This window comes from Cibotium barometz, chromosome 25, assembly GCF_041138505.1.
Source record: "Cibotium barometz isolate CiBa-2024 chromosome 25, ASM4113850v1, whole genome shotgun sequence".
NCBI lineage: Eukaryota > Viridiplantae > Streptophyta > Polypodiopsida > Cyatheales > Cibotiaceae > Cibotium > Cibotium barometz.
Genome location: NC_141070.1, coordinates 51,573,239 through 51,645,327, shown reverse-complemented (window position 1 = coordinate 51,645,327; position 72,089 = coordinate 51,573,239). Strand labels below are relative to the sequence as shown.

Sequence of the window (72,089 nt, the reverse complement as noted above, 5' to 3'; positions counted from 1 at the left end):
TATGTATTGCAGTCTTCAAGTTTGCAATCTCCTCAGCAACAAGTGGAGCCTTTTCTAGCAATTGAATCATTTTGTCAAGTGACTCCCACAGCCTTGCCCGCTTGAGACCAAGCTCTGCATTATTCCCACAATAAGTGTTGCATTCACAAATGGCCTTCCATAATTCATATTTTGTGTGACTATTGTACCCCTCGTAATTTGAGAGAAGGTGTCTTGCTTTGGACCCACCCATGCATATTTTGTTTGGATTATCCTGACCCGGTCCTGACTTTTTAGTATCCTTAGTCAACTTTACAGCACCACCATGAAGCCCCACACTTGAAAGGACATCTTCCAGCTTACTGATGCATTCGTTGCGAAGATGTTCAGGCTCCATATTCCATGCATAATTGATATGTAACTTCAGTAATTTGTCCATTATGCGTAACCTAGCATGAAGCGTGCAAATATGAACACGGGAAAGTGGAATCTCTAATATAGGGCTCCATGAGATATCTTCTTGATCACGATTAGGCGGACAATTGGTATTACAATTCATGATGCCATTAACCCACTGCATAGGTTTCTTTGGATCTTTGTTTTGCGTTGCACTCATTGAAGTTGGTTGTACATTTTTCTTGCCCTTTGCATGAGATTTGGTCGTCTTGGTGGCTGCAACCTTGCCTGAAGCTTTGCCGCGATCAATATACCCTGATTTTGAATGGCAGCAATAAATACATGGAAAAAAAGTATTTGCTCCTAGCTTGCATCCCAGCATACACTTCAATGTCTTTAAATCACCTGCCATGTGCCACTCAATTGTAAATGTTCCTACATCTTCCACATGCAAAGTTTCTCCTTTTGATTGCAATGATATGACATTTGGGATGCCTGTTCGGGTAAGGTACCATAGCAATGTATCATTCGTCTCCTGTGGAAGCTCAAATGCTGCCAACCACCATATATTCTTTTCTGATTGCACTCCATAGTAATCTTTTCCCTGAGATTGACTTCCCTTGTTGGAATTTGAGGCTTGTGCACTACAGTCAAGAAGATTATCATCCTGTTCCAGATTTCCTTTGATAGCCCTGTTCATAAGTGTTAGGCTGACTCTTTCTAATTTTCGTCCTTTTACAATTTGACACTCATCAAGCTTTAACACAAACACAGCCTGACCTTGGCACTCCTCAATGCTTAGACCATAATAAGAAATCATAGCTCTTTGAAGGGTCCTTAAATCAATAAAGACATTGTTGTACTTGTTGTATTCAAATACCTTTGTAGTACATACAGGCAGAGCATCCTCCACATGACGGTAGCCACCTAACATGGTCGCAATTTCTGAGTTTGCACTTTTTCTTGCCATGGTTACACTGTATGGAGTTGGTAGCATGGGTCGAAGAAAACCTTTAGCACGATGACCTAGTGTAAACACCCTGTAGATGGCTTCATATCCCTTCCTACTGACACCAGCACTATCACATGCATCCATAATCTGTATGGGGCTTACCATATTTTGCAGCTCTCCAGAAATTCTGTTTCGGATTTGCTTAGATATTTTGCATGTGGGATCTTCTAGCAGCTTATATATGTCTGATAACTTAACAACATGTTTCAATATGCCTGCTCTACATTCCTCAGCACCACCTTCATATCCCATCATATCCCCAGCAATATCTCTACATGGCACATAAATACAAAATAACATCAATATGTTTCACAAAACAGAAAGGCCTGCAAAACAATGGCAAGAATAGAAGTTACCTTGTTGCTCGTACACGTCGTTTTCTTGCTCCACTTAGGATTGCCAAGGTTTCTAGGGACTGACGCTTTCTTTTCCGTTGTCGAAAGCCTACTGGAAGCTTCTTCAGGCTTGCAAGGTGTCGTTGCTTGTTTCGTGCATCCTGTTTGGCTGCATTCACCTTGTCCCGTTCAATATCAAAGGCCTGCTTAAGCAAAAAGTTGTTCTTCTGGAGCTCCTGATTCTGAGTTTTCAAGTTGTTCACCACTTCTTCAAGCCTATCAATTTCCTTCTTGTGTTGCTTCTGCAACTCAAGCCATAAGCCTCGGAAATGCAGTCTTGAATGCATTTCCTGAGCTGCAACAAAAGAAAGCCTCCTACAATAGCCAAATAGACCATTAGCTCCATCACCTACATAACTAAGAAATGTAGTGATATTAACAAAATGAGGTGGAGCATTGGTGAGCGGGTCAATAGGGTATATGAATCCATTCGTCCAGAGGTCAATACATTTTCGCCCTTGTGATCGAAGAGTACCCAATGGCACATCGGTCACACCACTTGATTTTGTGTTGCGGATTGTAGCATACTCAGCAGCCAAATCTACATGTAACCTGAACTTTGGTGCTCTGTTAGATATATCTTCAAGTGGCATTTTCTTTAGGGTTAGGCAATGCTGAAAAGAGCTTCTTGTAGAACACAATGCAAGAGTGAGGATAGGGTATTCTGAGGAGAGTGCAATGAAGTTTTGCTGTAAAAAATATTAGAAGGTCATAGATCTTCTGATTAGGTAATAGGAGAAAGGACAAGAAAGATGGCAAGAGGCATAGAAAATGGTAGATTGAGGTTTTGCAGCATAATGCAGTAGAGAGAGAGAGAGAGAGAGATGTAGATTGCAGACAGAAGTAGGGGATATGTATGGTAAACAATGCAAGAATGGAAAATGGTAAGCTTTGAAGCTATGGAGGTTGACAGAGGGATTTTCTGCACTTCAATGGGGGAAAGACATGAGAGAGAGAGAGAGAGAGAGAGAGAGAGAGAGAGAGAGCAGAAAATGATAAAAAGATGAGGCATGGAGGATGAGAGAGTGTGAGATATCTGCATTTGGAAGTGCACAGGTTATGGAAGCTTACTAATCAGAGATGCAGAGCCATGGCACACCCAAATGTGAGAAAGGGGAAGAGAAAGAGAGTGGTAGAGAAACGAGGGCGTCTTAGAGAGAGAATGTAGAGAGAGAAAGTGGGGGGGGACCTAAACGTGGAGGGAAGGCTTTTCAGCCATTTTGAATTTGGGGAAACCAAAAAGTTACCCCCATTTTAGCTCAAGCAAATATATATTTGAAAAAATAGAAATTCAAATAATGATTGCATAAAGATCCCCTTGTCAGGCCTAGTCAAAGTATGCTTAGAGTCCTTAAGCAAAAGTACTTAAAAACATAATATGGTAGCTTAAAGGGCCCCCATAGACCTCAACCTTCCCCTAATGTGTCCCACGACCTCATTCACAAGACGGTCAAAATGCTTCCCCAGCATTTTTGACATAAAATAGTCATTTAAAAATAGGTCATAAATATAGTTTCTATAACAAACTCTCGTCTTTCCACATTGTTCCACATCAATCCTCATTTATTTTATATGTATTCCCATTCTCATCACATTATTTTCCATCTCATCACATCTTTTCTCATTTATCCTCATTAGATCTCATCTACTCGCATCTACCCATATCCACATCTCATCACATCACATATCACATCTATCCCAATTTACATCACATCTCATTCACTCACATCCCGATTCACATCACATCACATCTCATTCATTCACATCCCGATTCACATCACATCGCATCTATTCACGTCCATCACATTCATTTACATCACATCCATGTACATCCATCCCATCACATTCATTCATATCCATCACATTCATTCATTCATATCCACCACATTCATTCTCATAATCATCCCATCACATGCATTCTATCCACATTATATCACATCACTTCTATCCACATCATATCTCATTCATACACATCTCATCTCATTCATCCACATCCATCCAATCGTTCACATGTACGACTACTCACATCTATCCATACATTCATATCTATCACTTCACATCCACATATATTCATGTCACATCACATTTTTTCACATACTCATCCACATCTATTCTTCACATCACATCTCATCTCTATGCAAGTTTTCAGTTTAATTTTCTTTTAAATACAAGGAGTATTTCTTGAATCAGTATCCCCAAAACTTCTTGATCGGAATTCTGAATTTCATACCAGAATTCCTCGAATTTTACAACCTTGATCCACATATCAATTCGAAGGGTCTCAAACTTAGTTTCAGATTTGGCAGGAGTTTTGAGTGTATTTTTCTAAACTAGTCACACCTTCTTTTCTCAAAACTGACGAAAGAGTTTGGTCTTGGTCATAGTCTGATTCAAGGTTGGAATCAGATAAGATTTTTCCTGATCTATCCTTCTCGAAAAGGTTTGATAATTCAGTTACTATTTTACTTAATTTCTTTCTTTGAATATTCACTTAATTGATTTCTAAATTAGTTACGAATTCCAATGAGAAATAGATTAATCATTTATCTAAATATTTCAATCTCGATAGATTTCCTGAATTCTCTTTTTACAATCTGTGTAAATATAAAACGATAGAAATTTCTCTTTTAGAGTATTTAATTATTCATTTATCAAATACTCATAAAATTTAAACATAGAATTTAAGAGAATTCTAATTTTGATATAAAATCTCTTTATGCATCTATTTATGCATAAAAATTAACTTCAGTGGGAATAACACTTTTATTTAAAAAATCCTTTCATGCATCTATTTAGACATAAAAATCAACTTCAATGGGAATAACACTTTTAAAATAAAAAGAATTTCTTTATGCCTCTATTTATGCATAAAATTTAAATTTTTATAAGAATAACACTTTTATAAGAAAAAATTTTCTTTATGCATCTTTCTATGCATAAAAATCAAATTTATGCATCTTTCTATGCATAGAAATCAATTTTAATGAGAATAACACTTTTGTAATAAAATAAAAATTCCTTTATGCATCTTTCTATGCATAAAAATTAATTTAATGAGAATAACAGTTTTGTAATTTAAAAAAATTCCTTTATGCATCTTTCTATGCATAAAAATTAATTTAATGAGAATAACACTTTTGTAATTAAAAAAATACTTTATGCATCTTTCTATGCATAAAAATTAAATTTAATGAGAATAACACTTTTGTAATAAAAAAATTCCTTTATGCATCTTTTTATGCATAAAAATCAAATTTAATGAGAATAACACTTTTGTAATAAAACAAATTCCTTTATGCATCTTTCTATGCATAAAATTCAAATTTAATAATTAATATCAGTGATATCCATGCATATTCATAGGTGAATATGTACATGGAGTAATTAGAATATTTCTTTTAGATGCAAAAATGGTGGGAATTACTCTTTTGGAATAACATAAAAATAAACTTTCTTTCCCACAAAATTCTAAAAATTTTTTCCATAACCTCCTTTGTATGGCTGACCATTTCTCATTTTTATCATTCTTTATTTAACTTAAATTAACCCAAATTAGATTTATAGAACTCTAATCTACACAATTTTCTAAATTCAAGAGAGTAAACAATAAGAAGAGTTTAATTAATCCTTTAGTCGAATGCAAAAGATGTGTGTTCACTATCGAAGAATTATTGCATGTGGCATACTGTGTTTCAAGGTCAATTTAGGATTGAGAAAGGTTGGAATGTAAAGAGAAGAAGAGGGTGGCCTTTTTATCAAAGGCATAGCATTTGAATCTAATTCAACATCTGCAAAACATAAAAATTAAGAAAACCATAGATTCTTCATTAAACAAGTAAGAAAATTAGCTTATATGGAGCTTGTAATCTATCCTTTGGCTTGAGGGATTGAGGTTTCTACTCTTGTTTGAAGCAAGAGTGGCCACCAATTCACTTTGGAGAGGATTAGGCCAAATACAATTGAATTATAAAAAAATTTAATGTAAATGGCTCAGGACAGGAGCAGAGTAACAGTGCATAAACACAATTAAGATTTTACAAAGGGGGAGGCTTCTATTTATAGGAAAAAGTGAGCCTCTAACCAAGGTAACTGATTCTAGAATTTTACAGATCAGTTTGGTAAATTTTTTACCATTTTTGGGCCAGTTCAGCTTACTTTTTGGATCTAGTTTTGAAATAGGAGAGAGGAGAGATGAAAATATCTCATTTTATTGATTAAAAATTGGGGATAATGATGAGAAAAAGGTGCCTACTTCATGAGGGGAGATCCCCACACTGAGGTGTCAAAATTTAATTTTTTAATTGTTTTCTTTGGTCCTTAGTCCACTCTTCATCTTATGTGAGCATTTACTCATTCTTGGGGGGAGGGGGGGTTCTTTTATTCTTCAATTTATCTCCTCCCTACATTTGAATTAACCTTGTTGGTCCATAGAAACCTTAATTGGACCATAATCCAAAAAAATTTAAAAATCTAGACCCTTAGGCTAAGGTCCTTTATACCTATTTTCAATTAATTCCCATTGCACATTGGAAAGTTCTTTTTGAATTTCTGTTTCAAGGAAAACCATTTTTAGACACTAGGAGGATTTTTATATCCAAAAATATCTCAATTTTGAATTACCTCCCTCTAGACATTTTCTCTCGTCGGGCCAAAACAGGGTAAAACAAGATCTTTCTTTTATTTCAGAGAGGGGAATAATTATAAGATCAGAAGGGGAGATTCTTACACCTGCACACCTCAAAAGTTGGAGGGAGGAATCTTACATCCTGTCCCACTTAAAAAATACGAGATGTCCTCATCTCGCAAACTAGAGGACAACTCTTTTCCTTAAGATCCAACTGATTCTGGTGTTCCTTATAGTCTGGTGAACCTACAAGAATCCTGGGATAAAGATCCCTTATATAGAACTCATCATCAAATAACAATTCATTCAGATCATATCATTCATATCCTTAACACAATAATGGTCCATTAGACCGAAATTTCCATCTGAACAGTCCATGGGAACTTCAATTATACAGATTTTTAATTTATCATCCCTTAGCTTGATCCACTGGGTCAAGTGTTAACAGTAGCAATCTGTCAGCACAATCCACTAATCTCATAGTGATTTGCTGAAGTCATTATCGTCATTCCAATTACGAACATCATTACAAAAACTCGTCCCATTCATCCTCATTAGGGTTTTGCTTTGCTTATCGCTTTTCAACCAAAATTCAGGAATCATCATTTTTCAATCAGAATCCAAATCAACTCATCAGTTCTCAATCAGAATTTTAAAATCATATCAACCACATTCGAATTCGTCATTTAGATAGAATTTTTGCTTATAATTTCAAGGTCTTAGATTTACTCGTATATACTGCCAGTAAAGAGCTGCAGTTATACCCTCGGTATATACGGGTAGTCACGATAAGGTAAATACCATCATGTCTAGGCCTCAAGCAAGTCAAGGATTCCATGCAATTGCGATACTTCCATCTAAAGACCCAATTACTAATTTATGAATTTCAGTCTGAAGATCAATTTGTATGAATTTCATCACACATTTCTAACTTTTTACTGTTACTTCATAAATTTTTGACATTTTTGGCTTCTCGGTTGATCCACTTTAGCCAATTCGCTTTGATACCAGCTGAAAGATCCCTGTCCTCACTGCGCAACGAATTCTGGGGTGCTAGCAACGAAAGTAGCACTTCTTGCACGGGGTAGGGTCCCTCACTCGTCGGGGCCTCACCCACGTATATCCGGACAAGAGACTAATCCCTCGGTTCTTCCAAAACCGAACCCGAAAAAACTTCCCTCGCCCGAAAAGCACAGGCGATTCCTCCAGGATATTTTTACTCTAACGTAGTCAAGAGTCTTAACTAATTGAACTGATCTGAGCGAACTTGTAAGTCCCATAATCAGATCAAGGAAAAGACTTGCACTTGGATCATAGAGACCAACGCTTTTTTCCTCATTGAGAGGCACAACCGTGGATTCTTTTCCATAAAACAATTTTTATCCAGGATTTGCTCCATAACAGAATTGAGTCTCAATTTAGGGATCCATTAGTCCAGCCTACCATCCAGTCCCTGGGTTAGCCAACCGCCCACCAACGACTATAGTGATGGGACCCATTTAAGAATTTGGTTAGGTTTTATCTCGAGTACCAGGGAAAAGAGTTCCCAGGGCCCCTAGCTGGATATTCATGCAAACTTAAAACTAGTCACACCACTTACAAAACCAATATGAAATTGCCTTTTTCACAGATTCTTTAAAATAATCTTTTAATGAAACACCTATGGCATCATTGGCAAAACCAGAACGCTCACCACCTATCCACTCAGGGGCCTTTTCGATAGTTCCTAGCTCATAGTACCCAGCAATATATTCACTTATAAAAATAAAAATAGAATCTCCGTTGAAGATTAGCAAGATCAACCAACAGATCCATATAAAAGAGCCATGGACTCATCCGTTCGAGGACCAGCAAGGTCAATCAACCAGATCCATGCCCGAATTCAGAAAACAACTCTTCTCCTTGTTCCCATATCTTCCACGATGTACGTGTGGGTATCTTCGGCAACGCAGAGCCCGAGCATCATATGTCAGCACCCTCTAGGATCCTTCACAGGTCACCTAGCACTTCACTCATAGGCCGCTTCCTTAGTCCCTCATCCACCGTACCGGTAGCCCACCATTTAAATCGAACTGAGGCTGGTCAAGACCTCGGCTGACGACCTTGCTACGCGAGACGTCCTCTCTCTATCAACTGATTCAACTTTATCAGATAGGTCTCCAAATGACCTCATTCACAAGATGGTCAAAATGCTTCCCCGGCATTTTTGACATAAAACAGTCATTTAAAAGTAGGTCATAAATACAGTTTCTATAACAAACTCTCGTCTTTCCACATTGTTCCACATCAATCCTCATTTATTTCATATGTATTCCCATTCTCATCACATAATTTTCTATCTCATCACATCATTTTCCATCTCATCACATCTTTTCTCATCATCTATCCGCGTTAGATCTCATCTACTCGTATCTACCCATATCCACATCTCATCACATCATATTCATTCACATCACATATCACATCTATCCCAATTTACATCACATCTCATTCACTCACATCACATATCACATCACATATCACATCTATCCCAATTTACATCACATCTCATTCACTCACATCCTGATTCACATGACATCACATCTCATTCATTCACATCACATCACATCTATTCACGTCCATCACATTAATTTACATCACATCTATTTACATCCATCACATCACATTCACTCATATCCATCGCATTCACATTCACTCATATCCATCGCATTCATTCATATCCACCACATTCATTCTCATAACCATCCCATCACATGCATTCTATTCACATTATATCACATCACTCCTATCCACATCATATCTCAATCATACACACCTCATCCACATCCATCCAATCGTTCACATGTACGACTACTCACATCTATCCAATCGTTCACATGTACGACTACTCACATCTATCCATACATTCATATCTATCACTTCACATCCACATATATTCATGTCACATCACATTTTTTCACATACTCATTCACATCCATTCTTCACATACACATCCACATCCATTCTTCACATCACATCTTATCTCTATGCAAGTTTTCAGTTTAATTTTCTTTTAAATACAAGGAGTATTTCTTGAATCAGTATCCCCAAAACTTCTTGATTGGAATTCTGAATTTCATACCAGAATTCCTCGAATTTTATAACCTTGATCCACATATCAATTCAAAGGGTCTCAAACTTAGTTTCAGATTTGGCGAGAGTTTTGAGTGTATTTTTCTAAACTAGTCACACCTTCTTTCCTCAACACTGATGAAAGAGTTTGTTGGTCTTGGTCATAGTCTGATTCAAGGTTGGAGTCGGATAAGATTTTTCCTGATCTATCTTTCTCGAAAGGGTTTGATAATTCAGTTACTATTTTACTTAATTTCTTTCTTAACTGATTTCTAAATTAGTTTACGAATTCCAATGAGGAATAGATTAATCATTTATCTCAATATTTCAATCTCGATAGATTTCTTGAATTCTCTTTTTACAATCCGTGTGAATATAAAACGATAGAAATTTCTCTCTTAGAGCATTTAATTATTCATTTATCAAATACTCATAGAATTTAAGAGAATTCTAATTTTGATATAAAAATTCTTTATGTATCTATTTATGCATAAAAATCAACTTCATCAGTGGGAATAATACTTTTATTAAAAAAACCTTTTATGCATCTATTTATACATAAAAATCAACTTCAATGGGAATAACACTTTTAAAATAAAAAGAATTTCTTTATGCATTAATTTATGCATAAAAATCAAATTTTTATAAGAATAACGCTTTTATAATAAAATAAATTTCTTTATACATCTTTCTATGCATTAAAATTTTTTTTAATAAGAATAATACTTTTGTAATAAAAAATTTCCTTTATGCATCTTTCTATGCATAGCAATCAATTTTAATGAGAATAACACTGTTGTAATTAAAAAAATTCCTTTATGCATTTTTCTATGCATAAAAATCAATTTAACGAGAATAACACTTTTCTATGCATAAAAATCAATTTAACGAGAATAACACTTTTGTAATTTAAAAAAAATCCTTTATGCATCTTTCTATGCATAAAAATCAATTTTAATGAATAACACTTTTGTAATAAAAAAAATTCCTTTATGCATCTTTCTATGCATAAAAATCAAATTTAATGAGAATAACACTTTTGTAGTAAAAAAATTCCTTTATGCATCTTTCTATGTATAAAAATCAAATTTAATGAGAATAACACTTTTGTAATAAAAAAAATTTCCTTTATGCATCTTTCTATACATAAAAATCAAATTTAATGAGAATAACACTTTTGTAATTAAAAAAATTCCTTAATGCATCTTTTTATGCATAAAAATCAAATTTAATGAGAATAACACTTTTGTAATAAAACAAATTCCTTTATGCATCTTTCTATGCATAAAATTCAAATTTAATAATTAATATCAGTGATATCCATGCATATTCATAGGTGAATATGTACATGGAGTAATTAGAATATTTCTTTTAGATGCAAAAATGGTGGAAACTACTCTTTTGGAATAACATAAAAACAAACTTTCTTTTCCACAAAATTCTGGAAAATTTTGCCATAACCTCCTTTGTATGGCTGACCATTTCTCATTTTTATCATTCTTTATTTAACTTAAATTAACCCAAATTAGATTTATAAAATTCTAATCTACATAATTTTCTAAATTCAAGAGAGTAAACAATAAGAAGAGTTTAATTAATCCTTTAGTTAATCTTTTTAGGATTGAGAAAGGTTGGAATGTAAAGAGAAGAAGGGGGTGGCCATAAAAATTAGGAAAACCATAGATTCGTCATTAAACAAGTAAGAAAATTAGCTTACATAGAGCTAATAAGCTCTCCTTTGGCCTGAGGGATTGTACTCTTATTTGAAGCAAGTAAGAAAATTAGCTTACATGGAGCTTGTAAGCTCTCCTTTGGCTTGAGGGATTGAGTGTTCTACTCTTATTTGAAGCAAGAGTGGCCACCAATTCACTTTGGAGAGGATTAGGCCAAAAACAATTGAATTATTAAAAAAATTTATGTAGATGGCTCAGGATAGGAGAGCAGAGTAACAGTGCATAAACACCATTAAGCTTTTACAAAGGGGGAGGCTTCTATTTATAGAAAAAAGTGAGCCTCTAACCAAGGAAACTGATTCTAGAATTTTCCAGATCAGTTTAGTAAATTTTTGACCATTTTTGGGTCAGTTCAGCTTACTTTTTGGATATAGTTTTGAAATAGAAGAGCGGAGAGATGAAAATATCTCATTTTATTGATTAAAAATTGGGAGTAATGATGATAAAAAGGCGCCTACTTCATGAGGGGAGATCCCCACACACACTGAGGTGTCAAAATTCAGTTTTTAATTGTTTTCTTTGGTCCTTAGTCCACTCTTCATCTTATGTGAGCATTTACTCATTTTTGGGGGGGGGGGGTTTCTTTTATTCTTCAATTTATCTCCTCCCTACATTTGGATTAATCATATTGGTCCATAGGAACCTTAATTGGACCATAATCCAAAAATTTCTAAAAATCTGGACCCTTAGGCTAAGGTCCTTTATACCTATTTTCAATTAATTCCAATTGCACATTGAAAAGTTCTTTTTGAATTTCTGTTTCAGGGGAAACCATTTTAGACACTATGAGAATTTTTATATCCAAAAATATCTCAATTTTGAATTACCTCCCTCTAGATATTTTCTCTGCAAACTATGTGCTATCAAAGCACTAAATACGGTGAAAAGGTACTCAAATTGAGCAATGCAAACATGTGAGACGAATTTTGATTTAAGAGAGAGCTTCCCACAATAGATTAATACTCCAACTATCTAATTTCAACATTAATTTGGCCTAATTTATGCTAATCAAGTCTTAATGATAATGATTAATAGCTTAATCTTATAATTAACAAGGGAAAAATTAGAGGCTTTAATTGAGAAAATCACAAAGGTGTTTTTGATGAGGCTTTTTGCATACCCTTCTTGCCGTAGATGAGGAGAAGTGGCATGAGCTAAAGATCTAGCTTAAAACACCATGATAATAATGCCCAAACATTGATAGATTCAAGTGATTGGTTTTTTGCTTCTCCCGCCTCGTCTACTACACTAAATAAGATATGCTTTGGTTTGTGGGCTTCTTGAATGATGAATAAACACCACCTAAAAAAGGGCTTGGCTTACTTGTACTCATAGAGAGGCTTGAGAGAGGCTTGTACTCATAGAGAGGCTTGAGAGCTTACTTGACTTCATTGCTTGAAAGTGTTGCTTTGAGCTTATGGGAATTCTTTGGCTAGGTGACTTGGCACTCTAACATCACTTATTTCAACATTAATTAGACCATTGGTGATTCAAATCACACATTGGGAGGAGTTGCTTTAGCCTTGTATTACATCAAAAACTCAAAATCCCGCTTAATTTGAGTACTTGATTTGATCTTCCAAATTAGTGTGTTTTTTTGCATAAAACTCAAGTTGGATTAGTGAAGGATTAAGTGAGATTAGAGCATTTTTTGGTATACACAATACCTTATCCTTCCAAATCAAATTCTCATAAAAAGGTCAAGACTAAAGCCAAGAAGTTTATCACTAAAACAAAAAAAAAACCTCATTATTATGCATATGCCAAAGCAATGGGTTTATATGAGTTTATGAGCACACACATGCTTAAGCAAGTTGTAAAAGGGTTAGACACTAACCTTGGGCATACATCCAAGTTTTAAGATCCCCTTATTGCACAATGGCATCTCATTTTATTCATTTAGATAAATTTGATGAGAATGGGTTCCACACTTGGCAAATTAAGGTCAAGTATCATCTCATTTGGGAGAGCATTTGGAGCATAGTTAGTGGGAAGGAGAAGAAGCCTAGCACTAGGGATGCGGAGCTAGCATGGATCACTAGTGATGATAAAGCATTAGCTATCATTGCATTAACACTTAGTGACAATTATATTCACACCACATCTCTGACTTAGAGACTTCTCTAGAAGCATGGGAAGCACTTGACAAACTGTTTGGGGAAAAAGAGAAAAACTCAAAGATTAGTTTGAAGATTGAATTCTTTGAGTTGAAATTAGATTCCCATGAATCTTTTACTGCTCATATCAATCACATGAAGAGTCCTATAACTCAACTCTTGATCACATTAGAGCACCAATGGAAGAAGATGATGAAGATGTAGCTATATAGTGCTCTTGAAGAGCATGCCTAAGGAGTATGGCAACCTTGTCACTACTCTTAAGAATCTACCATCTCCAACCTTCCGAGAAGAAGAAAATAAGCTCAAATGAAGAGGTGAAGATCAAGCATTCTACTCCAACAAAAGCTTCAACAAAGGGACTTCTAAAGGAAAAGGCAAATGCAATTATTGTGGAAAAATAAATCATTATTAAAAGGATTATTACTTCAAAAAGAAAGTTAATCATTGTGGAAGCCTAATCATGAAGGGAAGGATTACTTTATCAAAAAGAGGTCATCAACAATAAACCTTACAAGCAATGAAGATGAAGAAGTTTCCAAAGACAAGGCCAACCTTATTGTAGCCAATGAATGGGCCTTCTAAAAGGCTTCCTCGAACCAAAGCCACTCACATTATATCTCTACTCTTTGTAATACTTTACTAGATTAAGTTAATAAAACCAAAGCCAGAAAGAGCTTGGTAAATCCAAACATGTCTACACTAAGAGGGTGAAACTAGAGCCTAGGAAGAGCTTCGTAAATCCACACATGTCTATAAGTGATGGATAATTTAGTTGAGAGGGAATATTCATTAGAAGATGTAATTAAATCATCCATAAATTAAAGAGAGTGAATCATGGTTCAAAGGTTCAAAGGTTCAAAGCTTGAATCATGGGCATCCACCTTAACCAACTTTATAAGAGAGGTTTAAGGAATGAATTAAGGAGGGATTGAGGGATGCTATAGTCGTGACCTCTTTTCTCTTTTAGCATGTATTTGGAGCCTATAAATTAGGCAAACATTAAAGGAAAATATATGTTGGTGTAACCAATTCCAAGCAACCATGTAAAAACTTATGAGGCGCATGTTCACCCCACTAGGACCTCAACAAACAACACACAAAAATTACATAAATGTAATATAGAGCTTGCTCATAAATAAGGCCTCCTAACTCTCATCATCACCATCAAACAATTTAAATTCACACAATAACACAAAAAAGAAGATTTCTCCATATAGTAGAGATTTTCACACAATAACACAAAAAAGAAGATTTCTCCATATAGTAGAGAATCACCATGAATTTTTTATTAGGAGAGAAGTACAATTTGATGTAAACTGCACTCCATGGTAGAGCTCGAACCTCCTTACCACCCCCGAGCTTTCTCACCCGCACTCGCACTCTTAGTTGCACCCGTATAAATCGCCCCTCTACAGAGGTTTGATCAAATTATATGAAATCATAGAAATTTTTGAAAACTCTACTAATCACAGTCTAATCGACGATTAAGAAATCCCCAAAGAGAACTCTAATCTCAATAATCTACATGAGTGAACTTAACCTAATATAAAACAAGCTTCAAAACATCAAAATCAAATGTATAAATGGATGGAAGCTAAGCCCTAGGCTAGTCCTTGAGTGCAACACAAATTATAGAGCTTACCTTGCCTTTATCAAAACATTTGTGGTTGGGTATTTTGGTATAAAGCCGCAAAATGCAACTTTCTATGTGGGTGCACTAATCCATTATTCGCATCCTCATTTCGTTGTCGCACATTGGAATACTTTCACGGCTATGGGTGTGAAGATAGAGCTTCAACCACCTTGATGGAGGTGATGAGAAGGTTGCCTTCACTATAGTTCTCACTCACAAGAGGTCAGTAGAAGACAACCTCATATGAGAGGGAGAAAGCAACCATCAAGCTATGTAAGAATCTAATGATACTCAAGCTCACAAGTATTCTATTACAGGGGAATGAATGTGTATTTTTAAATGTCAAAATACAAACAACTAGCGTTTAGACTTGGCCAGCCAAAACTTAAACAAGGTCCTCAATATGCCTAGCCTTAATGAGCAAGTCTATACATGAAGTTTGTGAAACTCCCCATTTTGTATTAAGAATAAGGTAAGGCCAACTTTATAGATTTTGATGCCGTATTATAAAGAATGGGCTTCCATTACATGCGAGTAAGATGGCAAATTTCCTTATTTTAGGCAGGGCAAGAAAAACCATGTTAACAGGTGGAGTGCTTAATAAGGAAACTTACTAAATTGCCAACCTCGAGCTCAAGAGCTTCACTCTCATGTGTGCAGAGCTACTTGGTTTCACGCTTCTCTCGCACTCATCACATCGATGATGTGGATCTTCATCCTATGGGTGGTGCAACTGCTCCTTATGATGGTTAGACTGGTAATCCTCGTGTGAAGCCAATCTCACTATGCAATGCCTAAAAACTCAAGAAAGAGGGAAGGGAAGAGAAGAAGGTGAATCTAGAGGAGATAAGCCGATTAGCACAAAGCTAAAAACCTAATTCGAATCACATCCCACGTGCTAGATTAGAGTTGTAAGAGAGAGTAGAGAGAACACATAAGACTTGTTTGATTGCACATAAGACTCAAACAACTAGCCAATGGCCAATGGCAACACAATGGGTCTTGTGATCATATACGCAAAATGTTGTATTTACCTATGGGGCTTCAAAACATTTTTACTATGATATAATATTCTAAGACCAAGTCTATTGATTGTAGCTTTATTTAAATTTAACAAATTATAACATTTCATGTTTGGCAATTGCAAAATTATCCCAAGATATAAAAAAATCACTTACACATGCAATACTATGCTAACATACAAAATATTACTCTTTATGTGCATATGACATCATGTTGAATCAGGCATGACATCACCCACTTGGCTCTTGGTTACCTACTTTATTAAACCTTTTCACATGCGGATGATGAAGGCCATGCTATCTTCCCCGGCTACCTAAGGCTTTAAGACCATAAAAAAACTTAGAAAGTAGCACTGTTAACTAGATAGCCTTTGACTCTAAAAAAGGAGGAGTGAGGGCAACTAGAGAATGACATTAAATATTTTAACACATTGACCTAAACTTTACGTGTACTCATAGGTTTTGAAAAAAATGAGCAACTAGAATGGCATGAAATATTTCAACACATTGACCTAAACTTTACGTGCACTCAGGGCAACTAGATTAACTTCCGTGGGCTACTCATAGCATGCACACAAAAAGATAAAGCTCTTGCAAGATAAATAACTAAGCATTATGTAAATACAAGCATTAGTCATCATGAGCTGTTTTAGCCCTTGAAGCCCTACTTGACTTGCTAGATCCCAATAGGACAAAAAATTACTATATGATTTTGGTGCTTTTAGAATACTCAATTGACACATGTGCGTAGCATTACTTGTATGTACCCATACATATAGGTAGAAAAAACTAGCCTTTGATGCATTTTTCACGGCTAAGAATGAAGAAAATAAGTTTGAGTTTTGGCTTGCCTTGAAATCAATGGTTGAGATTTTGACATTTTGATGTGTAGATTTTTGAATTTAGAAGGTGGCAAGGCCAATACTTCTCCTTAATTTGACTTATTGGCAAAGACTTTTTTTAATCTAACGTTGCTTTGCTCATGAAACCCCATCAACTTCTAAGTTCCAACTATGGTCATGTTCACATGCTCCATGTGGTTTTGGACCTATTTACATGTGAAAAAGGAATGTTTGGTAGCTACCGTTAGTTAATGAAAATCGTAACAGGTACAAATTTGCCAATTGCGTGTTAGTGCAGCGGGCGGTAAGGTTGGAGTTTGAGATTCCCAAGGTCACGTCACGTGTTCAAATCTTCCCTTGTGCGAGTGATGGCATTAGGGTATGTGTAGTATAGTTGTACTTTCAAATTCAAGTCAAGTAAAAAAAGGAAACAAAAAGAAAATCGTAGCGTAATTAGAGGCGACGCAGAAGAAAAAAGCCACACAAGTTGAAATTTAGAAGTCCACTACTAGTTTTGCAACCGGGCAACAAGAGAATCGACTGCCCATAACATCATTCGTGTGGAGAGGCCCTATACATTTGAATGCATGAACAACGAATGTTGTTTAACAACACCAGACTTGAGGGCAACAGGAGAGCCCTCAGCCAGTTGTCAAGCCAATTGTCCCCATACCAATATTATTCGTGTGAACACTGGACATACTCCTATACTCTTGAGTGCATGAGCATGCTATTTAACAAAGGCAAACCAAAGGGCCAATGCAAAAAAAAAAAAACCGTCTTGTAGTGTAATTTTCAAAGCTGAATTGAGAAAAACTGGTTGTAATTTTGCCTAGGCTTGAATTCAAAGCTTTAAGATTGTAGTTATAAAAGAGGTTAACCTAAACATTTTCCAATAAAGAAGATAGGGCGAGCTTGAACATCATCCTTTGGTCAAAAAAGAGGGTTTATTTCCTGACCAAAGGAAGGTTTATTTCTGACACTACCTGAACCTCGGACCTCTTATTCAATGATCAGCATTCTATAATAAATAATCCGCGCAAGGACCAAGGTAAGGAGCAGAGACTTTGGAGGGTTGACTGTTCTCTCGCCCACACACTCTCTCTCTCTCACATACACACCGCAAACCTTAGAGTTGTGTATCCTTTACGTCCCACGCATGCACAGTTTCCATAGCTCATACCCTTAAAGGCTTTTCAACGAGTCTCTGCCCCAGTTCTCAGCGCGTCCCGCCCCCTCACACACCTTGGAGGATTTCTTGGGGACTTGGCCAACAATGACGTGTTTTCCCTTCTCCAAATCAGAAAGACGTAGCGGTGATTGCAGGCACAGGTTTTCCTGGGGTTTCTTCAGCCAGAATTCAGCCTCGGAGGGCAAGAAATCAGAAAAATCGGCTCCATCTTCTTCTTCTTCACAATCACAGACAAAGTCACAGGGGCGGCAAGAACAGACAGGCGAGGCTCCAGTGTTAGCAGAGCCTGGCCGCATTGAAGATAATGATGATGCTGCTGCTGAGAGCCCTTCCTTGATGCAGAGCACCTCCCAGAGGCCACCGGAGCCTCGGGTTTTCACGTATGCAGAGCTGCGAGCGGCAACACAGAACTTCTCACGTGCAAATATGCTCGGAGAGGGTGGCTTTGGGTGTGTGTTCAAAGGGCTCCTCAAGCGCCTGAATCCAAATGATCAAGATTCTTCAAAGGAGGTTGCTGTCAAGCAATTGAACAGGAAAGGTCAACAGGTATTCTTCCTCTTCTCTCATATTATGTCTCAGAGCTGGGGGCATCCATCCTCGGTTTTTGCAAAATTAGGGTAAGGCATGGTTTGCTTCATGAGTTTGAAATTTGGTGCTAATGATTATGTGTGTATCATGGTTCTGGGGCCACATTGTCGGCTTGTCCCCATGATGCTCACACAATGTGAATCATGGATTGAAGGTGACTAGAATGGCTTGATCATGTGGTACTATCGTGATGTGAAATGCTAAGATATTTTTTTATGTGTTGGCTATGCTTCGAGGCCAATACAGTCATTCTTGGGAACGTGAACTTTTTCTGTTCTCTCTCTAAAGCTGCCATTTCTCAATTTATAATAAAATGTATATGCTTAAGAGCATGATTGCGTTGTTTTTTATGTTGATGACATGAATTCTATCAGCAGCTGTTCTGGATTTCAAGTTTTGATGACAATTTGCTAGCTGCTTCTATTACTCTACCTTACCATTCCAATTTCCCTACACATATCCGTGGTTTCACGCATGAACTCAAATGAGCTTCCCTCATGACTTGTAAGGAATGATACTGTTCTTTAAATTGTGACCTGAAAGTTTTTTTTTTTTTGCTTGCCTGGCCTTATGCACCATATTATTTTTATCCCTCTGTGGTACATGTGCTTTGTTGTGTTTGCATCCCATGTGCACAGTGCCTCTCCTTGAATGTGAGATGCAGTGTTTGTTTGGTCTTGTACGCTCACAAAGAACGTAAAAAAACCTGGATTTGGTGATTCAATTAGTTGTTTCCCAAATTTTCTTTTGGACAGGGACACAAAGAGTGGTTGGCAGAAGTTCACTTCCTTGGGCTGGTAGAACATCCAAACTTGGTGAAGCTGGTGGGATATTGTGCAGAAGACGACGAGAGGGGTATTCAACGTCTGCTTGTGTATGAGTACATGGCCAATGGAAGCCTTGAGGGACATCTTTTTCGCAAGGGACTATCTGTGCTCTCTTGGCAAGATCGGCTGTGTATCATGCTAGGTGCTGCTCATGGTTTGGCCTACTTGCATGAAGAGATAAATGGTATTCAGGTAAGCAAATATAGTGGCACAACACTGCACTTGCATATGCTTTAAGTTTTGTTTTTGCAATGAAAGGAATGGTCTCTTAAGCAATAAGGAAGCACACCCAGAGATGAGAAAGAAACTGCACATGCTGAGCCCTTGGATAACCAAGAATGGTAGAATGTGCACATTTGTCACTTGTGATGCTGCTCTGACCTCCATTACAGACTTTTTTGGGCCCCACCAGGTGACCATGGCGGCCACCACCCAGGCTTGCCCAGACTAGAGTGAGCACACACAAAACAGCTGAGCCTGCATTAATGCCAGGGAGTCAGTAGAGCATTAATGCCGTCCTTGCATGCGTTTGTTTGTGTGCAGATGCCTAAGAGTCTCTCAGAGGCGGTACATGTGCAACGACCCTCGAGACAAGAAGGTTCCAACTTCCAAGCTAGGGACACAATAGTAATTAAAAAGGGAAAGGATATTCCGGATGCCCAAGAGTCTCGAGGCAGTACGTGTGGCAAAGACCCTCAAGTTTGGGAAAGGTCCCAAGTGAGGGACATAATAGTGCTAATAAAAGGGCTAGGGTATTTCCAAGGGAGAAGCTGTTAAGGCCACATAGGGTGAGGACAATTCTAGTGGAGGAGTGTCAAAGTCTTCACTTCCTCAAAGAAAGTTCCAAGCCAAGTAGATGGGAGGGCAATGAAGGCTTTCTTCATTTCTCGGGTTAGTCGCACACTAGGGTTACCCGATTGTGACAGTTTTTTGTGGGATCCTAAGAGTTAAGTAATTAAGAGAACCATGCATCAGGTTTTGTTGAGTCTATGCAAAAGCTGTAGAATAGTGGGCGTTTTTTGTAGGGGCTATCCGGAGGCCATGGTTGTAGAAGGATGAAGTGTCTAGCAATGTATGAGTGGACAAATCTACAAAGCTATTAGAGGTGTTTAGCGGAGATTCTTCAACATCATTAGTTCTTTCAGTAGTTATGGTACCACATGAGGACATGAAAGTTGATGTTCCTTCACCAAAGGTGGAAGCAGGTTTCTTGGATGTGATAGTATGAGTTTTTCCTTCTGTATATTGCAATGTGTATTTCCTTGAGTATGTTCCTAGATAAGAGAAAGATACCACATGAGGACATGAAAGTTGATGTGTCTTCACCAAAGGTGGAAGAAGGTTTCTTGGACGTGATAGTATGAGTTTTTCCTTCTGGATATTGCAATGATAGGATGCAAGGCTTTATTAGTAGAAAAGTCAGCTTTGCATTTTGATTTTTCTTGGTTAAAAAGTAAAAATCAAGATATAGATAAGAGAAAGAAAAGACTCACCAAAATTGTAGACAAAGATGACATTTGTACTTGATTTTCTCCTAGATAACCTTTATATATCCTTAGGCGACTCTTTATTTAAGCAAGCAATTGGTATTCCCATGGGTACCAATCGTGCCGTCTTTCTTGCTAATTTTTACCTACACTTCATGTTTGGACAGACATTGGAGTTAATGGTTGCACTTTTGAGTCAAAGTCTTTTTTAAAGTTTAGTGTAATGGTTGGTTTTGGCTCTTAAGTGCTTTAGGTCTAGAGTTTACAATTCTCTATTCTGCTATTTTGTGTTGTTGTTTAGTATCTCAGCTCAAAAGGTTTAAGTTCTTATCAAGAAGAAGTGTGTGTATGCTTTTGTGTGTGTGTTTTTTTATTCTTTATTTTTTAAAGTTTCTTTCATTCATGTAATTGTTTTGTCTTGTTTTCTTGTTTCTTGTTTTTAGTTTTTTTGTTTGTTTTGTTTTTGTTTGTTTTGTTTTGTTTTGTTTGTTTGTTTGTTTTTGTTTTTTGTTTTTTTTTGTTAATGTCTTAATTAAAAGTCTTCGTTTGATATTATCTTTTGATTTCCTCTCCTTAGTAGCTAGGTTTGTTAGTTTATTTATTTTTGATCTTTCAAATGCTTTGTTTTTGTCTGTCCCTCTTCACTATTTTTTTTTTTCAAATCTCTCAATTCGTAAGTTCAGATTTTTTCTGACCTTATGAAGGTATATATATATGTTCCACATGAGGGTGTTCATAGGGAGGATTGACAATTGAAGCTCAACATGGAGTTGGTTTATGAGCATACATGGTCAAGTAAGTGTAGATGGATATACGTTTGAGTCAGTGATCTTGAAGAGTGTTGGCCGTCTTTTTGACTCTTCATTCGTAGGAGTGACAAAGAGGGGCTCGATGATCCATCTGAGCAGATGACCTAGTGAATGGAGATGTTTTCTGTAGTCTCGGAAGAAGAGTCTACCAAGAGTGTAGGATTATCATTTGTGGCTAGAAGAAGAGTCTACCAAATCATCTGTGGCTAGTCCTTCAACAGGACCTGGTAGATCAGTCGCAGGTGCTTCATTACGAGATGCTTGATCAGAGGTTTCGCCAAGAGATACATTTGTAGGTTCTTGTGTTGACAAGATGAGGGTAGAATGTTAGCTTTGGAAAGTGGTTCCCCAAGTCTTAGAACATCCATTACCTTGGGTTAGATTCAATTGTTCTTATGCATGCCACCCATATGGATATATCATATTGTACAGTTGAGGATACATGTAGTTTTAGTGGGGATGAATGTGACGCACTTGCAAATCAGGAGAGCCCTAGGTGAGACAACCCTGGTCACAGAGTGGCTGTCCTCGGCATGCTACAGGCAGGCGGTAATGGGCTGCCATCATGATGACAATGTTGGAAGAGGATAAATGAATGCAAGCAAGGGCTTTGAATGTAAGGGTCATCGGCCTCTCCAAAAGGACATCATCCAAAGAGGACGGAGAGACACTATGTAAGAATCTAGACAAATGGGCATTACAGGCTGTCATGTGTACATCAGAATGGACATATCCTGTATTTAGGGAGGATGTGTGTGGAATAATGGATGTGTGTGGGATAATGTGCCATGATTTGGGCAGCTTGATGCCCATAGCCAGGGCACGTGGACGCATTGTTAGCTGTTAATGGGGCTGTGTGCAGCTAGGAAACTGGCTAACCACGAGCAGCGAGCCGAACAGCCTTGTCCAAACAGCTGGGAAAGGGGATCAGCAGAAGGTAGCTCTATTAAGTGTTTTCTTAGAGAAGAACAGCACACCTTTTGTATGCATGTAGCTAGGTGCATAGCATGCACAATTCATATTTGTGTTTGTTAGATCTTCATTTATCATTGCATATATCCATTCATTGCAATATTTAGTAAGTTTAGGTCTCCCAAGTCTTCTCTACTGTGCATTTATAGTTTTGAGTAGTGTTAATCATTGATTAAGTTTTGTGTTTCGTCGTTAGCACTCAAGTTACATTGGTATCAGAGCATCCGGGTTCTTCCGAGGCCACATGCATTTTGCACTAGAGTTTGCAGGAAGTGAATGCAATAAATGAGGGTTTGTGTTTTTGCACAGGCAGTCAAATTAGGGTTTGTATTCTAACATCTACAACCAGTTTCATGCATGTGTGTTAGGCTTTTCTGCAAAGGTCTTGCATATGGCAATAGTTTGCATGTAGATAAAGTCTAAGTAGGCAATTAACCTTCCTAGGTTGCATGCATTTTGCACTAGGGTTTGCAGGAAGTGCATGCAATAAATTTGGGTTTGCGTTTTTGCATAGGTAGTCAAATTAGGGTTTGTATTTTTGCATTTGCAATGAGATTCATGCATGTGTGTTAGGCTTTTCTGCATAGGTCTTGCATATGGCAATAGTTTGCATGTAGATAATGACCGCTTGACCCCAGAACCTCCAAGCCTCACCTTCAAAAGGTAAGTCAACTCCTCATCTCCTAAGTCCACTGACTTAGTCGGCAATCAACCTTTCAGGTTTACACTTTTTCCAAGAAAGAAAATCTGCATTTTGTGCAAGATCCAAGCATGGAAAGAGCTTTTTTCAGGCTTGGCATACGAATCTGTTGGTATTTTAGGACTATTGGGCACAAGAAGCTACCAAGCAGGGGCTCAATTGGGGTGTGAGTCGTGACATCTAGGCAAGAAAGCTTGGCAGAGTGGTAGAGAGAGCTTCAAGGACGAGGTCCAACTTTGAAGACAAAGGCATAGAAATGGAGAGGGTGAAACTCTACAAGGGGAAGTTTCCAAGGTTGCCCAAAAGCTTCCACGCTAGGAAGTGGCGGAGGAGGCCGTTTCCACAAGATGAAATGTAGATTGGTAGAAGATCCCAAGAAGTATTGATGTTGGTGGTAGTCGAATTAGAGCCAACATTGCAAGCATTGTTAGAAGACTAGTCGCTTGTAGATTGATTTTTCACCAACTTTCCTTTTTATTTTTGTTGAATTGTGATCTGTCCCAAGTTTCTTTTCTATTTCCTTCAACTTCTTTCATCATTTCGTTTTACATCTATTATATAATGTGAAAGATGTGTTGTTTCCTAGCCATTTGTGCCTCCTTGTTTCAAGACTTTTCTACATCTGCCATTGATTTTTCACCAACTTGTGATCTAGTTTCTCTTCTATTTCCTTCAACTTCTTTCATCATTTTGTTTTACATCTATTACATAATATTAAAGACGTATTGTTTCCCAGTTGTTTCTGTCTCTTTGTTTCAAGACTTTTCTGCATTTGCCGTTGCCGTTTTTGCTGCATGCAACTATGGTTGCTTGAAGTGCACATGTTAAAGGATATCTTTGATTCCTCTATGGAGAAGGATGATGTTAGTATGTCAACAGTTTGTGAACCAGTTTTCGAGGATCCTCTCATGGGCCTCTCGTAATTTAATGCAAAAGGGCACCGAACCACGAGTGATGTGGATTTCAAAAGTTGAGCTGTACATCTTGAGGAAAAAAGTAATTAGCTTTAATTTAAGCGTGGTCTTTGCGAAAGACTTACGAGGTCAAGTCCTGCCTGGGAGACAAAGACAGCCTACATCGACATACCAAAACAACCCACCCCTCGCGAAAAGTAGGGGTTGTAATTCCACCAGTCAGTGTGGAATGCTTGGTTGAACGCAATGCTAATTAATACACTTAAATACACCAAGATTTAATGGACAACAAGCACAATACAAGATGTAATTCGCTGAATTAACAAGAGACACCCAATGAGCCGGAACGGCCGGCCCCTCCCTCAAATAATGTTTATTAATAGTTATCAGTGAGTTTTGGTCGCCCAAAACTTAATGAAGTGTGTACACACTCACTTATAAATCTATGCTAGGTCCTAAGGCTTGGTTTTGACCAATACTTACTACTTGCCACATGCCACATAACCATGTCAGCAGACAGTTTCACATGCACGGTTCACGGGCGGGTGTTCCCTTATCCTGAACTACACATTAGTTAAGCATGCATGAAAACAACATGCAATTTCAATTTGCAGGCAAGCACATAAAGATGCTATGCAATGCAGCATTACAATCCCTGTTCATGAGACGATACCGAAATAGATATGTTCATGCAAGTACACGAGGTACCAAACCTAATGGAACACCAATCCTCTAGGCATTTCTGGGTATGTACTCACATGCACAAGTCCCAACGAAAAGCCAAGTCCATAGTATCACATGAGTGGCATCAATCCCTGGCATATGCAATTGCCAAGGGCGCTAGTCCAATGTACATACATGATGAGAACGCACGGGTGGACGAGTTGGGTGGCCAAATGGTGACATCTCCTTGGCTTCTAAATGGTTGTATGTAGCTTAAAAGCATCCAAATACGGATCTTGAAATAGGAATCCATAAACTTTATATTGTGAGCTGTGCTCCCCCTTCCAGCTCTGCGTCATGCCCCCCCCCCCCGGCAGCCCTTGCTTTGTCCGTGCGCTGCCCCTTGCTCACGCCTGCGTCCCTTTCCCCCTGCACACTCTTGCCCGCCTTCATTCTTTGATCCCGCCGTCACCCCCTGCTGCCCCCCCCCCCCCCCCCCCCCCCCCCCCCCCCCGATTTTCACCGGTGCCCCTCCTCCCTTTTTCTTTCGCTTGTGCCTCTTCGCTGGCCTTCTCTCTTTTCTTTTGCCACCCCCCCCTCCCGGTCTTCGCCCTTTGCGCTTGCCCCTTGCTCCCGCTATCCGTCTCCTTGCTCCCCTTGGTTTTTTTCTTTTTTCTTTCTCCCCCTTCCCCCGTTCGTGCCTCCTGTCTAGTCCCCCCCCCCCCCCCCCCCCCCTCTTTTCTCCCGTCATCGTTGTCGGCACCCTCAACTAGTGGGCTGTTCCTTATTTTCGGCAAGTTTTGGCCTCTTCTGGTCTTCGCCCCCAAGAGTACTCCATGGCAGCTGCTCCGTCTCCCCCGACCGAGGCGGCCGTTACCTGCCTTGCATTTTCCGAAGCGGACTTACAGCTTCTCGCTACGACTGTTGCATCCCTATAGGCCTCCACTTTGGTTTGCAAGATTGTCGGTAGCTGCCCCGCTCGTGGCCAACTCAGAGATCTCCTTCAGGCTAGCCTTCTAGGTGCTCTTGCAAAGATCACAGATGTACATCCATTGGGGCGTGGCTACTACCAGGTTGAGTTCGACTCACCAGCGACCTCTGATCTCGTCATGCAGTTGAGCCCTGTTGCATTGCGTGCGGCCCATGCCTTGTTTGCACGGTGGCAGCACGGCTTCGACCCGACATTTGACCCTCTAGCTGGAGTTTCAGGCTTTCCCATGACAGTCAGCTTTCCAGGCCTCAAGGAAGAAATACCTTTCTCTTCTCTCTTTGATTGGGGGTGCCATTGGGAGAGTGATAGAATCCCCTCCCACCGCTGCCTCGGCCCTCACACGAGCAGGCAAGATTCCATCTCTCCGCATCTGTGTTGCCGTGCCGGATTCTGTGCCTCACATGATATCTATTCCCAGCCTTTGGGGCGACCCCATTATGCAGAGTGGAGTACTCTGGCCTTCTAGGCCAATGTTTCATTTCTAGGCAGATGGGTCATTTGGCCAGAGCTGGCCCTCGGCGTCAATCTAGGGGACCGTCCCCGGTGGTTCCCCCTCACACTTCCCGCTTAGATTCGCACTAGGGGGCAGAGGGAGGCGCAGGTTCCTAGGCCGAGGAGCACCAGGTACCGACCATGGATGACCCATCAACCGGAGAGTGGTGGATGGTTGGCCCCCGCCTAGGTCGCCGGCCGAGCACCAAAGTTGAGCGTCGCCGCCGTGCGCGCCAGGCTTGCAGCATGCAGGAGGATTCGGTTCTGTCAGAGAACCGTTTTGAGCACTTATCATAGCAACTGCCCATAGATGGCGGGCCTCCTCCAGTCACGGAGAACCCCCCCCCCCCCCCGGGCGATGTGGCGGTCGATTCCTCTTCTGGCTCTCAGTGCCCAGTGGGGACGGTTGACCCCACCCTCTCTACGTCGATCGGCCACAATTCATGCCGTCGGCTAGTAGCTTTTGTCCATCTAATTAGAAATTCATGGCAATAAATGCGAGAATTTCACATAAAATTCTAATTAATGTTGCCGACTGTTGTCCAGCCCCTTGAGCCCTCTTCTGTGCATTCTAAAGCCTACTAATGCCCTAAAATAACCTGATAAAGATTGCCAAATTAGAGGTCAGCCATGTCCATGTGGCATGCACACGACAAGATGGTTGCTAGTTTACAGCATAGGTTTCTTGGTTTTCTTGTTTAGATAGATTTTGCCTCCAAGAGTGGAAATGTCTGAGGAGGGGAAGTATCTTATGTACCTAGAGCTAATCTTTGGATTAGTAGGCCTAATCTAGTAGGGCTAGCGGACCCTAGGATTAGGAGATACCAACAGATGTAGAGGGCGAAGGTTCATAATGAATAAAACTAGGCTATTGGCTATCTATAGCAAATTAGCTATTTAGAGAGGTTATCTATATAAGTGGTGCCTTGGGTTATTATTGAGTTGTCAGGTGTGCGGTACACTTGTGATGGGTCAATGCCTTGACCAGAGTTTCTATTCCTGTCGTGGACATGGCAGATCACATCACAGATAGTCTTGCCGAGGGCCCGTGTGGTGGTATGGGATGCCAGTGCTAACTGGCATTTGTGGAGTGGAGCCTTAGCCCCTGGCTCGGGGGTGGATCGAAGTACGGATCCTACGGTTGGGTTGTCATCTGCACAGTGTGTATCTACTGTGTGCTACACGCACACAAGACTAGCTTTGAGGTTTGGGGAAGCTTGGAGCTAGGCAAGCTGATTGGCGAGCTGAGTTAGGGATAGACCACAGTTGCATAGAAACGCGTTTCTTATAGGTTTGAAACATACGAAATGTTTCGTCGTGTACGAAACGCGTTTTTTTTTCATCGTGCATATTCTAAAAACCTACGCATCGAATCGTTTCGTATGGTGTACCTTTTTCGTTCGCGTTTACCAGTGACGGCCGCTTGTACATTTTCGCCATTTTGTGTGCTAGCTTGCCATCACTCGTGTCAGTGACTCAGCCCGCCTGCTCCTTGGTGTCCTTGGGCCTTGTGGAGGTCTTCCAAAGGGGTAATGTCATGTTTTGCTTTATTTTGGTTTTCTCTGCACAACTCACAAAGCAGCACGCTTTTTTCTCTTCCATCAATATTTATGGCATATCTTCCATGGTCCACCCTTGCTCTATTGAGGCCTAACTTCTAAGGCTATCTACCTTCTCTTCCCCTTGCTCTATTGTTGGCCAAGATGATAGTTAAAATCATGAATCATATAATGAGATTACTTTATGTTCTGTGTCGCACTTGCAGGGCTAACAATCTGCATTTATCCCCGCCTTGTATAGGATGCCTCGAACAGGTGATTCTCTTTGGAACAATGTCACCTTCGAGTCTAGATAAGGTGGCTCGGGCTCCGGAAAGTGGAAATGCAACTTTTGTGCTGATAAGCACCATGGTAGTGTCACCGGGCTGAAGGCACATTTGTCACAAACAAAGGGTTTTGGCATCGGGCCATGTAAGCATGTGCCACAAGAAATCTATGATAGCCTAAAGGCTTGGAAGGCCATGCAGCTAGGTATCCCCCTTGAGGATATCCCCAATCTGGGAGAGCCTGAAGCACGTCAAAGTGTCTCCAAGAGGACTCGCAATATCAGAGAGGAAGATACCAGTGGTGAGGTTGTAGGTGGTGTTGCAGGTGGTTCTAGCTCGGCACCTCGAGCCAAAAGAACTAGTCTTCCAGTGTTCAAGAAAGGACATGTGCAGGCAGGGATGCAAAAGGCTGCCATGAAAGAGGCAACGAGGGAGTTGATGAAGTTGTTTATTCAATGTGGATTATCCTTCCACATTGTCAGGACTCCTCGATGGAAGAAGGCAATGAGAGCTATCTCCCGCATTGGGTGTGAGTGGGATGGCCCCTCCTACGAAACATTGCGCACTACTGAGCTTCGCAAGGAGCAACTGGCTGTGGAGATGGAGATGGAGCCTCTCAAGGCCACTTGGGTAAAGTATGGTTGTACTTTGCTTTGTGATGGATGGACACATGTGCGGAAGAGAAATGTGTACAACATTCTTGTGTCCTCCTGCAAAGGCACAATGTTCATTCGTGCCATAGATGCATCGGTACCAGGGATAGTGGTTACAGGGGAGTTCATTATGTCCCACATGCGCTAGGCAATCAATGAAATTGTTAGATTTGATAACTAAGCTATGAAGATTGATCAAAACATCCTCAAGGTGGATCAAAGATTGTACAAGACATCATGAATATGAGGGACAAAAATTGGTATATGTAGAAAATTGATATGAGATTAACACAAGAAGACACTAATTGTGATTAGACATGAACCAAACTTACATAATCACTTGATCACGACTTGTACCTTATTTAGAGACTCCTCTACCCTATTTTTAGTTGCATGAGTTGCATGAACAACATGCACCAACCATTTGTAGGCTTTACACACCAACCACTGACCACTAGCCTATCAACCACATATTAATTTGGACTAAGGAGTTGGGATTACATTTATCCAACAATCCCCCCTTAAGACCAACTTCTTACAAAACATGAATCAAGTCTAACAAACCTCCTTGACACAATGAGTAAGAGTCCCCCCTTAACAACAACATAGGGTAGTGTACTCTCCTCTACAACTCGTCAAGTTGGAACAACATAAGTCTTGACTCTAATCCATCGGTTTTTCCAAAACTGAACCCGAAAAAACTTCCTTTGCTCGGAAAGTAGGATAACTTTTCCCTAGCCTATAAAAGGGTGGCCAAGGTTAGTCATTAGTTCATATAGAGTCTCGCGTGTCTTTGTGAGAGCTCTATGGTCAGGAGCCTAGATCTAGTGCAGACGTGCACCTGCTTCATGCAGCCGAGGCCGGCAGCAGTTTCGAGGCCCGCGAGGGTAGCTTCGTGGTGGTATGTGTAACACGCGGAAGCTCTGGGAGTCTTCTTTCAGCCCTAAACACCATCTAGAACATGCTGATGCAAAAACGCAGACAGATGGAGAGTAGAGAGAGAGAGATGCTGGAAATTCAGTATATTCATATGGTACTAAAAGGTACCTACAATCTACAACCAAAAGCTGCCTTCTTGAAAAGGTGTAAATCACCAAAACAGTCCTAAACTTGGACCCAACTCATAAGGAGTTGAATGACTACAACAATGAGCATCTGTGCCTATTTATAGGCTTCTTGAACCTTAGGAATGCTGGCCGACTGCTGGTCAGCCAGCCGACTGGCATACTTCTCCATTAAATGCTGAGCGCCTACAGCCGCCTTCATTAGGTACAGCTGACTCCACTTTGTTCAGCCGACAGCCCCTTGTCTTACAGCCGACAGCCTCTTCCAAGTCTTCCATGCCTTGCTCCAAGTCCACACTAGCCTCTTCTGCACCTTATGCTCCTAAATTCTGGTTCTAATTGATCTTTTTCTGGCTGCCCCTTTTGGATTAGCTTCTAAGAATGTCCATGGCAATTCTTGCACATGACATCCCCCTCTGCTGAACTTGATGACGGGATTCCAACTTTTTCCTTGGATGACTGTCATCATCCCATTCTGTTCCGGGAGTCCCTCTGTCATCCATCCATCCCTGGCAACCCTTTTCTTTGAAAACCCGGCCTGGTCTCCAAAACCATTTTGACGCTGAATAAAATCTATGCATCTGTTCCATCCAGTCCCCAATCCATTCCTGCCTTGACTCTGAACACTGTCTTGGTCTTCATTCCTGAGAAATGAGTCTGGCACTCTCACATCACCCCTTGGAGGAAAATCCTCCCTTGGGACCGTTGCCCGAGAACCTATCTGGCTCACAGGACTGCCATCCCCTCTGGCTTTGTGGAACACCACCAACAAACCTCTTGGGAGCTCTTCCCGATCTTGTGTTCCTTGCCTTGGGCTTCGTACCCGTGCACTTTCCTGTACCTTGGACCTGTACACCATCATATGGGACTGAATCAGTGTTTAGTTTTGCTGAGCCTGATGCTCCGACACCAATGTAACACGCGGAAGCTCTGGGAGTCTTCTTTCAGCCCTAAACACCATCTAGAACATGCTGATGCAAAAACGCAGACAGAAGGGAGAGTAGAGAGAGAGAGATGCTGGAAATTCAGTATATTCATATGGTACTAAAAGGTACCTACAATCTACAACCAAAAGCTGCCTTCTTGAAAAGGTGTAAATCACCAAAACCTCTTGGGAGCTCTTCCCAATCTTGTGTTCCTTGCCTTGGGCTTCGTACCCGTGCACTTTCCTGCCATCCCCTCTGGCTTTGTGGAACACCACCAACAAACCTCTTGGGAGCTCTTCCCGATCTTGTGTTCCTTGCCTTGGGCTTCGTACCCGTGCACTTTCCTGTACCTTGGACCTGTACACCATCATATGGGACTAAATCAGTGTTTAGTTTTGCTGAGCCTGATGCTCTGACACCAATGTAACACGCGGAAGCTCTGGGAGTCTTCTTTCAGCCCTAAACACCATCTAGAACATGCTGATGCAAAAACGCAGACAGAAGGGAGAGTAGAGAGAGAGAGAGATGCTGGAAATTCAGTATATTCATATGGTACTAAAAGGTACCTACAATCTACAACCAAAAGCTGCCTTCTTGAAAAGGTGTAAATCACCAAAACAGTCCTAAACTTGGACCCAACTCATAAGGAGTTGAATGACTACAACAATGAGCATCTGTGCCTATTTATAGGCTTCTTGAACCTTAGGAATGCTGGCCGACTGCTGGTCAGCCAGCCGATTGGCATACTTCTCCATTAAATGCTGAGCGCCTACAGCCGCCTTCATTAGGTACAGCTGACTCCACTTTGTTCAGCCGACAGCCCCTTGTCTTGCAGCCGACAGCCTCTTCCAAGTCTTCCATGCCTTGCTCCAAGTCCACACTAGCCTCTTCTGCACCTTATGCTCCTAAATTCTGGTTCTAATTGATCTTTTTCTGGCTGCCCCTTTTGGATTAGCTTCTAAGAATGTCCATGGCAATTCTTGCACATGACAGTATGGGACGTCACGAGGTAGAGATTGGTCTGTACGTCCATCTAGTTAGCTCAGCTCGTGGCTCGGTGGGGACAGCCAAGACTTGTGGGCTTGCCTACGGCTGTCAAGGTTAGGAGGTGAGTCAGGCCTGCACCCCCTTCACGTTTGCTTGGTTTTGTTTGCAGGTTTCGAGTCTTGTACCAGGAGCGTTCTACGAGGTGATCTTGCGGGGATTTGTATATGCCAAGAAGCTTGTATGTGCAGCCAGGGCAGGTGAATAACTGCAGTCGCGCTGGCAGCTGGTACACACAGGCAAGCAGGCGGGTGGGCTAGTATTCGTAGGCAGGCAGACTGTATGCAAGTAGTCGGGCTGCTTTGCGCAGCCCGGCCCAGTCTCGTGCGCAGGCATACGAGCGTTGCCATGCAGGCGTACGGGTGGCAGACAAGCAAGCGTAGCAGAAAACACGAAAAGCAGGCGTAGGTTTTTTCTAGATTTCGTTTTTTTTTTTAAAGAAAGAAAAAGAAACCTACGCTACCTTGCTTTTGTTTTTTTTGCTGAACCTTAGTGGAAGGGTTTAAAAAAACCCATGCTTTGCTTTATAGTGTTTTTTTATTATAAAGAAAAGCAGAATATATATATATATATTTTAAAAAAAAACACAAAAGCAAAAGCTAAGTAAGCTTTTGGGGAAGTCTATAAATTCCCCTTAAGTGGGCTTCTTGCCACACATCTCTCAAGCTCTTAAGCTCTCAAGCTCTCAAGCTCTCTAGCACTCTCCTTGTGCAAGATAAAACTTTTCTCTCATCTTGCCCTCTTCAAGATGTTGACCCAAGAATCCGAGTTGGAGCCCATTCCCGAATGTGAAGACTTTCCGGCTACGGAAGCCACCGATGGCGATCTTTTCGACGATTTTGTTTCAAAATTAGATTTCCAAGAGTTTAAAGTTGCTCTCGAAGCTTCTTCCTCAAAACGTCAAGCACAAATCGCCGCGCAGATGCAGGCTTTACAGCACTTCATCTCTTTGTTGACCACTACCCTATCTACTCTTTCGGGTATGGATACTTTGGCATCTGCTTTAGGTCCCAATATTACTCCGGAACAGTTTGGGGGCGAGCAAAAGCAGCGTACCAAAGAGATAGTTGACACTTGGCTGCATAAGTGGCAAGTCCATTTTCCATTTCATCCATATGACGATGGCAAAAAGATCCAATTAGCAGCAGGTTTCCTCTCAGGCAAAGCTTTGCTTTGGTGGAAAGAACTCAACTCTAAACCATCGACTTGGGCACAATTTGAAGAAGTCTTCAAGAAAGAGTTCCTCAAGGAAAGAGAAATTTCGAAACTTGTAGATGAAAGCTACGAAGATGCATTCCACCACTCTTTTGGGGTTCTTCGTAGCCGGTTTACTTGACTCATACCCGGTTTACTCGACTCGTACTGTTTACAGGTTAAAAATAACAAATGCAAAACTTTGGACGAGGCCATTCACTCCGCTCGTATCTATGATGATACAATGGTCTCTTCCAAGTCTAAACCCGTTACCGAGCAAGGGAACAAGCACAAAACGAAGTTCTCTGCACCGATGGCTAGCACGACAAAAGGAAAGTCTTCGGACCAACCTTCGAAGAATTCAACTTCGATCCCAGCAAAGAAGAAACGTCTCCTTAAGGCTTTTGAAGCTCAAGAAAGAGGGACATTGCTTTATCTGCGAAGAAAAGGGACATATGCGTAACGAGTGCTCGAAGCAAAAGGGTGCAAAGACCAACGCAAGACCCAAGCCAAAGGCAGCTAATCAGTTGTCTTTGACAGGTACGTCAGTTACTGTACTTTCTCGCCCTAGTTCACGTTCTGATTGTCTGTTCAACTCTAAAGTTTTTGGCGTGCATGATCTTCTCCGAGTTTATGGAGAAGTGAATGGCCATAGAATCCACATTCTTCTAGACCCTGGCAGCTCACACAATTTTATTAATTACAAACTTGTGTAGAAATTGGGTCTTGACACAACACCTAGCGATCATACCTATGAGGTACGTCTACCTGTGGGTCGGCAACTGTGGGATCGAAAGGTGGAGACGCTACCGATTTGGATTCACTACGGAGATACTCTGGAGTGCTATATTATGCATCTAGAGCATGTAGACTTGTTATGAGAGATTGAGTGGTTTAAGACTTTTCAAGTCCAGATAGATTGGTCTAGTCATTTTTTCTTTTGAATATAGGAACACCCAGTATAGTATCTTAGGTGATTGTATACATTTCTCTCAGGGACCTCTTGTACATACAAACTCTTGTACATACAGTTGATTTTGGTAATATAATGGATTCTTCTTTGTATACTGCTTTTCGTTGTGTCTTGATTCCACTTTCTTCATTTCTCATACCTACTATGGATGTTAATGAATTAAGTGTGTTTGAAAGCAAAGAATTAAAGAAGATACTTGATTTGTTTCAAGATGTATTTCCTAAGGAACTGCCATTGGGCTTACCACCTAAAAGGGCAGTAGATCATTGAATTGACCTGGTCCCTGGTGGTCACCCTGCTAGTATTCCACCTTACAGGATGAGCCAAGCTGAGGAAGATGAGTTGGCCAAACAACTCGAACATTATTTGAGGATGGGCCAGATCCGTCCAAGTAAATCACCTTGGGGTGCACCTGTGTTGCTTTAGGAGAAAGAAGGACAACACTTGGAGAATGTGTATAGATTACAAGAGATTGAACAAGCTGATAATTAAGAACCGTTATCCTCTCCCTAGATCAGATGACGTGATTGACCGGTTAGCCGGAGCGAAATATTTCACGAAGATAGATTTACGTACTGGTTATCACCAGATACGTATTCATGAAATGCATGTCGAAAGAACCGCCTTTCGGACTAGGTATGGCCATTACGAGTTTCTTGTATTACCTTTTGGGTTAACCAATGCTCCAGCCACTCTCCAACAAATGATGAACGATCTTTTTCGTGAACATTTGGGAAAATTTGTGGTTGTGTTTTTGGATGATATTTTGATGTACGACTCTTGAGGATCACGTTAGACACCTCACGATTGTCTTAATTATTTTAAGACAGAATCGACCATATGCTAAATTAAGTAAATGTGAGTTTTTCATGGACAGACATCATTTACTTGGGACACAAGATCACCAGAGATGGATTGAGCATTGGCTATGACCGAGTTCAGAAGGTTCTGGCCTGGCCTATACTGCAGATAGTGAAACAACTTCGTTTTTTTCTTGGTTTTGTTGTTTTTCTTCATAAATCTGTGCGGGAGTACTCTCAGCTCACACTGTCGATGACCGACTTGTTGAAAGGCTGTCTATCACTTGGAATAACGATCTGGATATGGCCTTCAGACTTTTGAAAGATAAAGTCAAGGAAGCACCTATCTTAGCATTACCCGATCCTAGTCGGCCTTATGTTCTTGAAACTAATTCCAGTGACTATGCAATCGGGGCTGCTCTATTTCAAGATGGTAGACCTGTTGCTTTCGAAAGTAAAAAGCTAGACGACACTCAATTTCGTTGGCCAACGCTTGAGAAGGAGCTTTATGCTGTCATTCATGCTCTCAAGGTTTGGAGACATTATTTATATGGCTCCAAGTTTGTGGTCTTGACTGATCATCAGTCAATCAAGTATGTGTGTGATGCTGATGATTTGAGAGGAAGGAACGCTCGATGGGCTGAATTATTGCAAGATTTTGATTTTGAGATTCGTTATCGAAAAGGGTCCATGAATAGTGTCGCAGATACGCTTAGTCGAATTAGAGAGGTGAATACTTTGTCGTTCACCGAGATTTCTACTGACTTATTTCAGTCATTGAGAGGGATTTGCAAGACTGATAGTTATTTTGGTCCATATTGGTAGAAGATCCAGGATGGGAGCTCATTGATTGACCAAGACTCAGTGACTGAGCAGCCAACCATTTAGGCTATAGGAGGTCAGTGGGTGGATGATTCGGAATGGTTTACTATTCCGTCATGACAAAATTTGTGTACCATAGATCTCGGACATTAGGTCCAAGATTCTTAAAGAGTGTCACGACGCCCCTTCTGCTGGACACCCTGGGGTACACAGGACATTATCGTTAGTGAAACACACTTTTTATTGGCCAAAGATGAAAGAGTATGTAGAAGATTATGTTCCCAAGTGTCAAGTTTGTCAAGCAAATAAAGTTGAACGCTTTAGATAGGCTGGGTTGTTGCATCCTTTGCAAATCCCAGGTAATAAATGGGAAAGTATTTCCATGGATTTTATTACCGGATTGCCAAGAACAAGTCAAGGCCACGATTCTATTTGGGTTGTGGTGGATCGCTTGACAAGAATGGCTAGATTTTTACCGACCCGGAAGACCATTACAGCTACGCAATTAGCAAGGCAATTTATCGAGCAATCGTTTAGACTGTATGAGTTACCGCAGGACATAGTCAGTGATAGGGACTCTAAGTTTACAGGTAACTTTTGGAGACTTGTTTTTGAGAAGTTGGAAACAACTTTGAATTTGAGTTGCTTAGATCATCCTCAATCTGATGGCCAGATTGAAAGAGTGAATCAGATTTTGGAGGATATGCTTCGAGCATATGTATCCCAAAAGACAGAGTTCATGGGATAGGGATTCTAAGTTTACACGTGACTTTTGGAGACTTGTTTTTGAGAAGTTGGAAACAACTTTGAATTTGAGTTCCTTGGATCATCCTCAATCTGATAGCCAGAGTGAAAGAGTGAATCAGATTTTGGAGAATATGCTTCGAGCATATGTATCCAAAAGACAGAGTTCATGGGAGGATTATCTTCCTATGTTAGAATTTGCATATAATAGTACTAAGCATACGAGTACAGGTTTTAGTCCTTTCATGCTTATGTATGGTTTTCAACCTAGATCACCTGTTACAGTGGGATTCTTAGGACTTCAGCATGATGTAGCACGTAATTTTTTGCAAGATATGCAAGAAATGTTACAAGTTGCGAAAGAATCTATTAGAAGTGCTCAAGACAGAGACATCTTTTATTCTAATAGACATCGTTCACCCAGAGAGTTCTCTGAAGGAACAATGGTGTATTTGCGAGTTCCGAAAGATTTCGAGACTTTACGGACAGGTCGATCTCCGAAATTATCCCCTAGATACTGTGGACCATTTCGTATTACACGACGGATTGGTTCAGTCGCATATGAATTGGATTTGCCTTCTTATGTGAAAGTTCATCCTGTATTTCATGTCAGTAAACTTAAGGAAGTACTGGGTGGAATAGACCAGTTAGTTACTCCTCAAGAAATCATAGATGTCGAGGACATGACATTTGTTTCACATGAACCTGAAAAGATTCTTGGATTTCGTGAAAGAAGATTGCGTAATACGCTTGTCACGGAATACAAGATCAAGTGGAAGGATCCTGTTGAGGAGGACGCTACATGGGAGACATTGACTACCCTTCAAAGAGATTACTCTGGCTTTTTAGTGAGCTCAGGAGTGAGCTCTTAGAGGAAGGAGAGTATGTCATGTGCACAGTGTGCATTGTTGAAATATACAAGTGAATAGGGTGTGTGCGAGAACAAGCTCTTGGATAGAGGCTGTAAAAGAGGAGATGTAATTGTGAAAGAACCTGTGAAAAGGTGAGAAGAATCTACTGGGAGAGAATAAAGGGTAGCATGAGAGAATTTAGGAGTGTGGAGTTATTCTGGGAGATATTCAGGGAAAAGAGAAGAGGTGGAGAGAATCAGGCAAGAGGTGGAGATATTCTGGGAGTGAATCATGGAGAAATCAATGGGATTTGATGCTTGATGTAAACTCTATAAATTGAGGCATAGCCCTAATGAGAATTAGCTGGTTTTTGAGTATCCATGCCTACATTAATCTATTTGCTAATTATTCACTAATTACGTCTTAATCATTTGCTAATCACTTTGTTAATGATGTTGATTCTAGTGTTTGATCCACCATAGCTCATCATTTTGCTCAAATTTCAACATGGTATCAGAGCCATGGCTAGAATCCATCAGATTTATGAGCCCGTTATTTAATTAATCAAGATTAGTAGAAAATTATAATTTTTTCTCTTTTTTCAATTAGCCTCTGTACCCCCAGCCAGTGGAGGAGCTCCCTCTCCTTGCACACTCAACCATTGCCCAAACCCTTCTAGCCCAAGATAGCTAACCCATAGGAGCTCCAGCCCATCAAATCAGAAGTGCAAACCGCCCACGTAAGCTCCCGATTTTCGCTGATTAAAAAGCTACGTTTTTCTGTAGTAAATCAATGATTTCTACTTCATCAAATCAAATGGGTCTAATTCCTCTTCGCCCCAGGGGTTTTCAAGCATGCTCTACAAGCTGGTGAAGACAGAATTCAATTTCATCAAGTCTACAGTGAGATCCAAGCTCTTCATCAAATCTGCAGGTGACTTTGGTAAAACAGAGATTAAGCTTTCAATATTTGGTCAAATCTTGTGTTTCTTGGCTTAATCCTCTACTAGACTCATTGCTATTGATGCCTTTGAAAGCATTTGAGCTCATTTGAAGTGGAAGGCACCAGATTTGGACTCTCCGCATACTCTGTTTTTTGCACACAAAACAGAGCATTAATTTGCTAATCAGTGATTAATCAGTGCTAATCATTGTACTTTGGTGCAATTGAGGGTTTAAATTAACCATTGGGTATCTGATACAGATCCCTATAGCTTCAGATTGCAAATCAGAGTTGGTTTGATACTCCAACCATCCTGTACAAATTGGTTACCCTTAATTTAATGTAATTTCTGGTGATTTTATGCTGATAAAATTGTTGTAATCATCTATTAAACACCAGATTGAGTTGTAAAAAGAACAAACACTGTCCTTGTCCAGAATAAGGTAAGAGGTAAGACCTCCCGCATAAATTTGGGTTTGCATTGCATAATGACACAAGATGAACATCAAAAGCCCAAAGGAACTGTTAGCAAAACATTGAAACATGTTGCTCACATGGAGCAAAATGACCTGACGGACGAGCTCATGGCCCCAGCCATGAAAGAAGAAGAATATCTCTTTCCAAGAAGAGGATCCACACCAAGAAGATCTAAAGGAAGACATGGACACGAGAAGAGAAGCTGCCATGAGAAGAGAAGCTGCCCCAAGAAGACTGAAAGAAGAGACGGACGCGTGGAGAGAAGCTGCCCCAAGAAGACTGAAAGAAGAGACGGACGCGTGGAGAGAAGGTGCTACGACAAGAAGACTGAAGAATAGAGAAGATGTGAGGCTCCAAGGAGTGAGGAGCCATGTGAAAATCTCTGAGAGAGAGAGAGAGAGGGAGACCCCACAACCCAATGTAACCTGCCCCAATAAAGTAAAACCACCTCTGAGCCACCGATGATGTAGGCCACGTGGTAGATGTATGTGTGAGAACTTTAGTCAAGGTCGCGGGCACTTATAGTAGCCTTGGACACATAGAGAGAGAGAGTGTCAAGGACTATGGAGTTTAGGGACTTAGGCACTGGTCGCGGACTGTCAAGTAAGAGAGAAACTTGATACAGGGTCCAGGTGTGCTGAGATAACTTGAGGGGAGGAGTAGACATTGGTCGCGGACTATCAAGTAAGGGGAGGCAAACTTGGTATAGGGTCTAGGTGTACTAGGAGTATTCACTTGAGGGGAGGTGTTGAAATATACAAGTGAATAGGGTGTGTGCGGGAACAAGCTCTTGGATAGAGGCTGTAAAAGAGGAGATGTAATTGTGAAAGAACCTGTGAAAAGGTGAGAAGAATCTACTGGGAGAGAATAAAGGGTAGCATGAGAGAATTTAGGAGTGTGGAGTTATTCTGGGAGATATTCAGGGAAAAGAGAAGAGGTGGAGAGAATCAGGCAAGAGGTGGAGATATTCTGAGAGTGAATCATGGAGAAATCAATGGGATTTGATGCTTGATGTAAACTCTATAAATTGAGGCATAGCCCTAATGAGAATTAGCTGGTTTTTGAGTATCCATGCCTACATTAATCTATTTGCTAATTATTCACTAATTACGTCTTAATCATTTGCTAATCACTTTGTTAATGATGTTGATTCTAGTGTTTGATCTACCATAGCTCATCATTTTGCTCAAATTTCAACATGCATCTACCGTGTGCTACATGCACACAAGACTAGCTTCGAGGTTTGGGGAACCTTGGAGCTAGGCAGGCTGATTGGCGAGCTGAGTTAGGGTTAGACTAACAGACGGGCACCCAAGTATGGATGGACGGGCGCCCAAGTGTGGACGTCCGATGACCGGCCAAGAGCCTATAAAAGGGTGGCCAAGGTTAGTCATTAGTTCATATAGAGTCTCGCGTGTCTTTGTGCGAGCTCTATGGTCAGGAGCCTGGATTTAGGGCAGACGTGCACCTGCTTCATGCAGGCGAGGCCCGCGAGGGTAGCTTCGTGGCGGTATGGGATGTCACGAGGTAGAGATTGGTCGGTACGTCCATCTAGTTAGCTCAGCTCGTGGCTCAGTGGGGACAACCAAGACTTGTGGGCTTGCCCACGGCTGTCAAGGTTGGGAGGTGAGTCAAGCTTGCACCCCCTTCACGTTTGCTTGGTTTTGTTTGCAGGTTTCGAGTCTTGTACCAGGAGCGTTCTACGAGGTGATCCTGCGGGGATTTGACATGGGTGGTGAGCCTGCTTGCTCCCCTTTTATTTGGTTTTCTCTAATCTTGTTTTAGATTGTGTTTAGGAAATCTTGGTTAGATAGGCCTAAGAGGCCTCTTACAAGGCTTGATGCTAATGTCCGTTGAGATGTTCATATGTTTGAGCCCACTACATTTGACCACAGGATCTCACTTGCATAGAATGCAAAAAATGAAGTACAATAACGGGAAGTCCAAGACCACCCAATCTCACCCTTCCAAGGTCCAAAAGAACGGGACTAAGAGGCAGACCTTGGGGGCAATCCCAGGGCAGGCAGCCGAAGCTTCTACTTCCACAACTGCCACGCCTGCACCCAAGCTTACTTCAGAAGGCCAAAGAGGACATCACTAGTGGCCACTTGAATCAGTGCGAAAACTGTTGTTTCAAGTGTGTTAGAGTGGGCCATCCCATCAGGCAATGCCCCAAGCTACCAACTCCTCCAACCCTGGTCTCAACCCAAACACTTGTTGTCGAGACCGACCCAGAAGTGTCCCCCCCGCTCGATCCAGCAGCTATTAGCACTAGTGCGCGTTGATCCACTGTGGACAGCTCAGCAAGAGGGGACTAACAAACTATCATTTGGAGGTTAGTGCATGCTGACCCACCGAGGACAGCTCAGCAAGAGGGGATTAACGGAAGAACAACCTAAGTGCTGTGACACTTTAGCAGGACACCTCACCATAGTCTTATTTGATTGTGGCAGCATCGAGGACGTTATTTATGAGCAACTTGCCCAACAAGTTCACTTAGATTTGATACCAGTAGACAGAAGAGTCACACATACTTTGTAAAGCATCCTTTTTTGTAGTGACACTATACAAGGCCTTTGAGGATGCCTCAATACACATCATCATAGGCCATGCAAACCAGTATACGTGAAATGGGGCATGGACTCTTCTTTTGTACAATTCCCTCACAGTGTTTCAATCAGAAGTTATTTCAAATATGTTATATGGTGCAACCACGACATTTTTTGAGTAGTGTTTCTCATTAGAAAAAAACACTGAAGAAATGCATAGAAGAGTCTTGAAGCAAGCAACAAATTTGAGATAGAGAATGGAGGTGATATTTTTTTCCCAATTTTAAATTTACATTTGCATACCATTTTTGTGTGGATTGCAGGTCATATTTCGTGATTTCAAAACCTCAAACGTCTTGCTGGATCAGGACTTAACCCCAAAGTTATCAGACTTTGGGATGGCCAGGCAGGGTCCAGAGATAGGGGCAAGCCATGTTTCAACTGCGGTATGTCAACTTTTACTTTAAAAGGCATTGGGAACAAGATTATGAATGAATTGGTGACGATAGTATGCCACATCATGAGCAAGATAAATAGGGACTGATATGAGCACAGGTTCAGCTGCCTCAACTTGTGGCCCGCTCTTTTGCTTTAGTAGTTGGGCATTTCTTTCAGCATTGCCTATGCATGTGCAACCAGTTGATCTACACCCTAATGACCTGCATCCTTGTGTCCCTTGCTAATAGTTATGTCTTTCCAGAGATTAAGCAGATCACTGGCAAAGCATGTGTTTCTGATCCCATGCCTCTTTCTCCTTGTCAGGTGGTTGGCACATTAGGTTATGCAGCTCCAGAGTACATTCAGACAGGTCATCTGACAGCAAAGAGTGATGTGTGGAGCTTTGGAGTGGTATTACTTGAAATGCTTTCAGGACGGAGGTCTATGGATCGAAATCGTCCAAAAAACGAGCAGCAACTGATTGACTGGATGAGACCTTACCTTCATGGAAATAAAAAATTTCCCAATATTATGGATCCAAGGCTGGAAGGGAACTATTCATTGATGCAAGCCCAAAAGATTGCGGCGTTAGCGCTTCAGTGCCTCAACAAATATCCAAGAACACGCCCATCGATGAGTGTGGTGGTTGAGAGATTGAAAGAGATCATTGAGGCACCTGAAAGTGGAAACCCACAGCTTGATGTATTATCTACAACATCAATAAATAACACAAAAGTTGCATCGAGAGTTCAGGAGACCAAGGAGTCAGGTCATTCAAAGAGAAGGCGGCTTCGTTTGAGAGATGTCAGAAATAGAGTGTAGGCTCCCAAGGCCGTGCAAGCTTGAAAAACCATTTGAACAGCTGAGTTGATATGAATGGTCAAAGGTGTGAAACAAATTTTGTTACATATGCTCAAGCAAAAATTCTCCTTTTGTGCCATTTCTCCTTAATGAGTAGTCCCAACTTCTGAAATCTAGTGAGCAGCTAATGCTTGGGTGATGATGAGAACAAAGATATTATTACCCTCCCCCCCCCCCCCACAAAGTATAGACTTGGGTTCAAGCCTTGGTCTGCAAGCTTGCATGCAAAGAAAGAAAGTAAGAAATATTAAGCATCTACTAAAGACCCAATGGGCCTATGAGACCAAAGTGATACAATAATGTCCATGGCATACAATAATGACCCAATGGGCCTATGAGACCAAAGTGATACAATAATGTCCATGGCATATCTCATCATGGAATGGAAAGATCCAAAGGGTCTATGAGATCAAAAAAGTAGTAAATATCTCCATGACAAATTCAGAGTCTTGGAAGAAATACCAAAAAATAAACTATGCTGAAAACAATGTCAATGGGGAATGAGTACATGTAGCCTTGGGGCTAATACAAGGTGCTAGTGTGCATGATGAGGAAGGTAGTGCATAAAACTCATACAATGATACCGCCCTTCAAAACCACATGTAGGGTGGCAGTGAAGTCTCCCTCCTGTGATGATAGCTCTCCATGTCCTTCAAGGATATGCTGGATCCGTTAGCTGATGAGTTGATGGCTGAGGTCTTTGGGGTCGGGGGTGTCTGGCTGTGAGAGAGAGAGAGAGTGGATGAGATGATTTTATCATTTTCCTTTGAAGATCAAAGAATAGACCATGGGACGTATTCAGTAAATACTGTCACAATGTGTAGTACATGAGGTTTGAAATGTTGCACATGCTCTCTCATTGTGGGATTTATTTGGCAAATACAAAATTATTGACAATGTAGTACATGTGGCATGAAAATTTCACTCTCTCTCTCTCTCTCTCTCTCTCTCTCTCTCTGTATTATGATGATGATGATGATGGTCCCACTTTGTATAATATGGCTCAGATTTGACATTCCCAGCTCATAGCTCTAGTTTTTTGTTTTCTTTTGTACCATGATGGTCTCATAGGCTCAATGGGTTTCTTTCTTTCTTTCTCTATCTACATATTAAGGTTTCTCATGATCATCACATCCCAAGGTCACTAGACCTTGTAAAATCTATGCAAGTTTCCACAATAAGGCTCTAATTGATTATTAACTTGAACATTTCTTAGAGCCTTAACAAAAGAGGGTAGTCAAAGGGGGAGTGTGGAGTGCCGGAGCTTCTTGCTTGGCAGCCATCACTCCCCCTCCCCCCACATGCCTTCGTTGTTTGCACCCCTCCTCAAAGCTATATGTAGACAAAAGTGCGCTTGTTGCTTGTTGTGCCTTACTCTTCACATCCCCTTTCACTCCCACTTCAGCTGCATTGCAGCAGCTACCCCTTTGTCATTCCCCTTTGCTCGCCTTCCTTACTTGCCTCCTTGCCCTCGTCTCTTCTCAACCCACTTCTCCATGTGTCTTCGTGCGCCTCCTTCGTTTTGGGCTCCCTACTCTTATAGTAGCTTCTTTAGTAACAGGGACAATGCCACACAGAGCGGTCCATCGAACAAGGGAGCCATGTATGAGAGACACCTCGCTTGGCTCCTTCAACGTTGAATGCACCCCTACGCAGCCGCAAAAGAGAAGTGGAGATCCCCGCCCCCTCCCCGCGCCGCTTGCTCCTTGTCGAATTTGCATTAGTAGTAGATTATCACACTACTATCCGTAAACACATGCTATCATGGAGGCAGCTTTCTAGAGGTTCTTACCACCGATGTAGTGGCCCGGTTAGTAGTCCCTTCAATTTGCCCCCCCTATCATATTTCAAGGTCTTCTAGCAATAGTATGATCCCTGCAAAAAGAGGCACTTCATCATCCAACCATCTAAAAGTATACAGTGCCATTTCCGATTCATGCTCAACTCTTATCATCTAAAAATCCATAGTGCTGCCACATGATGCTCCCCAAGACCAAAACAGGGGATGTGAGCCATCCAAGTCCGTTTTACATTAAGCCCACCTGCATTATACATAACCATATTCTTTGTATAGCAACACATAGAATAGGTATGTATAAACAGATATCCATCTGTCGAAACTAGTGACAAAAGCGTTTGGCCTTTTGAGTTCAACATGGTACATTTGTGCCTAGTTATCCTTGACTCGAAAAACAAAAAAAAAAACATATTCTTTGTATGGCATACACCCACAACACCTAGCACACTAGACCTTCCATCAAAGATAGAACCACAATCTTTGTATCATATGCATTCACCTCACCGGGTTCACTAACCAAGTCCTTTACATCAGATCTCCCTTCTCCATGCCCCTGTCTATGCATCATCTTGATGCATCATTTTGAAGGGCTCTTCTTTTTGACGACATGGCATAAACAGAGGCAACATTGGTGTGCCATTGACACTGCTTTAGTACTATTTACGCATGCTGTCATTAGGTAGACATGCGTAAGTATTTAAGTAGCCATGACAGGTTTGGGATAATAAGTAGGCTTTAGATATAACATTTATACCAAGATATCCTGTAACTCATAGCTACATTTTTAGAGCTATTAGGTTCTTTATACCCAAAATACAACCGACAATATACAATCCATTGTGCAAGAATTGGAGTACTTAACCCAAGATTTATTTGAGGAAATAAAGAGACAATGTTGTACAAAAATAATATTGATATACAAAAAAAGCTTTCTCCTTTGTTGAGTATTATCTTTAATTTTAGAATGTTAAAAAGTATAATTGTGTGACGTAGTAATGGCCCAACATTAGTAGACCATTGATCGTGAATACCAAGCCGTTAGTGTCCCTTTTCAATATATGATGGAACAATAAGACAAGGATGACCACATACTATCTCGAGTTTAGAGAGTATTATTTTGGATAGCCTTATCAGGGACTTTTTATGTGGCCTCATTGTTGGGTCGATGCAGATGAAAAATAAATTATCGAGATTAGCTTGGATTTTCTTCCTTTCTATGCTTCAAATCTAAATTTAGCCATGATTACCAAGAAACTTGGTTTATGAAGGAATACTAGATTCTTAGATGAATATTTATCTAGGTCACATCATCTAAGTTTGTATCTTCTCTATCAAAAATTCATAATTACGGGGCAATATTGGAAGCTCCGCTTCTTTGGAAGAAGGGATTAGACTTCCCTATTGCAATATAATAAGAGCTTTTAATTAAATAAACTTACTTTCACTCAAGTCGCTATCTCTAAGTTTTAAGTGTGTAATTATCTTTTTCAGAATTGTCATCATGAGTTAAGCGAGCAAATCTTCCCATCCGATGGAAGAACTTGATAGTGATATTCGTGAAGCCCTACACAACCTTTTCGAGGTGAAGGAAATAATGTGGCTAAAATTGTTTGTAAAACTAGGTGCATGCAATGGATGAATACTTTTATATTTCCTGTTACAATGAACGAAGTAAGATGGCCTTGGCCAGTCTTAAGATTGTTGGTCCATCTCGTTCATCTTAGAAGAATTATGTCAAGGCAAATCATCTAAATCAAGATTAGTAAAAATGGGATGACTTAAAGATGTATCTATTCTGAAGGTATTGCCCACCATGTGTCAGGGTGTGAAGAGGACAAGATGAATGAATTTTTAGAGTTATCCCAAGATGGAAAATCTAGCGATGCATACCATCAAGCCTATGTAAATCTAATGTGATTCACCCTATTTATGGATGATACAACATTGCTTAATATGTTTTTCAGAAAGCTCGATTTTCTTGTGGATAAATTGGTCAAAAATGCTAAACCAGTCTCCATAGCAGAAGCAATGCATACGGCATAAAACTTTGCTAAAGGGTTTTTGAAAGAAAATCCTCAAGTTAGAAGAAGTAAAATTTGCCAGGGTGAGAAAAACATAATTTAAAATTTGAACAAAGATTCCCAAAATGTGGGACTAAGGAGAGGAAGTTTCCAAGTACCCGGCATATCCTTGTAATAGTTCAGAAGGAAGTAAGATGTTACATATATCAGCAGCTAGGACATGCTATGAGTGAATATCCCAATATCTCAGTTATGACTTATCCAATACAAAGTGTTGCAGGACCTCATTTTCAAAGAGCAACAACATTTGTCTAAAGTAACCAGAGACCTATTTCTCCACAAGTTGCTATGAAGATAATGTGGAACTTTTGTTATTATAAGGAAGATCAGAGATCAGGTTTATGAGTTGCTGCTTTCTCCACGTCTTAAGGTTCACGTCTTTCATGTTAGCTTACTGAACACTAAGAACATCTTAGAAGATGATCACATCATCATGCCAGTGCAAGGACATATGGATTTAGGACCCGAAGAAATCCTTGATGTTCGTGAGAAACCTCTACAAAATAGGATTCTAAAAGAATACTTAGTTAAATGGGATCTTTTTCTTATTGAAGATGCAACTTGAAAAAAAAAAGAGGATCTAGCTAAATATTATCGTTAGTTCATGAGAGATAAGGACATCTCGATGCTTAAGTGGGGGAGACTGTAAGATCCCTCTTGCTGTGTTTGAAGAAAATGTTAAATAAATAAAAAATTGGCTCAAAAACTATAAATTCTTGAAAAAGATATGTGCACATGGAGAAATCATTCAAAATTAAGAAAAAGCCTTTGAAAAATTAATTTTTTTGTTAATAATCTTGAAAATTTCTAACTTTCCTATGCTCAAAAAATTATAAAAGTGCAATTGTGCACGTGTGCACATCCCTATGTGAAAGAACTTAGATCCCATATGAATTTGAAAAATTTGAACCTGTAATTAAATCCGAAGTGTGGGGTTTACCCTAGGACTAAGAGCTTGGGCAAAGGTGTTGATAGCATCTTGAGAAAAAATAATTAAATAGGCTTAGTTTAAGTGTTTGTATCATTGAAAAAAATTAAATTAAATAGTCTAAGGTTGAGTAAAAAAACCATGGTTTGCACAAAAGCAAGTTGGGAACATGGATAGTATTTTGGGTACTCATGGTTTTGCCAAGGTGATTTATGGAAATGGTTTTGAGTTTAGCTAGTGGTTTGGTGGTGTCAAGCTCCCTTAACTTTAGTTAACTTTAGAAAATTGAGTTCTATATTTGTGGAGCATGCATAGGATAGAACTCCTATAAAAACCTCTTCCCCCAAACTAGAAATGCATGAATTTTTTGAGTACTTCTAGGTTATCATAATCAAATACTTCTTCTTACAGTGTGTACTATCTATCCTACTTACCTTAGGTACTTCTAGGTTATAATCATCGTATACTTCTTCTTACAATGTGTACTATCTATCCTACTTAGATGGTACTTTTACATTGAATTTTGGGCATTTATTGTAATTTTTGGAGCTTGTGTAAGCATGAAAGGAGAGGAGAAAAACTCGTGGACTTCTTGGAGGCTTGGAGAGTGAAATTCATCACACCTACAATAATTTTACACATTACTCAAGCCTTACATCAAGTAAGATTTGGCCTTTATATTTAAAATCATCATTTTTAATGCCAAATTGATCCTTTTGTACTTTCTTCTACATAAATCTAGTTCTTTTTTATTTTTATAATTCTTTGTAAATATTTGTAGTAAAATAAAGATATGCATTTAAGTGTATGCACCTAGTTTTAGAGCTTTATCCTTTGACCATGAAAATTAAAAAATGATTTAAATCATCCCTTTAGGATAAATTAAATTCTTTGGTTATTTTAGAAATACAAAGAATTAAGCTAATTATTTTTAACCTTATCCTTAAGGCTTATATTTAAGACTAAGGGTTGACCTTAAATTAAGTGTAGTTTTCACCTAAAGGTTAGTTTTGGGAAGAATTAATGCAAGCCTAAAGCTATAACCTTAGGAAAAATTTCCCTAGACCATAAATCCATTTAGGCCTAGTTCAAATTTTTGGTTATCCTAAGGTTGGCTGTAGCAAAAATTAACAGTTTTAAACTAAGGCTAGTTAGAAATAAACCAAGATGGCCATAGGCATAGATTATAAATAATAATGGTGGCTTATTAATACATTAATTTAGACCTTAATCAACCCTAGGTCTAGATGGGCATATTATTTGAAGGGACTTAGAGAGTTAAAACCAGGTGCACAAAAATGTGCTAGTTACACATTAGTACACATAAATGTGATAATTTCACCCTAGTACACATTAAGTTGGTATTAAGACATAGCTTATGTGTTAACTTTATGTAATCTTAGAAATTCTTTTATCTATGTGTTTAGTCCCAAGCTCTCGCGTGAATGTGACTGACTTTTGCATTTTTTTTAAACTTCTGCACGTCTTCTCCACCATCTACCAATGCAAGAAGTTTTTGGAATTTTCATCTTCTCCTCCCAATAAGTAATCAAAAGCAAACAAGAAGAACTCTAACAAGGAAATCTTCCAAACTGCATCAAACCACCAGTGTTTTACCTCTCAAAGGTCCTCAAATTCAAAGGCATGCGAAGCATCAATGTACATTAACTCCTAGATTCCTCTCTTGCTGCATCCTCTTCACACTCGATGACACACCTTTAGGTTTGATTCTTTCACCTTTTTTCACCAAGCTCACACACAAGTGACAAAATCAATGTTTTATATCCTTTTGCTTATCATCACATCTTGGTGTTTTCTATTTTGACACATGTTTTTACAACACATACTAGATACTCTTAAAACCTCCACAATTGGTTCAAACGTGGAAAAAATCTTCTAAATCTTCCTTATCTTCATTCTATTTTTCCTCCTGTTGCTTCATAGAGATTCCTTGTTTATGCTTTAGTCAGTTGAGTTGTTTAGCTGAGCACTTTCTTATCTTCATCCTATTTTTTCTCATGTTTCTTCATATAGAGAGTCCCTGTTTATGCTTTAGGCAATTGTACACTTCACATAAAACATATGGGCGTTGTCCTAAACCTCCCAAGGAAATAATATCGCACAAGAATTGCAAATATAGAGAAGATGTCAAAAGCTAATTAGCATCTATTGGAACAACCTATGGATAGTTTGAAAGGCATGGGAGAGACCCTCACAAGTGCAGAAAGAAAAGAATGGCATCTCCTAAAGATCAAACATGACCTTCAAGACATGGCCTTGGATCTAGAATTTACATGGAGTAACAACGGAGCTGGTGATCATCTGAGGAAACCTAGACTTGACAGATTTTACCTTGCAACCTTGATCTTGTAGAATTTCCTTACCGTGTCTATCAATGTAAAAAATGGGATTATAATGTCTGACCATTACCCTCTTCTCTGGTGAGCCTAGCTAGGATTTCCCACAAGATTCAGGTGGGCTAGTTCCATACTGACCCAAAGCTATTTCAACTACCTATAGTCAAAAAAACCATACACAACATCTAGAGCCATGATTTCAATAGTAACCTTTCCCCTACCAAGGCTTGGGAAATGGCGGCACTTGAAACTCAATTTTTTTAAAATCAGTGTTAAAAGAGAGTTATCGAGAATTAGGAGAGAAAGGAGGGAAAGAAAATATCTAAATCTCAAGAAAATTGGAACTTTGATTGATTAGGGCAAGATTGACCTCCAAGAAAGATTACTTCTTATAAAAGGGGATTTGAGAAAAGAGGAGATGATTCAATGTAAGCACCTATCCTTATTCCTTAGAGAGTGGTATAGTCCAAGGAAATATTCTCTATCCTTAGGAAGAAAATTGAGAAAGATTATATCTCCCCTTTGAGAAACAAATTAGGTTAGTTGGCAAAAAATCTAGAAGAAAATCTAAATATTGTATACGACCATTTCTTCTCCCTATTTAGCTCCCCCTGTTTAGTATGAGGAAAAACGTAAGGCTTGTGCAGCATCACAAGCTCTAGAAGGAAGGCTGTATCCCCCTCCTTGGTTGCCATATTGGAGGCTCCCTTCTCTGCCTATGAATTAAAGAAACAATGTTGCGAGCAAAATAGGTAACTGAAGAGGGTTACCTCAAAAGATTCCCTCCCAAAATGTGTGAAATCTTAAAAATGGCTTAAAAATAGTTTTTTGAAAACACATTTATAATTCCATGTATAAATTTAAAAATTACATGAATTTTGCTATTTTTTCCAAGATTTAGAACATGTGTGACCTTCGTAGATTCATAAACTGCTGTTGTTTGTGACATAAAAATAAACTTGACTTACAAAATGACATAGGAGTCTACATAACTCAAAGAAATATCAATCTTTTTCAAATAAAATTTTATTTTATAAATTTCATGAATGTAAGATACTTTTTTTAATGGACTTTCTTGGGACAAATTCTACCACTATGTATAAATATGCACATTATTTGACAAGCACTCAAAAAAAATTAGAATACATAACAATATAAGCTCCATAATTTATGAAAAATTCTACAAACATAGTAAAGCCTTTAGTATATACTTACCTTGATAGTTTACATGACATAATTATTTGCTCTATTATTTATAAGCAAATAGGCATGATTTACAACCAATGCTAAGAGTTTAAAGAGGTCAACTTATAGGTGTGCAAAGGTAGACTTCTATTCATATATATATATATATATATATATATATATATATATATATATGTAGAAGATGGTAACTATGGAGGCTCTGAGTAAATCTAAGCATGTTAAAAGAGTAGAAAATTGAAATATTTTTTCAACAAGACAATTTTAGAGGCATACATCATATAGCCTATGGGTGTAAATTTTGACCCACATAGGCATTTATTTTCATGAAGGAAATTCTTGTTATGCAATATGGATAAGGGTGGCGGCGGGGAGAAATTGTAGCCTATATCATGTATATATGTGGTGGTGGCAAAAATTCATAGTATACATATGTTGATGTTTGATCTAGATAGCCATTATCATGAATGTAGGTGATGGTATATCTAAGAGTAGTGTAGGAATGACCTCTAGTTATAATTATTTAGAGTACATGTGAAGGATGCTGAGAGATGGTATGTCTAAGGATAGTGTAGAAGGTTATAATTATTTGGAGGACATGCAAAGGATACTAAGAGATGCAATCTTTGCTTTCGACATTGTCTTTATGTACAAAGAGAAAAGAGAGGAGCTTAGGGCTCCTGGAATGGTGGTAGAGAAGAGCTTGGAGCTTTCATGATGACGGTAGATTTAAGGCCCCCTATGTTGGAGAGCATACTATTGCACATAGGCATGGTAGAGTCCAATCTCACATGCATCCCCCTCCATGACATAGATGGTCCCACCATGTGTATTTGCTTATAGTTCTTCAGCTTTAAAATTGAATTGCAGAATAAAAATTAGGATTGGCAAATCAATTGACTCGTGGTTTCTCAAATCAATGGAGCCTTGCACATCTGGATTAAAACCAATGGATTATCTCATCTAGCTCTTTTGCTATCATAAATTTTTGGGATCTACTATGTAGCGATATTATTTATGATACAAAGGTTACATGGTTACATAGACAAGAATTTTTTTTTATGACCTCCTTTCAAATTTGTAGTCAAAGGTTGCGACCATATGTGTTTTTCAGGTCCTTAGCCCGAAACCTATGTTCTACCTATATCACCTTATCCTAGGCATATTTTTTCTTTAATTCTATAATTTATAAGATTTTTTTAAAATTTTTAAGATTTTATTGGCTACTATCTACTATTTGGAATGAGCTTTTATAAATTTATTGATGATAAAAATAAAAAAAATCTCATAAAAAATGTAAAAATATTTCAAATCTAACAAAAATAGCCCTCTAAAAGTTGATGATTTATATCAAAGTTGATACAAAACATCCACTTTTCCACACAACTCAATGTTTTGCATCAAAGTTGATGCAAAACATCAACTCTATCATCACAAAACTTGATGTTTTGCATCAAGTTTTAGATGCTTCGGAGGAGAAGAAAGTTGGAGGATTGGAGGTTGATTTTCACAAATGGCTTGTTTTAAAGATTCCATCCATGATGTCATGCTCACACGACCTATTCCATAAATTTTGAGTACCAACACGGCTATGTTTTGATGTGATGTGCAGACATCACAAAGCGATTTACTGATGCAGCAAATTGCTTTGTGACATCTAATATTCGCGTGTCGAAACATAGTCATGTTGATACTCAAAATTTGTGGAATAGGTTGTCTGAGTATGCTAGCATGGACGGAATCTCTAAAACAAGACGTTTGTGAAAATCTACCTCTGATCCTCTTAGTTTCTTCTCCGTAGCTTCTGAAACTTGATGCAAAACATCAAGTTTTGTGGTAGAGTTGATGTTTTGAAACATCGAGTTGTGTGGAAAAGTTGATGTTTTTTATCAACTCGATGCAAAACATCAAGTTTTAGCCTAAAAGTTGATATTTTGCATCGAGTTGATGTAAAACATCAACTTTTCCATAAAACTCGAAGTTTTATTATGAAAAAGTTGATGTTTTACATTGAGTTGATGCAAAACATCAACTTTTCCACCAAACTTGATGTTTTGCATCAAAGTTGATGCAAAATATCGTGTTGTGGGAAGTTGATGTTTTGCATAACATTGATACAAAACATCAAGTATTGTAAAAAAGTTGATCTTTTGCGTAGAAAGTTGATGTTTTGCATATAAGGTTGATGTTTTACATCAACTTAATGCAAAATATTAAATTTTCATAAAATTTAATGTTTTGTATTAAGTTGATGAAAAACATCAACTCTTAGTTAAGAAGTTCTTACTCAGCATTAAGTTTGCCGCAAATGTTGTAGCTAAAACATCCTTACCATGTGTAGTAACGAGTAGGATTCGAACCTAAGTCCCTGCTGCCTGATATTTTACAAAGAAGTATTTTGTGGAAAGTATAAACTTTTGTTTCTTAAAGCGAGCTTTTTCATGCTTTCTAAACTCATTTAATAACTAAAATTACCATTTAATCTCTTTTTGTCACATCAAAGACACATCTTCTTTAAAATTGAGTGTGTAATTATTTTTCAAAATTAGATAACTTTTAAATAGCTTATTCTTGTACGTAACGAACTCTTTTTAAAAAAGTATATATTATCAATTAAGAAATTGTGATACTCAAGAGCTTCAAAATGGATTTTAATACTACTCTCATGAAGAGTCAAAATAGAGTTTTATAATTAAGATAACAACTGTATCAAGGTAACACTTTTGTAATATAATCATATAAATAGTTTTTTTTATAGTTGCACTCTGTAGTACATCCTCAATCATGCTAACATGGCAGATGACCCAAGGACTCTGAGTTTCAAGTGTACACATAGAAGAAAAAAAAATGTATTTGTGGGATAATCAAGAAGAGGATGCCTCGTCTACCTTCTCAGGGAAAGTCACATTAACTGGTGTGGTGTAGCAATGATTATGAGGAACCATAAATATGCCATAAGCTATATGTTTAGAAAATAGCTTCTTTTTATAGTTGTATCATTTTTTTAATGGATTGAAGATGGAAATAATAAACATTATCTCTATTTGGCATGTTTTTGAAAACTTATTATTAGATTTTCAATTATAATCTCAAAAAGTAAGCAAAACGAAGTCTTTTTTTTTCATGTTAATTTTTGTAAGAAACGTGTAAAGTGCCTAAAATATTATCGTTTTTTGGTAGTGTTGTACGCATGCGTAGACCACTTCTTAAAAAGAGGTTAAAAAATTGAACTTTTTTTTGTGGAATCTTTGAAAGATGCCAAATGTTTCTCGTTTTCAAAAAATATTACCTATTTTGTCCGCAACAGTGTTAAGACTACTGTAGTAAATCCAAAGAATGGAAAAATCCCTAGGCTTGATTATCTCCCTACTGAATTCTGAACAACCTTCAAAGATCTTTTGGTCCCCCCCCTTTTGGAGATTTGGGAAGAATCCCTTAGGAATGAAACCCTCCTAGGATTCATTAATAAAGGCATCGTTAAATGTATTCATAAGAGAGGAGAAAAACATTATCTCCAACCGATTACTATGCTCAATATTGCCTATAAGATTTTTACAAAAGCCCTTGCTCTTAGGCTGACAATCCATTTAAATTTCTGGATTAGATCAAAACAAAAATGCTTTATTAAATGGAGATTTATCCTGGATGCCATCATTTCTCTATGGGAAGGGGTCAAACATGCTCATGAAACAAACCAAGATTTTCTATTAATCAAAATTGACAAAGCTTATGATAGGTTGGAATTTGGACCTTCATTAAGCAATCCTTATAGGATATGGGGCTTGAACCATGCATTATAATAAGTAGTATGTACCCTTGTTGGTAATTCCTAGGCTAGAGTAGCTGTCGATGGGATCCTTACCCAACCCTTCCCTCTCCAAAGTCAATTAGGCAAGGTTTCCCCTAGGCCCCCTACTATATGCTATTACTGCAGATGCATTGGGCTAGCTCGTGCAAGAAGCATTGAACAATGAATCCCTCAATATCTCTGTCTCTCTACTCTCTCTTCATGTCTACGTTTTGCATCAGCATGTTGCCAGTGGTGTTTAGGGCTGAAAGAAGACTCCCAGAGCTTCCGCGTGTTACACTTAGCTACCCACTCCTTCTTGGTGGTCTCCATGAAGGGTTGTTGAGGTTGAGGTTTGGGGGGTGGTCTTCATCTTCATAGTTGACGAGGTTTTAGATCTCCATAATGGTTTGAGAGGGTGGTCAATTCAGTGAGGTGAGAGAGTTGTTGAGTGTGTTAGGGGTTACTTGAGATGATGGCTTCTTGTAAGTGGAAGATGAGACTTAGGATGTTGATAAGCTCGAGATGCCTTCATAACCATCCTGTGGTGGAAAAGCTTGAGGTTCTTTTCTATTAATGAGTAGTAAGAACATGGAGAACAAAGAGGAAAAGTACCTTGACGGAGATCGTAGGCTTTGATTCACATACCATGCAAGCACTTATACTTTGTTTACTTACAGGTTTTGGGATTGGATTCAGTAGCTCATGATTTCATGCACTAGGCAACACTAACTAAGGTGGATTTGTTCCAAGAACTTAGTAGCAGACGATGCCATGTGCCAACATAATCCGGAGATGTTGTTGATGTGGCTTTTTTGATGGCTTATATACGATGGTCCTTTTTATTATTATCCTTGACTTGGGCACACTTTAATCGTTGTAATATAGCATCTTTTAAGTTCCCTTGTTTTGTGGTGGGAGGGGTCATTGGTTGGATTAAATGCTATTATTTTTAACCAAAATGCAATTTCGTGCTCACGTGTGCTTGTTTGGAAAATGGTGCTATTCTTTTCTATCTTGAAGTTGTTTGGCAAGATTCACTCAGCTTTTCCCTTCACTCAAAAAACCACGCTCGGGAAACATATTTCCCCCCAATAAATACATGAGGCATATCGTATTGTGATGAAATAGCATATGGAAAATAATTACATGCAATACAATGTGATATGTTTGATAGACGTGAGATGCATCGACCATATCACGTTGTGATGAACTAGCACATGGAAAAAAATCACACATGCAATACAATGCGATATGTTCGACAGACATGAGATGAATCAACCATATCACACTGTGGTGAACAAAATTGAAAATTAATTTCGAATAGATGATATAAGCAATACACTGCATTATACGGACCAAATATAACTTTAATAATGACTAAAATTACGTTGTATCGTGCCATGACATGAAATAAAATCTGATGCAATATAACTCAAAATCAGATGTAATATACGCATTGAGTTGCGTGAACCATAAAGAGAGGAAACCACAGAGAGAGAGAGAGAGAGAGAGAGAGAGAGAGAGAGAGAGAGAGAGAGAGAGAGAGAGAGAGAGAGAGAGAGAGAGAGAGAGAGAGAGAGAGAGAGAGAGAGAGAGAGAGAGAGAGAGAGGGAGAGAGAGAGTCATATCATGTTAGGGGCACAAAAATGGTTGCTTAGATTAGAGTTAGTAAAAGTAAAGGACTTAGTGCATACAAAAAGCAGAATACATCCCCTAGAAAGTGATGCACAATGCAAACATAAGGAACACAATGTATCGTGTTTAGGACAGGATGTGATACCTCGTAGAGCTTGCCAAAATTGATGCAAGATTGTCGAAAACTAAATAAAAGATGGGATATCTTGCAGAGTTTGCCGAGATTAATGCTGGACAGTGGAAAACCTTGTGAAGGATCAGAAGATGATGCGAGTGATTAGCAAGGTTTGCAACTCATTAGTGAGCGAAAGCGTCTTAAGACCACACATGTGGCGATGCGCTCTTCAAGAAAACAATGTGAGTGATTAGAAGGGGTTGCAACTCATTAGCAAGCAAGCATTCTTAATACCACACATGTGGCAGCTCACTCTTGAAGAAAAAGTGGTACGATAATGCATGCGAGTTAATGGCCTCCTTGTTGCCACGTGGCATTTGTTGATTTGATCGATTACATCACCTTGATCATTACATTGACATAGTGTTGATGGAGGGTGATCGTGCTGATTGGGCTGTTTGCTTACTTCTTGAGAACCATCCACCCATTATATTAACCACCCTAATAATAGAAATCATTTTACCCAATTCAACGTGCATTTTTGCCCATTTCTACCCATTCTTCCCTTGATATTCTTATTATTCAATCCGTTTCGGCCATCTTCACATACTTGATCTCATAGATATCATGCCGCACTCGAGTTTTGACCTTTCCTTGTTTCATTTAAATGCTATACTCGGCACTCATGTTTGCCAATCGAAAGGCCTCTTTCATGTTCTAAAGATATGCAAGAACACGTCATATGGCTTTCAATCGCTTTATTGCTTTGCTGATAGAAAAACTCTGTTAGAATTTCAATTTAAGTTTATTGTCATGCATGCGAGGCTCCCTTTTCAATTAAATCATTCTTAAATATGGATTCATGTTTTTTGCTCATCAATGCAATATAAATCGATACCGTTGTTTCATTTATATAGGTTTACCAATATCACATTGTTATGCATCCCTGCAAGGCTCCCTTTTCAATCAACTTATTCTTAGATATAGATTCATTTTTTATCCTTATCAATGCAATACAAAGCAATACCATTGTTTCATTTATATAGATTTGTCAATACCATGTTGTTATGCATCCCTGTGAAGAAGCACCCTTCTCGGTCAACTTATTCTTAAATATAGATACATGTTTTCTCCTCATTAATGCAATACAAAGCGATATCGTTATTTTATTTATATAGGTTTGTCCATATTGCATTATTATGCATCCTTGTGAAAATCCCTTCTCGTTCAACTTATTCTTAAATATAAATACATGTTTTCTCCTCATCAATGCTATACAAAGCGATACCGTTGTGTCATCTCTCTGCAAGACCTGTGCATGCTCATTCCAAGAGCTAATCTCTGATAGGCAGTAGGAAAACACAGGTTTCTAACCATTAGCCAGGCTTAAGGATGGTGTGCAAGAGAACCCAGGGTAGGAACAAGAACCTATCAGCTAGCTATAGAGCTGGCTGACACAGTCTTCAAGTCAGGTTCAAGCTCATGCTGGCCAATAGTAGGTCAGCCAAGTCTCATGCACCAAGAAGAGCTATAAAAGGTATGAGTCAAGAACGTTTTAATGAGGGGTATCCTATGGCTTGGCATGATGTACACCTTTTTGTACTATATGAATATATTGAAACTTAGCTATCTCTCTCTCTTCTCTTTCCTTCTCTCTTGCGTTTTGCATGAGGTTGTTCCAAGATGGTGTTTAGGGATGAAAGAAGACTCCTAGAGCATGCGTATGTGACATTAGAGCTTCAGGGTGGTTTTGAGATATTTTTTCTACGCATGTCTCACCCACCCTTACCACATCGTGCATAGATAAAACCATCACCCGTGTCTTGATCTTGTGGTGGTGTTGGGACCAGGCAACATTGTTTCAACATTAGCCTTAGCAAGGCTAAACAACACTGATTCAGTCTTAGATAAAGGTGCATAGGTCCAAGGTATAGAAAAGTGCATAGGTACGAGGCCCAAGGAAAAAGGAACACAAGACATGGAAGAAGTTCCTAGGAGGTTGTTTGGTGGGGTTCCACAAGACCCAAGGGGAATGGCAGTCCTGTGAGTCCGGTTCCACTTTTGGGGCACACCAAGAAAGGCTTTCAGGCAATGGTTCAAAGGGAGGATCATCCTCCAAGGGGTGAAGTGAGAGTGTCAGACTCAAATATTTAGGAAAATAAGACCAGAGAAAGTGTTCACAAATAGGGCATAAAGGGAAAGGGGACACGATGGAAGAGATGCATAGATCTTGATTTTAGAGGTGGAGTGGATTTGGAGACGGGTAGGGTTTTCAGTGAAAAGTTTGCCAGGAAGGGAAGAATAATAGGTTGGGACTTCATGAATAGACAATGGGATGATGATAGTCATCCAAGAACAGAAGTTGGAATCCCATCACATCAAGTTTAGCAGAGGGGGATGCCATGTGCAAGACATGTGCATGCTCATTCCAAGAGCTAATCTTTTATAGGCATCAGGAAAACATAGGTTTTTGGGCATTAGCTAACGACACAGTCTTCAAGTTGGGTTCAGGCTGATGCTGGTCGACAGCAGGTCAGCCAGGTCTCATGCACCAAGAAGAGCTATAAAAGGGGCTTTACCAAGTTCTTAAATTGATTCACTCCTCTAGGGAGTAGAATGATAAGATAGAGGACTCTATGAGTCAAGAACCTTTTGATGAGGGGTCGCCTACGGCTTGCCATGATGTATAACCTCATGCAAAATGCAAGCAAGAGAGAAGGAGAGAAGAGAGAGAGATAGCTGAGTTTAGTATATTCATGTACACCTTTTTGTACTATATGAATATACTAAAACTCAGCTATCCCTCTCTCTTCTCTCCTTCTCTCTTGCTTGCATTTTTCATGAGGTTGTTCCAAGATGGTGTTTAGGGCTAAAAGAAGACTCCTAGAGCTTCCACATGTGACATGTTGTTTCATTTATATAGGTTTTCCCATATCACATTGTTATGCATCCCTGCTGCGACAACAAGGATCCCTTTTCAATCAACTTATTCTTAGATATAGATTGCTTTTTTCTCCTCTTCAATGAAATACAAAGCGATAATGTTGTTTCATTTATAGAGGTTCATCCATATCGTGTTGTTATACATACCTATGAAGCTCCCTTCTCGGTCAACTTATTCTTAAACATAGATACATGTTTTCTCCTCATCAATGCAATAAAAAGTGATATTGTTGTTTTGTTTATATAGGTTTGACTTGAAACACATAGCTGATTATTGAAGTACATGCAACTATCCTCTAACATGAATCCTTAAACTTTATGTTCTTCGTAGACCATCTTACTTTCTTAAGCAAGGTGATAATAGGGGTAAAGAATTTTTCTTAATCTAATCTTATCCGTAATCTCAGTGGATAAGGGATTTAAAATCGCAATTATCACAAAGTAATGGAGACCTTCCTGCGAAGTGCATCAATGACCACATTCTCTTTTTTTGACCTATACTTCATTTAAAAATCAAACTCTTGAAGGACTTGGATCCAGCTTCTTTGCCTCATGTTAAGATCTTTGTGAGTGAAAATCCACTTTAAGCTCTTATGCAGTAACCAAGGTGAGCTTCTATCCAAGAAGATGTCCACTAAAGCTTCAAGGGTGTGCACTATTGCAAGCAATCCTAGATCATGGACATCATAGTTCCTTTCATGCAGTCTCAATTTCTGAGATTTAGATGTCCTTCTTGCATTAGGATTTTACCAACAACAAATCCATTGACATTAATGAGATGACTTCAAAGGGCTTCCAAAATTTTGGTAACTTCAGCACACGATTTGTCACTAATGTGACCTTTAGATTCTCAAAGGAACTTAGACACATTAAAGATCATCGAAATGGAATGTCCTTTTTGAGAAGCGTCATTTAAAGGACAAGAAATCTTGGCATATCATAGAATAAAGATCCAATATCACCCTGTTATACCTAAGAATTCTACGACTTCATTTACCATCTTTGATTTTGGCCAATCAATAATAGCTTACATCTTTATGAGACGAGCTAATATTCCACCCTTTAACACTACTATGAACCCTAGATATTTAATTTAATCAACATCAGAAGGAAAACTTACTTTTCTTGACAAAATAGTATATTTTTTGAGTAGTTTTAAAAGAACTGGCATGCCCCACACTGGGTCAAAAAAGCCTTACTCTAAAAGTTCCTAAAAGTTGCCTCAAATGTTTCTCGAGTTCAATTTCTTCTCAAATGGCCATCTTATAATCTCTTTTTCTTAGTTGGTTGAGATTTTGGCTCACAAATTGAGGGAATTTTAGTTAAATATTCACAAAATATGTCAGTATACTCAATTAACCATTCAGGTGTCTTAGTATCTAACTCTTTGCCTATGATATTAAGCTTAATAACATAAATTCTTTGCTCTTGGCTCACAAATCAGGGGCATTTTAGTTAAATCTTCATAAAATATGTCAGTATACTCACTTAACCATTTGGGGTGTCTTAGTATCTAACTCTTTGCCTGTGAGATTAAGCATAATAACATAAATACCTTTAATAGCCTATATGCCTTTACAAGTTTTAGGGTAGGAGCTCTCGTTACTCCAAATCCCTTGCACTTGCACCTTATTCTTGTGAAGATCCATGAATGCCAGCTTATGACAGTGGATGTCAGTCTAATGATGTGTAAGTCAATCCATCCCAAGAATCCCATCATATACACCTAAGAGAAAAACTCTGAAATTACATTTGGTCAGGTTCCCATCTAAGGAGAACTAAATCACATTCTCATGGCACATGAAAAGAATCTTTCCACTAGCTAATTTCACTTGCATTGGTTTACTCTACTTCTGGATGATTACTAATTTACGCAAGTATCTGGGTGAAATGAATGAATAAGTGCTTCCTAAATCAACCAAACGCTTAAAATCTTTACCTTGGAAATTGGTCAGGGTTTGGATTATTGAAAATCATTGATTCGTACCTTGACGCTCAACAGCACTATGTATCCTACCTCTTTCTTCTTCCTATTAGTAAGATATTTTAATGGAATTGAATGCTACTAATTGTGGGAAAAAATGTGCCTCCTCTCATTTCTCCAATTTTGAGGTATGGATCCTTGATTCCTCTAGATTGAAATCACATTCCTCTAGTAACAAGATCCTAGAGCATAAGGAGTTGAGAAAAGGTAACAGCAACATGCATTTGAACAATCATTCCTTAAATGACCTTGCTACTAACATATTAAACATTTATTCTCAATTTCTAAGCTTAGAGTTTGTAATTTTGAGGACATCCTAGGGTAAGAATTTTGACCTCTGGGTCTAGTGGCTTCCATGACTTGGCTCTAATCTTGTCCCCAATTTCTCTTTGGTTTTTGTTACCCAAAATTATATGGAACTCTCTTTCGGTGAGGGGGGAAAAAGGGTTTCTGCTAGGCTATCTCCTTAGGAAAACCTTGAGTAAATTCCTCATCCATCCTTATCACCTTAGCTATGGAAGCGAGCTTCATATTCTTTACCAATCTATCAAGAGAAGGATCCAATCTCTGACAAATAGATGAAGAAGGGTCGTAGGAGCATAATAGACAAGACTAGACTAGACAGATGGTATGCTTAGATATATTCCCCTACCTTAGATAATTCTAGAAATTCATTCATCTTCTCTTCTTGGAATCCTAGGGGACAAAAACTTTGTTGGAGGTATGCCTTCATGTCTTTCCCTGAGCAGGTCTTGACATAAATGGTTAGGCTCAATATGGTTGGAGGTATGCCTTTATGTCTTCCCATAAATGGTTGGACTCAATATGGATCCTCTCTAACTATTTTTAGCAAATCCAATTATCATGATCCAAGTAAGAGCCATATTGCTTTGATCGTTGTACCATGGAAGCAGTCCAATTTAAAACCACTTCTCTGAGAGGGTTACCTTCACCTCGGAATGCCCTTGGTTGAGACCTATCAAGTGCCTCTTTGACATTGTTCCAATGCCTCATATTTTAATTACAACATTTTATGCTTGATGCCCGCACCTCATAATTTCTTCTAAGAAAAGGCTCTTCTTGAATCAAAATCTTGGTAGTGATTAAATAACAAGAAAAATTTTATTTTTATTTCCTCAAAATTTTTACATCAACCTATGAACTCTAAGATCTCGCTAAATTGGTCCATAGAGAACTATCCTTCTCACAATATCTTGTCGAGAATCATCGCGTGGGCAATGTTCTCCACCAACCTCTACTCTTGGCTCTAGGTTGTTGCTATGATCCATTGCCCCAAGTACCACCTATATCTTTAATATGTTTAAAAGTAGAGGCCAAAGGCAACCCGATCTACATAATGAGACAAGGAAAGAAGGTGCTTGAAAGCAAAGGCTATCATGTCGTCCTCTTTGATATAGTTAAGAGTAGAGGCTCTCAAAGTGTCTAGCCAAAGGCAGCCTGATCTACATAACGAGACAAGGAAAGAAGGTCCTCAAAAGCGGTTGGAAGCAAAGGCTATCATGTCATTCTCTCTGATACGGTTAAAAGTAGAGGCTCTCAAAGTGTCTACCCGATCTACATAATGAGACAAGGAAAGAAGGTGCTCGAAATCAGTCCAAAGCTAAGGCTATCATGTCGTCCTCTAAAGATAATCCAAGGAATCTTGATAGATGAGGTCACACCTTCAGCTACTCTGCATTTGAAAGAGAAACCTAGTAAAAATACTATAATCCAAGGACTCCTAATAGATGAGGTCTTGCGTACTCTTCATTTGAAAGAGAAACCTAGTAAAATACTGTAAGTTTAGGGTCGTGTAGGATAAAAATCATATCTTATATTGTAAGCTCATGTCTAAACGTTGCTCAGCTTTGCTGTGTGAGACTCTATCTATGTAGCAGAATCACACTAAGGGTAGAGTGACTCACTTGGGACCTCATATCACAATATCTTAACACTCTGCCTCCTCACAATTTGACTAGAAAATCCTTATGCACGGAAAGGTGAATGTTCCTCTAGGTGTTTTTCCTTCTTAATTCTCACAAGAAGGTCATCAAGTGGCTCCCTGAGGCTGAACAAGACGTTATGACTCCTTGATTATGAAGGAAATTCTTCTGTCCTTATTCATGATTACAAAATTAATGTACTCATCCCAAATTTCATTGTTCTCTAAACACAAGTTTGTTTCACTTTGGAAAGTACCTGTATAACTGAGGTCCGTTGTTGCAAACTGTAACCATCGAACCACCCCCTGCACAAGTGTTTATGCCCGATGGTAGTACATTAGAAGAAGTGTAAGCAGTAGAGGAATCGATCCAAGCTACTAGAGCAAAGAAGGAAGAGACCATGCAATTGGCACAATATCGATTAGCAACCCAATTAGCCCAATACAAGTCCCATGCCAGGATTGTGCAAGTAGTGTCCGCCGATAGTCTCGATGCAAACAATAACATTATGTATACCTTGGGGGAAGAGCTAGGCATGCAAATCATGGATCAATGTCTTCTCTCACAAATGATTGGGAGTATGATGCATCCATAGAGACTCTTGTGGATTTTGCCACAAGCCAAGCGTATGCGGTTAGTTGGGAAGGGATTGTCCAATCCATATCCAGAGCCACAACAGAGGAGGAACGATTGCAGGGTATTTACGATTGTATATATGGGGTCATTGAACATGAAATAATCAAAAGACCCATGGCGCAAGTTGGGACGTCCAAAACAAGGATGCCCATAATGAGCTAATGGTAACAACTCTCCTGTGAGCCCAGTGGATCCTACTTTTGTAGTATCACCTGGCTATACCATGGACCAACCCACATCCTCTAACCCACAAGGCCACGCTATAGGGACTCAAGGGGCAGACTACCATGAGCTTCACCTTCTTAGATCCCAGAGCTTCCCCCACCCAAGATAATACTAAATCACTACCTCCTCCACTGGATGGCATTGTTGAAATATACAAGTGAATAGGGTGTGCGGGAACAAGCCCTTGGTTAGAGGCTGTAAAAGAGGATGTGTAAATGTGAAAGAACCTGTGAAAAGGTGAGAAGAATCTACTACTGGGAGAGAATAAAGGGTAGCATGAGAAGATTTAGGAAGTGTGGAGAGATTCTGGGAAAAGTGAAGAGGTGGAGAGAATCAAGCAAAAGAGGTGGAGATATTCTGGGAGAGATGAAGTGAATCAAGGAGAAATCAGTGGGATTCGATGCTTGGATGTAAACTCTATAAATTGAGGCATTGGCCTAATGAGAATTTGCTGGTTTTTGATTATCCATGCCTACATTAATCACGTCTTCATTATCATCTAATCACTTTACTAATGATGTTGATTCTAGCATTTGATCCACCATAGCTCATCACATTTCTCTTTCAACATGGTATCAGAGCCATGCCTAGAATCCATCAATTTGTGAGCTCATTATCTTGCTAATCATTTTGCTAATTAGGATTAGTAGAAAATTATAATTTTTCCCTCTTTTTTCAACTAGTCTCTGCACCCCCAGCCAGTGGAGGAGCTCCCTCTCCTTGCACACTTAAAATTAGCCCCCCAAACCCTTCTAGCCATATATAGCCAACCCATAGCAGCTCCAACCAGTTGCAACAGAAGCGCAAACCGTTGCCGGACGAAGGGGAAATCATGATTTTAGCAGGTGCCATTTTTTTGGAGAAAATCTGCATTTTCTACTTCATGAAATCAAATTTCTCTAATTCCTCATAGCTCCAGGAGTTTTCAAGCATGCTCTACAAGCTGGTGAAGTCAGAATTCAATTTGATCAAGTCTACAGTGAGATCCAAGCTCTTCATCAAATCTACAGGTGACTTTGGTAAAACAGAGATTAAGCATTCAATGTTTGGTCAAATCTTGTGTTTCTTGGCTTAATCCTCTACTAGACTCATTGCTATTGATGGCCTTGAAAGCATTTGAGCTCATTTGAAGTCTAAGGCCCCAGATTTGGACTCCCCGCATACTCTATTTTTTGTACACAAAATAGATGATTAATTTACTAATCAGTGATTAATCAATGCTAATCACTATATTTTGGTATAATTGAGGGTTCAAATTAACCATTAGGTATCTGATATAGATCCCTATAACTTCAGATTTAAATTCGCGGTCGGAGTTGGTTTGATGCTCCAACCATTCCGTACAAATTGGTTACCCTTGATTTAATGTAATTTCTGGTAAAATTATGCTGATAAAATTATGGTAATCATCATTTTGTATTTAACCCTTGGTTAATGCTTGTAAATCTCACTCAAATTCAAGAGTATTCACAGCCAGAGTTGTATTTGGGAATGTGCATAAGAATGAATGCTATATGCATTATGTATTGGGCACATTGCATTAGTGTAAAAATGGGATCAACAGACACTGCCCTTGTCCAGAATAAGGCAAGAGGTAAGACCTCCCGCATAGATTTGGGTTTGCATTGCATAATGGTACAAGTTAAACATCAAAAGCCCAAAGGAACTGTCAGCAAAACATTTAAACATGTTGCTCACATGGAGCAAGAAGACCTGACGGACAAGCTCATGGCCCTAGCCATGAAAGAAGAAGAACATCTCTTTCCAAGAGGAAGATCCACACCAAGAAGATCTAAAGGAAGCATTGAAGGAAGACATGGACACGAGAAGAGAAGCTGCCCCCACAAGAAGACTACAAGAAGAGAAAGACACGGATGCGTGAAGAGAAGTTGCCACGACAAGAAGAAGACTGAAGACAAGAGAAGATGTGAGGCTCCAAAGAGTGAGGAGCCATGTGAAAATCTCTGAGAGAGAGAGAGAGAGAGAGACCCCACAACCCAATGTAACCTGCCCCAACAAAGTAAAACCACCTCTGAGCCACCGATGATGTAGGCCACGTGGTAGATGTATGTGTGAGCACTTTAGTCAAGGTCGCGGGCACTTGTAGTAAGCCTTGGACACATAGAGAGAGAGAGTGTCAAGGACTATGAGTTTAGGGACTTGAGGCACTGATCGCGGGCTATCAAGTAAGAGAGGAACTTGGTATAGGGTCCAGGTGTGCTAAGTTAACTTGAGGGGAGGTGTGCTAGACATTGGTCGCGGACTATCAAGTTAGAGGGAAACTTGGTACAGGGTCCAGGTGTGCTAGGAGCATTCACTTGAGGGGAGGTGTTGAAATATACAAGTGAATAGGGTGTGTGCAGGAACAAGCCCTTGGTTATAGGCTGTAAAAGAGGATGTGTAAATGTGAAAGAACCTGTGAAAAGGTGAGAAGAATCTACTGGGAGAGAATAAAGGGTAGCATGAGAAGATTTAGGAAGTGTGGAGATATTCTGGGAAAAGTGAAGAGGTGGAGAGAATCAAGCAAAAGAGGTGGAGATATTCTGGGAGAGGTGGACTGAATCAAGGAGAAATCAGTGGGATTTGATGCTTGGATGTAAACTCTATAAATTGAGGCATTGGCCTAATGAGAATTTGCTGGTTTTTGATTATCCATGCCTACATTAAGCTATTAGTTAATTACTCACTAATTACATCTTAATTATCATCTAATCACTTTGCTAATGATGTTGATTCTAGCATTTAATCCACCATATCTCATCACATTGCTCTAATTTCGACAAGCATTTAATCAACTATGGCACCTAGGACTGATGCAGAATTGCCTCTTAGCCACATGCCTACGGTTACTATGGTATCCCAATACCACTTTGATTATCCATGCCTACATTAAGCTATTAGTTAATTACTCACTAATCACGTATTAATTATCATCTAATCACTTTACTAATGATGTTGATTCTAGCATTTGATCCACCATAGCTCATCACATTGCTCTAATTTCAACAGGCATTGCATCAACTATGGCACCTAGGACTGATGCAGAATTGCCTCTCAGTCACATGCCTACGGTTACTACGGTATCCCAATACCACTTCACACATGGAGCCCCTTGTGCTGCTAGCATATCTAGCTTGACCATTCCTAGAGGGGTCATATCTTATTCTAGTGCACCCATGACACATCCCCTCCCTAGAGTAAGTGGGCTACCAGCTCCTTCTCGAGACGAACTGTGCATGGCTAGAGCACCTATTGGGGCACTGGTAGGGAACATGCCTTATGTTGCACATCTACCCTCACCAGGGTGATGAAAAATAGGTAGAGGGAGATGAGACACACACACAGGAGCAAACCCTAATGTATTAATCAAACCCTAACCATAGAGGGAAGCCATGTCCTATCTCACACAATGCAAAAAGCTAGTCATTAAATATCATTCCTCACTGCATGATTAAATGCACCTTACTCGTGGTATTATGTTGCTTTGTAGACCTTCCAAGACCTCCTTCATTTCATGCATCCAACAACAGCTTTAACAAATCTTCATCAACATATTTTGAGGACAGAATCTACATCAAGAAGGGGGTCATGTTAAACCTCATCGGACATCTCTCCAGTGTCATTATATATTTTACGTGCACGATTGCTCGCCGCGTGTCTATAAATGGTGTGCCACGAGATTAATATTGGAGAGTGTATTCTTAGATTAGGGTTTTGCATAAGCCTAAGTGACCGTGGTTAGCCATGGACCTATTTTTTAAGTATGGCTTCCCAAGGTGTGAAGGCTATGGACCAAGATAAGGGGGTAATTGTGTATAGTGACCATTCATTCTTTTATGCTATTCAAGACAGTGCTCTTCTTCTCCATACTCTTATGCTATTGCTTTCTTGTTTTCCTATTGCATGTTTGAGCTATTTTGTGCTTGCTTGCATGTGTGTGAGAGAGTGAGTGTGTGATTGAGTGAGAGAGGAGTCGAGGTTCCATTGGAGTGTGGCAACCAACGTTGGAGCGGAGCTTGAAGGGTGGCTGCACTGGCAACAAGCTCTCCTATGAAAATCCGAGCATGAGAAATTAACGAGGTGAGTGACACATCCCATTTATGCAATGGTAGGTTAGCTTATGGTAGATTAACCTCTTGGTTTGAGTTTTTTATGCTCCTGAGTGCGGTGAGGTAAGGCCCCATGACATTGGCTAGTTCCTGCACTCTTTCTATGGTGCAAAGGCTTCCCAATGGAAGCCTTTGACTCCTTTGTCGAGGTTGGTCAAAGAGAGGCGCTCAGAGTAGAAGCCTTCAGCATCATGAGGTACTAATGATGTCAAGAGGTTAGATCTTTATTATTAATGGTAGTTATTAGAGAGGCTATTTGGTTGGGTAGAGGGTCCATTAATGTTAAAGGTTGTGGGGGGTTACCTTGCGAAAGTAAGGTATATTGAGAGTTGGGTGTTGTGAGGTAGCTTGCAACAATGAAGTATCTTTCCTTGGGAGTCTATGAATAAGTGATTGATGGCACAGCTATAGGTGCATTCCACATTGGGGAGTCTACAATTTGGTGTGGTCCACATAAATAGAAGCACTACATTGTTCATCTAATTGCTTCCTTAACAATTTCTATACTTGGGTTTGTTTTTGTTTAAGTCAATATGTGCATGGGGATCCTTGATTTTGAGGTGATTGTTGTGCACTTGTTGCATGTGCGAGATGTCATGACCAACCATCTTGAAATGATTGCAATATAGAAATATTGGCTTAGGGTACATGCAATGTGGACTGGGGATGATGGTGCTGCCCACTGTAATGTGCATAACACATTAGGTGTACAAGAGGGATTGTAAAGGTTGTAGGCCATTTCACTTATCTCCTTTCTTATAGTGACTTTCTATGTTTTCAAGTAAGGAATTATAGAATTCTACAATAATGGACATCTCATAGATGATTATGTCTTTGGTCCTTACCTTCAGTGGTTTAGACGAGGAACAGTTCATATTAATGGTATCTTCCATCATGTCATCAAAACCGATTACTTCTTTTTGTAACATTAGTCAAAAGAATCTAGATTTGAGACTATGATCAGAGTCTACAAATAACCCCATGAGGAAACATCGCTTCATTTGTGCATCATTGAGTTTCTCCCAGTCCTAACATTGTGAGTTTAGGGTTGTCATTTGTAAGATGTAATCCCGTAGAGTTTCCTTAGGTTTCCATTATGTCATATACAGCTTTGTTGTAGCACTCCACTTATGACCTTGTCTTGCAAATTTGTAGATAAAGGCAGTCTTCAGAGTCTTGAAATTTACCTTAATTGCAAGCATCAATGTGATGAACCATCTACTTGCCTTACCCACTAAGCATAAATTGAGTGCATGTACCTTGGTAGGTCAATCCGGATTTCCAAATACTTCACATTGTTTCTCAAACATTTGCATGAATTGAAGAGAGGATCGGTAGATCATTTCTCTAGATGGCTTCTTTGGGTCATATGCAGGTCTTTTAGTTAAAGCATCATACAATCCTTTTGCAACCCTCCCTTCCTATATTGTTCAATATTGCTAAAGTTTGGGTCTCAAGGGGACCGTTGTGGGATACCATCTTCAAAATGTTGTAAAACATTTGGACCCATTGTTGCATTTGGCATAGGACTAGTCACCATGGTAATTGGCATCACCAAGGGTTTGAAACCCATAGACACACTCACACATGTGTGCATACACATACACACACAAATAATATTATATTATGTGCACATGTGTGAGAGAGAGTGTAAGATTCCTCCCCCAACCCCTTAAGATATCCAGTTTCTCTCCTTGTAATCAATCTCCTTTTCAGAATAATAACAGATCTTGTTTCTATCTGTTTTGGCCTAGAGAGAGAAAATATTCTAGAGAGAGGTAATTCAGTTTCTAGATATCTTTGGATGGAAAAATATCCCTTCTTATTAAAATGATTTCCCCTAAAACAAAAATTCAAAAAGAACTTTCCAGTGTGCAATTGGAATAAATTGAAAATAGGTAAAAAGGACCATAGCCCGAGGATCCAAATTTTTTGAAAATTTTTTATTAAGGTTCCTATGGACCAATAAGATTAATCCAAATGTAGGGAGGAGATAAATTGAAGAATAAAAAAAAATCCCCCCAAAAATGAGTAAATAATCACATAAGATGAAGTGTTGACTAAGGACAAGGTTTATTAGTTAAAAAAGAAGAGATATTTAGAGAAAATGATACATTTTTGACACCTCAGTGTGGGGAATTCCCCTCATGAAGGAGGCATCTATTTCACATGTGTGGATGAGTTTTAAACTCACAAATAATGAGATATTTTCATCTCTCCTCTCTCCTGTTTCAACTAGATCCAAAAAGTAAGCTAAACTAACCTAAAAATGGTCAAAAAGTGACCAAACTGATCTGGAAAATTCTAGAATCAGTTTGTTTAGTTAAAGGCTCACTTTTTCCTATAAATAGAAGCCTCCTTCATCGTAAAAGATTAATAGTGTTTATGCAGTGCTACTCTACTCCTCCCCAGAGTCAAATACATTGAATTCACTTGATAATTCAATTGTTTTTGACTAAATCCTCTCCAAAAGAACTGGTGTGGCCACTCTTGCTGCAAACAAGAGTAGAACCCTAAATCCTTCCAGCCAAAGGAAAGCTTACAAACTCCATGTAAGCTTAATTCTTACTTATTGTGAAATTTAAATCTATGGTTTTCTTAAATTTTATGCTTTGAAAATGTTTGAATTAAAATCTGATGCTATGCCTTGATGGAAAGGCCACCCCCTTCTCTTCTTTACAATTCAGCCCTTCTTAATCCTAGAAAGTTTACTTAAACTCTTTTCATTGTTAACTCTCTTAATTTTTTAAAAATGGAGTAGATTAAAGATATTAGAATTCAAATTGGATTAATTCAAGTCATAACTTGAATGTTAAAATTGAGAAATGGTCAGCCATACAAAGGAGGTTATGGTAAAATTTTCTTAAATTTTATGGAACTAAAGTTTATCATTACGTTATTCTAAAAGAGTAATTCCTTCCATTTGTGCATTCTAAAAGAATTATTTTTATTTCAAAAGTGTTATTCCCATTAAAATTAAAATTATGCATAGAAAGATGCATAAAGGAATTTATTTTTATTTCAAAAGAGTTATTCTCATTAATTTTGATTTTATGCATAGAAAGATGCATAAAGGAATTTATTTTTTGTTTCAAAAGAGTTATTCTCATTAATTTTGATTTTATGCATAAAGCATTTATTTTTATTCCAAAAGTGTTATTCTCATTAAAATTGATTTTATGCATAGAAAGATGCATAAAGGATTTATTTTTATTCCAAAAGTGTTAATTTCATTAAAATTGATTTTATGCATAGAAAGATGTATAAAGGATTTATTTTTATTTTAAAAGTGTTATTTTCCTTAAAATTGAATTTATGCATAAATAGATGTATAAAAGGAATTTTGTTAAAAGTGTTATTCCCACTGAAGTTGATTTTATGCACAAATAGATGCGTAAAGAATCTTTATATCAAAAATTAGAATTCTCTTAAATTCTATGTTTAAACGAATGTGATGAGAATAGATGTGATGAGATGTGATGAGAATCAGATAGATGTGAATGAATGGATGGATGGATGTGATATGAATAGAAGTGATGAGAATGTGATGTGGATAGATGTGATGAGATGTGATGTGAATCAGATAGATGGGAATGAATGGATGGATGAATGTGATGTGAATAGAGGTGATGAGAATGTGAGGTGGATAGATGTGATGAGATGCGATGTGAATCAGA

General features: G+C 39.2%; 2 protein-coding genes across 2 annotated transcripts in view; one reads left to right on the top strand and one right to left on the bottom strand.

Moving 5' to 3' along the window:
• Window positions 1-14,062, bottom strand: part of LOC147624708 (uncharacterized) — a 15,302-nt gene extending 1,240 nt beyond the window's left edge. The window contains exons 1-3 of the mRNA XM_086819867.1: window positions 14,030-14,062; window positions 1,744-2,024; window positions 1-1,658 (exon numbers count right to left, since the gene is read on the bottom strand). The exon at window positions 1-1,658 is cut by the window's left edge and continues 56 nt beyond it. Coding sequence (XP_086675993.1) covers window positions 1-1,658; window positions 1,744-2,024; window positions 14,030-14,062 — 1,972 coding nt within the window. The remainder of the gene's footprint in view (window positions 1,659-1,743; window positions 2,025-14,029) is intronic.
• A 3,820-nt stretch (window positions 14,063-17,882) lies between these two features.
• LOC147624707 (serine/threonine-protein kinase PCRK1-like) lies at window positions 17,883-42,737 on the top strand. The gene is made up of 4 exons (XM_086819741.1): window positions 17,883-18,605; window positions 19,403-19,666; window positions 41,690-41,812; window positions 42,129-42,737. The coding sequence occupies exons 1-4, from the start codon at window positions 18,144-18,146 to the stop codon at window positions 42,624-42,626; spliced, it is 1,347 nt and encodes a 448-aa protein (XP_086675867.1). The 5' UTR covers window positions 17,883-18,143; the 3' UTR covers window positions 42,627-42,737.
• Window positions 42,738-72,089: the final 29,352 nt, after the last annotated feature.

Bases quoted from the DNA above. Each gene is read 5' to 3' on its own strand.
- LOC147624707 (XM_086819741.1), top strand. From the start codon at position 18,144: ATGACGTGTTTTCCCTTCTCCAAATCAGAAAGACGTAGCGGTGATTGC. The intron at 18,606-19,402 runs GTATTCTTCCTC...TCTTTTGGACAG, and splicing joins TGAACAGGAAAGGTCAACAG to GGACACAAAGAGTGGTTGGC. The intron at 41,813-42,128 runs GTATGTCAACTT...TCTCCTTGTCAG, and splicing joins CAAGCCATGTTTCAACTGCG to GTGGTTGGCACATTAGGTTA.